The sequence below is a fragment of the Capricornis sumatraensis genome, chromosome X, assembly GCF_032405125.1.
Source record: "Capricornis sumatraensis isolate serow.1 chromosome X, serow.2, whole genome shotgun sequence".
In the NCBI taxonomy this organism is placed as follows: Eukaryota; Metazoa; Chordata; class Mammalia; order Artiodactyla; family Bovidae; genus Capricornis; species Capricornis sumatraensis.
In genome coordinates, this window is record NC_091092.1 from 98,904,876 (window position 1) to 98,976,964 (window position 72,089).

The window sequence follows — 72,089 nt, forward strand, 5'->3', positions numbered from 1 at the left end:
ATGTTACTTTTCTCCTAAGTCGCTCAGTCATGTCTGACTCTTTGCAACCCCATGGACTGTAGCCTACCAGGCTCTTCCATCTATAGCCTACCAGACTCCTCCATACATGGGATTTTCCAGGCAAGAGTACTGGAGTGGGTTGCCATTTCCTTCTCCACTATATACATGTATGTGTTTGCTTTTGATAATGAACATGTTTTAATTCAGAGAAAAAAATAAATACACTACTCAATAATGTTTACAGGCTGATTCCAATGTTCTGAGACAATTAAATAAAAGCAGGTTAAAAATGAGTTAAACTAAGATTTAACACAAATAGTCATGAAAATCACAACTAAATAAGAAATTGAATTATCCAAGAAAAAATAATTAAGATGAAATAAAACAGAAATGAGTGAATTAGATAAAGAAAACAGAATTGCTAAGTAAATCAAAAAATTGCTAAGTAAATTAAAGAAAAGCTAATTATGTAAACAAATTTCTGATCTGTTTTACCAGGAAAAAACCCTGAAAACACAAAACATACAACTGAATAAAATGAAAATATAAAAACTGACATAACAGAGATAAAAGAAACCAGCAAATCCTACAGTAATTGATAAAATATTGATGCATTATATTTATTCATGTACGACATCTACATATAGTATTTCATATATAGTTTGTCGAGCTTCTTGTACTAAGATCAGTCATCTTTATGTTTCTTAAAACTTTTAAAACTTTGATTGCATGTTGACATTTTTAAGATTAAAATTATTTGTTAAATGCTCAGAAATGTGTGTTATTCATATCAAAACTTCTCTGCCAAAATGGATATTTTAGTTACTCATTTTAGACATGCTAAGCTTAATTTCAAAGAGATTAAGTACATAATTGCCTGGGAATGCAAGCATCTCTGATAAAGTGTTCCTATCTTCCTGGCACTTGCAAAGTCACATTTGTGAACTAGTAAGCCCACTGGGTGATTACCGGTTGAGCAACTAAAGCAATCATGTAAAAAACACATCCAGGTGTTCTTTGTTTGTTTGTTTGTTTTGATAAAACATTTTATACAAAGAAGTTAAGGAAAGTGATGTAAGCATCATGGTGGTATCAGACGTCATCCCTGTTCAGTTCTGTTCAGTTCAGTCACTCAGTCATGTCCGACTCTTTGTGACCCCATGGACTCCAGCACGCCAGGTTTCCCTGTTCATCACCAACTCCGGGAACCTACTCAAACTCATGTCCATCGTGTCGGTGATGCCATCCAACCATGCTCTATCATCCCCTTCTCCGCCCAGCATCAGGATGTTTTCCAATGAGTTGGTTCTTCGCATCAAGTGGCCAAAGTATTGGAGCTTCAGTTTCAGCATCAGTCCTTCCAATGAATATTCAGGACTCATTTCCTTTAGGATGGACTGGTTGGATCTCCTTGCAGTCCAAGGGACTCTCAAGAGTCTTCTCCAACACCACAGTTCAAAAGCATCAATTCTTTGGCACTCAGCTTTCTTTATAGTCCAACTCTCTCATCCATACATGACTACTGGAAAAACCATAGCTTTGACTAGATGGACCTTTGTTGGTAAAGCACAGGGATGACGACCACTTCCAATTTGCCTTGAATGTTAAGTCCATGAATCAGGGTCCATTGTCCCTGTATATTAAGGTTATTAAGGCCATTAAGGTTCATGGTCTTCAGTTCTAATTGTGCTGCAGCCTTGTTGTGGTCCAGAAATGATTTTTAAAAAAAAAGCCACTTGTTGCATAAATAGTAATGTGTATTGTGTTGATCATTACTGTTGCTTTTGTTTAGTCACTAAATCATGTCTGACTCTTTGTGACCTTATGGACTGTAGCCCATCAGGTTCCTCCATCCATGGGATTTCCCAGGCAAGAATACTGGAGTGGGTTGCCATTCCCTTCTTCTCCAGGGGATCTTACTGACCAAGGCACTGAACCCACGTCTCTTGCATCTCCTGCATTGGCAAGTGGATTCTTTACCACTATGCCACCTGGGAAACCTTGATTGCATCTGTATTTACAAATTATTTACAAAATTCTATAGACGTTTAAGTTACCTAAGCATTAATGACCAAAAATTATAAAGGTAATGGTTGATAAAATTGATTACATAAAAAGTAAACACCTTTCTATGCCAGGAGAACATTAAGTGAAAAAATAATTACAGCATAAGTGACAAAAAGTGAATATTCTTAGTATAAAAAGAGATTTTATAAATCAATGAGAAAAATACAAATAGCCTCAGATAAAAATTAGTAAAAACATAAAGTGTAAAAAAAAAAAAACAACAGAAGGCCAAGAAGCATAAGAAAGAATGCTTAATCTCCATGAAAATCAAAGAAATCTAATTAGAAGCAATGATGGCACATGACTTGCAGTCTATCAAATATGTTTAAAAATAGCTTTTTATTGAGGCATGCTATAAATACAGAAAGTCAAATATCAAAAGCATATGGCTAGTTGAATTTTCACAAACTGAACCTATCCCTACAACCAACACTCAGATCAAGAAACAGAACATTCATTACCTATATCCCAGAAGTACCCTTATTCTCCCAGTCACAACCTTCCCCTTCCGCTGGAGGGTAGCCACTACTCTGCCTTCTATTAGCATTTTTTCCCCCATTTTTATCTTACATATTAATGGAATCAATTACATAATCTTTTATCTGGCTTCTTTTGCTCAGATAATGTTTGTGAGGCTCATCTTATATAACATATACTATAACATAATGAGATCATTCATTCTTACTGCTGAGTTAAGTAATTCACTGTAGATATACTAAAATTTGTCCATTCTACTGCTGAAATTCTCTGTGCATTGAAAATTCATTCAGCAAATTGGTAGAGCCACTATGGAGAACAGTACAGAAGTTCCTTTAAAAAGTTAAAATAGAGCTACCATATGACCTGCGATCCCACTCCTGTGCATGTATTCAGAGAAAAACATAATCTGAAAAGATACATACACCCCAATGTTCATTGCAGCACTATTTACAGTAACCAAAACATGGAAGCAACCTAAATGTCCACCAACAGAGGAATGGATTAAAATGTGGTACATATATACAATGGGCTATTACTCAGCCATTAAAATGAATGAAAGAATGCCATTCACAGCAACATGGGTGGACCTAGACAGTGCCATACTGAGTGAAGTCAGACAGAAAATGAAAAATATTGTATGACATCCCTGGTATGTGGAATCTCAAAAGAAATTATACAAATGAACTTACAAAACAGAAAGAGACTCAGACTTAGAGAACAAACATGGTTGCTGGGGGAAAGGGATAGTTAGGGAGTCGGGGATGGACATCACACACTGCTATATTTAAAATGCATAACCAACAAGGACCTAACATATAGCACATAGAACCCTGCTCAATGTTATGTGGCAGCCTGGATGGGAGAGGGGTTTGAGGGATGATGGATCTGTGTATATATATGGCTGCATCCCTTTGCTGTGTTAATCGGCCATGCTATTGCTACTGCTGCTAAGTCGCTTCAGTCGTGCCGACTCTGTGCGACCCCAGAGACAGCAGTCCATCAGGCTCCCCCGTCCCTGGGATTCTCCAGGCAAGAACACTGGAGTGGGTTGCCATTTCCTTCTCCAATGCATGAAAGTGAAAAGTGAAAGTGAAGTCACTCAGTTGTGTCCGACTCTTAGCGACCACATGTCTCTTAGCAACCCCATGTCTCTTAGCGACCCCATGTACTATAGCCTACCAGGCTCCTCCGTCCATGGGATTTTCCAGGCAAGAGTACTGGAGTGGGGTGCCATTGCCTTCTCCCCCAATACAAAATAAAAAAGTTCAAAAGAAAAAAAAAATGAAACCCTAAAAAAATGATATTTATAAAAATTCTTATAGCCTCACTGACTATAATGGAAAAAAAGGAAAAGAATGTAACTATTCAATCCTGGAGGGTGCTTAATTATGTCACATTAACAAGAACACATTCTGTGTGCATTCTAAATGTTGGTTATTAAGAATACACAGCCCTATAAGATCATCTTATGTTAAGTAAAAAACCAGGATATAAAATGAGATTGCACCCTAATTAAAGCTATGCAAAAATGAATACAGGAAGCCACACCGGAAAGAAACAGATTAAAAAGATAATAAAGGTTGAGTTAAGATGACAGGACTATGGGTGATTTTATTTTGCCAATTTTCTGTAATATAATTTCATTACTTCTACCACTGTAATTAAATGAATAAGAATTCCTTTTGAGAACTGTAAAATTGCAACACCACTGTTTAATAGCATTAAAATTAATCAATTCTTTATTGTTTTTCTAAGACTAAAAAAAGAAGATAAAAATTCTTTCAGTACTTCCAGTTTGGAACTATTATGAATAGTGCTTTCCTGATCATTTTAATACACCTTTTGATATTCCTAAGAACACATTTCTGTTGGATGTATACCTAGAAATGAAATTGCTGAGTCATAAGGTGTGTACTTTTCCAGATTTAGTAGATACTGTCAAATAGTTTGTGCCAATTTACATTACCACTAACAACGTATGACTTCCAATTATTCCACATCCTCACTAACGCTTGGTATTTTCCATTACTTCATTTTATAGCCACTCTGGTTGGTATATAGCATTATCTTATTGACTTTTCTTAAGTATAATGAACCTGAGCATCTTTCCCCATATTTATTGATCATGCTGCTACTGCATAGATATACTTATCTTTGAAGTATCTATTCAAGCCTTTTGTTCATTTTTCTGTTAGATTTTGTCTTTTATTGATTAACAGGAGTTATTTGTATATTCTAGGTATGGGTCCATTGTCAGATACATGTATTATGAATATCATCTCCCTTTCTTTGGGTCACCTTTCCCTTTATTTCAATGGACAGAAGCCCTTAATTTTAATATGTTCTTTCAAAAATACTTATTTATGGTCAGCACTATATTAGCCCTATTTAAACACTACAGGGTAATAAACATGTCCTCCTATATTTTCCTCTAAAAGCTTTGTGGCTTTATTGTTGGCAATGGCTTTTAAAATAAAAAACTCAATGATGGCAACTTCTAGAAAAATGAACATACTCACTGTATTGTAACGTTTTTAAACTTCATATTTTTCTGCTACCTGAAAAGAAAGTGAAGTCACTCAGTCGTGTCTGACTCTTTGCAACCCCACGGACTGTAGCCTACCAGACTCTTCCGTCCATAGAACTTTCCAGGCAAGAGTACTGGAGCGGGTTGCCATTTCCTTCTCCAGGGGATCTTCCCGACCCAGGGATCGAACCCGGGTCTCCCACATTGTGGGCAGACACTTTACCATCTGAGCCACCTGGGAAGCCCTGCTGCCTCAACATCCTTACAAAGAAGCTGTGAACACATCTCCCAGGCAACAAGGTACACCAGTATAATAAAGCTGATTCCTCTACAAGTTCCCCCTCTTGCCCTCCCCTAACTCTGACCTAGACATTCAAACCTACTTATGAAATTCCATCACACCTTTTGCTTGTGGACTCCTGCCTGATCCCAGTAAAGGCACTTGCTTGTGGGTTCTCACTCTCTCTCAGTCCCCACCTGCTGGGCTGAGCTTATGTGGCCCTTGTGCGGCCTGGCATACCTCCCTCTAGGACCTGAGAGTATATAAATCTTTTAATCTTATATCTTCCTCTGAATGTAATTTCCACATTCATATTGAACCGATTCTTAAAGACCCCACAGCAGGAATTTATTCTCTTATTTACAAAACACTCACAAAATGCTAATTGCTATGTTAATTGCTCCAAATTTTCCAAAGGTAATTTGGTAAACAAAAAAAAAATTTTTCAAGTTTTATGTATGTATGTATATATTTTGATATTTGATCTACTAATTCACCAATCAGGAACTCATCTTAAGGAAATAGGGTGACAAGAAAAAAGATTTACATACAAAGATATCCAGTATTATATTTGTGAATAAAAGCAAAAAATAAATAAAATTAGAAATAATCTAAATGACCAACTGACAAATGATTAATAAACTATAGAATTGTTACAGTATGGAACACTGTTTACTAGTTCAGAATAATCAAGAAGTTTATATGTATTAACAAGATGATATATGTATGATATGATATATAAAGTAAAAGCACATACCCAAGTCACAAAAACAGTAACAATAAAGAAAAATATTCATAAATTTTATTACTTTAATATTAAGAAGTTATGTTCCTCAAAAGACACCACAGAGTGAACATTTCAGGATACAGAAGAGGAGAATATACTTGCAACCCATATAAATGTGAATGATTGGTACTCAGAATATATAAAGAACTCATACAAATCAACAGGGAAAAGACAAGCAACCTAATAGAAAAAAAAAATGAGAAAAAGATTTGAATAGGTACCCCACAAAACTGGAGAAGGAAATGGCAACCCACTCCAGTATTCTTTCCTGGAAAACTCTACAGACAGAGAGCTGCAAAGAGTCGGACAGGACTTAGTGACTAAATCACCGCCACCACCCCACAAAATAGTAAATCCAAACGGCCAATAACCATAAGAAAAAATGTTCAGCCTCATTAGTAATCAGACAAATAAATTTAATGCAAAATTACAAGAACCACTACTACATACCCACCAGATTGGTAAAACTCAGAAAACATAACAATGCCAAGTGTTGAAGAGGATATGGAACAACTGAACTTCTCATGCACTGGCAGTGGGAGTGTAAATTGGTGCAAACATTTTGAAAAATAATTCAGCATTATCTAAAATAGCTGGGGACATGGATACACAGTGACCGAGTAATTCCACTAGATTTATAACCTAGAGAAACTCACACACATGTGTTCAAAAATACATGCTTTTTTTTTTAAGTTCATACTAACATAGTTTGTAATTGTCCCAAACTGGAAATAATGCGAATGTCCATCAACAGCAGAATGAATAAACAGTGGTTATGTATTCATGCAATGTGATAACTGCAGATAGAAATTACAATTAATCTCATAAACCTAATGTTGAGTGAGAGAATCAAGGTACAAAAATTGTATTACACACAGAGTAATTTTATCTCTATAAAGATATTTAAAAAAGAAACAAACTAAAAAATAATATGTAGGGATATATACCTAGGTGATAAAATTATTTTCAAAAAAAATCCAGAAAGTGATTATCATAAATTCAAAACAGTAGTTATAAGATATGATTGGTGAGGAACCCATGGCAAACTTGGGGTGTTGGAAATACTCTATTATTTGACTTGGGTTGAGCAATTCATCATATTAAACATTTACGTTCATCATATTGAATATTTACATTCCATAACTTTTCTCTGAGTTTGTATTACAGTAAAAAGCTTTTTTAATGCACACACACACACACACAATAAATCCCTATTGTGATATAAATGTATGAAACCCGCTTAAAAGATGCAAATCAGACTAACAATAGTGGTGATCTCTGGGAAGGGAAGGAAGAGGACAAGGGTCAGGGTTTAGAGAGGGAGTTGTCAAAGGGGACTTTGACCTTATCTATAATGTTTTGCATTTAAAAAGTATATTATTCATGTATACTTGTGTAATTAAATGTAAATTTTGATGGAAGTATGAAAACAAAGAAAAATAAAAACAAAAAGTGCATTTTATTCTAAAGTTTTTAAATGATACAAAATCCTTTGTACACACAATGTACAAAAGCACATATACATTTGGAGGAAAACAAAATATTTGTTTTATCTCTCAATCCTGGGATTATGGTTGATCCTTTCTCTTCTTTGTATTTTCCCTGTATTTCGTAAATATTTATAATAAACACATGCATACTTAATTTAGAAAACAATTGTGAGAATCAGTAAGAAAAATATAAACTCACTCATAGAAAATGTGTAAAGACCAAAATCAGACATTTCAGAAAAGAATAAATTCAAATGGTGCATCATTAGTGGAAATTTGAATTAAAATGAAAATGTCACTTTTAACACAGACAGGCAAAGATTACAAATATCACGAGTATCCAATGTTGCCTAGGGTGTGGGAACAATTTCTTATGCTTCTTAGTAGAAATCCAAATGGAAGCAGACTTTCCAGTGGTTGTATGGCAATATGCATTCAGTCTTTTAAATATCTGCTTCCTAGTGACCCAGTAATTCCACTTCTAGAAAGTCACCCTAAAAAGATAAAGATATACAAAATGGCTTACATTCTTGAATGGTCATAGCAATATTATTTAACACTCAATATTTGAGAACAGGATAGAGGACTGGTAGTACTCTTGCCTGGAAAATCCCATGCACGGAGGAGCCTGGTGGGCTGCAGTCCATGGGGTTGCTAAGAGTCGGACACGACTGAGCGACTTCACTTTCACTTTTCACTTTTATGCATTGGAGAAGGAAATGGCAACCCACTCCAGTGTTCTTGCATGGAGAATCCCAGGGACGGGGGACCCTGGTGGGCGGCCATCTATGGGGTAGCACAGTCGGATATGACTGAGGCAACTTAGCAGCAGTAGCAGCGGCAGGAAGAAACACACACACACACACACGCTATACCATTAAGATATTTAAATTAGAAATCATTTTCACAAACGTGTAATAATAGGGGGAAATGCTAAAGATATAATATTAAGTAAAAAAAGGAAGACATAAAGAAATACCCCAATTCTATTACAGGTTTAAAAATAAAAATTAGAACAGTGTATGCACATGAGTGTAAGAATGTTAAGTGAATGTGTACACAGAAAAAATGTCTAGAAGCAAACACAATGGAATATAAACAGCAGCATTAATGGGTAATTTTTATTTTCATCTTTGTGCTGTTCTAGATCTCCAGATTCTCTTTGATGAACCCATTAGAAATAAACACATATTTTTATATGTTTAAAACTTAATAATAAAGCTGACAGTGATGCAGTGGTCTGATGATTTCTTTCATAAAAATTACCTCTGACATTCCAACTACTTTCATGCCTCTCTCCAGCTAACTCTGTAATTCACTCTGATCTCACCCAGAGCCTCTTTCTTGCTCTGTAAATCTTGCAGTGGCTTTTAGCCAAGAGCAATAAAACCTGACCTGACCTGATCTGAACGCTCAGTCAGTGGTAACAAAAGGAATTTATATATTTGCTCTGCTAAATGCTCCTTCCTTCCTACCACAATCCCTGCTATTATCGAACTGCTGTCCACATTACCAAATTATGCTGACCATCAGGGGCTAATAGGCCAACTGTTAAGACAGCTATTGATCTTAACATGCCATGCCTGTGAACATTAGCATGTTATGAAAAATATATATATAGTGAATAATAACTTCATATAAATGAAATGTCAGTCTTCATAAATATTAGAAGACACATGTTTCACATGGGTAAACAGACATCTACATGTCATTACTCATTTCTTTCCCATGGGGTTCCAAAGCTGAGTTAACCATGTATAGGTCAGAAACAGGTCACCTGACACCAGAGGCTTGTGACTAGTGGTAGAAAATTCGAAATAATAAACAGCTCACCATATCTCTCTTTTTCATACAGGTGAATATCAGGAACTCTAAAGACAGAATTCAACTGTTTTCAGCAATGACTCCTGACCATGTTGAACACTACATCAATTATTAGCTAGAATTCACCAAGCACCACTAATTCACAAATATTTATTGTGTTCACTAGTGCCAGACTCAGTTCTAAGCACTCGATATACATTAGTGAACAAAAGACAAAAATCCCTGCCCTCATGGTCCCTGAATTCCAGTCAAGGGAGACAGGCTATAAACAAAAAGAAAAGTTAATAAGTAATATACTGTGTTAAGCCATGATTAGTGCTATGGATCACTCATCTAGAGTCAGACATCCTGGAATGTGAAGTCAAGTGGGCCTTAGAAAGCATCACTACGAACAAAGGTAGTGGAGGTGATGGAATTCCAGTTGAGCTCTTTCAAATCCTGAAAGATGATGCTGTGAAAGTGCTGCACTCAATATGCCAGCAAATTTGGAAAACTCAGCAGTGGCCACAGGACTGGAAAAGGTCAGTTTTCATTCCAATCCCAAAGAAAGCCAATGCCAAAGAATGCTCAAACTACCGAACAACTGCACTCATCTCACACGCTAGTAAAATAATGCTCAAAATTCTCCAAGCCAGGCTTCAGCAATATGTGAACCATGAACTTCCTGATGTTCAAGCTGGTTTTAGAAAAGGCAGAGGAACCAGAGATCAAATTGCCAACATCCGCTGGATCATGGAAAAAGCAAGAGAGTTCCAGAAAAACATCTCTTTCTGCTTTATTGACTATGCCAAAGCCTTTGCCTGTGTGGATCACAATAAACTGTGGAAAATTCTGAGAGAGATGGGAATACCAGACCACCTAACCTGCCTCTTGAGAAATCTGTATGCAGGTCAGGAAGCAACTGTTAGAACTGGACATGGAACAACAGACTGGTTCCAAATAAGAAAAGGAGTACATCAAGGCTGTATATTGTCACCCTGCTTATTTAACTTCTCTGCAGAGTGCATCATGAGAAACACTGAACTGGAAGAAACACAAGCTGGAATCAAGACTGCCAGGAGAAATATCAATAACCTCAGATATGCAGATGACACCACCCTTATGGCAGAAAATGAAGAGGAGCTACAAAGCCTCTTGGTGAAAGTGAAAGAGGAGAGTGAAAAAGTTGGCTTAAAGCTCAACATTCAGAAAATGAAGATCATGGCATCCGGTCCCATCACTTCATGGGAAATAGATGGGGAAAGAGTGGAAACAGTGTCAGACTTTATTTTTGGGGGCTCCAAAATCACTGTAGATGGTGATTGCAGCCATGAAATTAAAAGACGCTTACTCCTTGGAAGAAAAGTTATGACCAACCTAGATAGCATATTCAAAAGCAAAGACATTACTTTGCCGACTAAGGTCCATCTAGTCAACGCTATGGTTTTTCCAGTAGTCAAGTATGGATGTGAGAGTTGGACTGTGAAGAAGGCTGAGCGCTGAAGAATTAATCTTTTGAACTGTGGTGTTGGAGAAGACTCTTGAGAGTCCCTTGGACTGCAAGGAGATCCAACCAGTCCATTCTGAAGGAGATCAACCCTGGGATTTCTTTGGAAGGAATGATGCTAAAGCTGAAACTCCAGTACTTTGGCCACCTTATGCGAAGAGTTGACTCATTGGAAAAGACTCTGATGCTGGGAGGGATTGGGGGCAGGAGGAGAAGGGGACGACCAAGGATGAGATGGCTGGATGGCATCACGGACTCGATGGATGTGAGTCTGAGTGAACTCCGGGAGTTGGTGATGGACAGGGAGGCCTGGCGTGCTGCAATTCATGGGGTTGCAAAGAGTCGGACATGACTGAGCGACTGAACTGAACTGAGTGCTATGGAAAAATAGAGCAAGGTCAAGGTAACCTGTAAGTATAGAAGATAGAGCTCAGTTTGCAAGCAGAAGTAGAGGATAAGACTTTTTGAGAAGGTGACCATAGGATGTCCATATCCCCCTTCAAGGAAGGAGTGCAGCTCCAGCTACTGGAAATGCTACCAATCCCTTCAGGGGTTCCCTCAGCTGACCTTGCCTCACCCAAGGTCAATCCTGAACAAAGACTGGCTCTTTCAGCCCAATGGAGGACAACTCTGACAGGCCATTTTAGCTCCAGAGCTCACTGTAGGACTGACTGAGGGTCAGCTTCACAGCTTGGTTTCTTCCTCTGCTCCTTCTCCTCCCTTCCACAGATGCTGATACCAAAAGCACTCCTTAATTAACATCCTGCATGCCAAACATCATCCCAGAGTCTGCTTTCCATAGAATCCAACCCACAAGAGTGGCATTTAAGCAAATGTTTGAAGGAGATGAGGGCTGGGTGTGAGCCATACAGATATATTGAGAAAGAGCATTCCAGAAACAGGGCACAAACAGTGCCAAGGGCCTGAGGCAGGAGCATGCTTGGAGTGGTCAAAAAACAATGAGAAGATAATGAAGTTGGAGTGGATTTCAAGGAATTGATAGGAAAGGAAAGGAGTACTCAAGGCTGTATATTGTCACCCTGCTTATTTAACTTATATGCAGAGTACATCATGAGAAACACTGGACTAGAAGAAACACAAGCTGGAATCAAGATTGTCGGGAGAAATATCAGTACCTCAGATATGCAGATGACACCACCCTTATGGCAGAAAGTGAAGAGGAGCTAAAAAGCCTCTTGGTGAAAGTGAAAGAGGAGAGTGAAAAAGTTGGCTTAAAGCTCAACATTCAGAAAATGAAGATCATGGCATCCAGTCCCATCACTTCATGGCAAATAGATGGGGAAACAGTGGAAACAGTGTCAGACTTTATTTTTTGGGGCTCCAAAATCACTGCAGATGGTGACTGCAGCCATGAAATTAAAAGACGCTTACTCCTTGGAAGAAAAGTCATGACCAACCTAGATAGCATATTCAAAAGCAGAGACATTACTTTGCCGACTAAGGTCCATCTAGTCAAGGCTATGGTTTTTCCAGTAGTCAAGTATGGATGTGAGAGTTGGACTGTGAAGAAGGCTGAGCGCTGAAGAATTAATCTTTTGAACTGTGGTGTTGGAGAAGACTCTTGAGAGTCCCTTGGACTGCAAGGAGATCCAACCAGTCCATTCTGAAGGAGATCAGCCCTTGGATTTCTTTGGAAGGAATGATGCTAAAGCTAAAACTCCAGTACTTTGGCCACCTTATGCGAAGAGTTGACTCATTGGAAAAGACTCTGATGCTGGGAGGGATTGGGGGCAGGAGAAGAAGGGGATGACCGAGGATGAGATGGCTGGATGGCATCACCGACTCAATGGACATGAGTCTGAGTGAACTCTGGGAGTTGGTGATGGACAGGGAGGCCTGGCGTGCTGCGATTCATGGGGTTGCAAAGAGTCGGACACGACTGAACAACTGAACTGAACTGAAGGTCTCTCAACAAGAGATGGAAAATCATGGGAGCATCTTGAGCAGGAGAAAGACATATCTGACTTAAAATATCACCTGAGCTGCTTGATGCTGTGTGGAGAATATGTTGTAGAAGGCAACAAGGAAACAAGAGGCTAGGTAGGAGTCTATTAAAGTAATCCAGAGGTGAGTGATGATGGCAGTTTGGTCCATGGAAGTGGCAGTAAAGACAGAGAGAAGTCGCCAGATTCTGGAGACATTCTAAAGGTAAAGCAAGTTCTCCAGGATTTCCCAATGGATTGGATGGAGAATCTATGAGAAAGAGCAGAGTTCTTGGGATGTCTCTCTCCAGTGAAGTGTAAGTATCGAGTACATGATTCATAATAGAATCTAGCATTAGGAAAAAGGTTGGAAAACAACATTATATTTAAACCTTTCTGACAGGAATGAAGTCACCAAGGGAGACATTGAAGAGAAGACTGGGACCAGAGCATTCAATGTTGAAACTTTTGGGAGAAGAGGAGAAATCAGCCAAGGTCACTGAGAAGGAGCAACCATTAAAGTGAAGATTGAATGATGTTTTGAAAACCAAGTGGAAAACATGTGATCAACTATACAACTAGCAAGTCAAGGAAGATGAAGGCTGAGAAGCAACCATTGGAGCTAGTGACGTGGAGAATTTTGGTGATGTTGACAGCAGTTTGAGAAAAGGATGAAAATTATTGGAGGAAAAGAAAGGGGACTTACAATTTTCACTTTTTACTTTCTTCTTATGTTGGTCCCAGGCTACATCCTTTTCATTTACAGGTGACTTTAGACAAGACACATTGCTTCTCTGAGCCCTCATCTGAAGATGGGGAACTTGGTACAAGGTCATCTCCCAGAGCCCTTCTAGCTCTCACAACAGGGCTGACCCAGACACAGCTATATATGAATACAGATCATATCAGTGTCTATTTCTGCTTTCAGACTTCTAGGCCAAAACTCGAAGGACAAGGCTGAATAACTACATCACCATTTCAAGAGGCCTGAGATCCTTTGAGGCTAAAAAATTGATCCTTTGTTCTAATAAATATGTTTAGTCTATGGGAGAAGATATTTGCAAACAATGCTACTGACATGGGATTAATTTCCAAAATATACAAACATCTCAAACAATTTAATAACAAGAAGTTTAAAACTCAGTTAAAAAATGAGCAGAAGACCTAAACAGATGTTTCTCCAAAGAAGACATACAGATGGTCAACACACATTTGAAAAGACGCTCAATACTACTAATTACTAGAGAAATGTCAATCAAAACTACAATCAGGTGTCACCTCACAACAGTCAGAATGGTCATCATTAAAAAGTCTACAAATGATAAATGCTGGAGAAGGTATGGAGAAAACCCTCCTACACTGTTGGTGGGAATGTAAATTGACACTGACACTTCGGACAACAGTATGGAGGTTCCTTTAAAAACTAAAAATAGTTATCATATGATCCTATAATCCCATTTCTGGACATATATCCGGAGAAAACTCTAAATCAAGAAGATGCATGCACACCAATATTCATAGCAGCATTATTTATAGTAGCCAAGACACGGAAGCAACCTAAATGCCCATTGACCGATGATTGGATAAAGAAGATGTAGAATACTACTCAGCCATAGAAGAATGGAATAATGCCATTTGTAGCAACATGGGTGAACCTAAAGATTATCATACTAAGTGAACTAAGTCAAACAGAGAAAGATGAGTGACATATAACACCACTTATATGTGGAACCTTAAGAAATGATACAAATGAAATTTACGAAACAGAAACAGACTCACAGACATAGAAAACAAACTTAAAGTTACAGAAGGGGAAAGGGGGTGAAGAAATAAATTATGAGTTGTGCTGGAGTCCAGCTCCAGCAGCCAGGGATTCAACCTGAAGAGATGGATGGTGTTGGCAATGATGATGTAGTCTCTGACTCATAGTACTTACAGGACTACATGTTTATTTCAAGCTTCAGGTTCTCTTTTATACTTTGACAAAAGCATTAGGTCAGAGGTTTTTAGTTTCCCCCACCCATATTTACTGTACTTACTTAACTTGCGATTACATTATAACTCATGATACATTCTTCAGTTTACTTCTTATCTTTCTAAACCCCGTTTGCCCCTAGCATCTTAAGATCATTATCTCCTAAAAAGGCTTCTAGCTCTTCTTAATTAATCCTAAACCCTAAACTCAGCAAACTTCTTTTGCCATAAACATTCCCCTCACAAACAGGTCTCAGGTAATAATCCTTCCCATGGCTTCAAGCTTTGGCCTATGTGCTCATCCTGGGACATTCTTTGTAAAGATCCTTGAACAAATGCCAATGGTTATTTTATAGATTATTTTCTGGGCACAACTGTGGAAGGCTTTGTGCTTTCTCATGCTTCTCTCAAGCACCTTAACATTCTTTCCAGCTAACTCAACCGAAGAAAGGAAAGAACAAGTCAGAATCACAAGGCCTAACTCCTTCATCCCGGGGCCATGCCTGCAAGATGAGGCAAGGGGGTTGGGGCCGTGCCTCCATTTGTCAGTAATGCATAACTCAGCTCCCAACATCTCCCCCTTTCTTATTTTTTAGAGCATAAATATGAAACTCAGTAAAAGCAGAGACACTTCAGTTGAGTATTCTGAAAAGGCACGGGGCTATTACACAAATCAGAACCAACAGGCATAAGCACATGGTCACATTAATCATTATTATAAAAAAGGATCCATGGGAAAAATATCCCTCCATATTTTTAAAAAGGGAATTAGAAAGCCATTGAGAGAAAAAGTCAGACTCTACCTGTTTCATACCCTGAATATCCTGATGTAACTTAGAAATATCAATACTAAAATCTGAATGATTCCAGATGCCTAAAATATGATTCCTAATGCATTCCCAATGTGTATGGAATCATTCACTTGTAGAAGGGTAACGCACATCCATTTAAATTCAGCATGGCACCTTAAAGACAACTTAGTTTTTAAATTTGTAATTTCTTGCCCTATAAGCAGGACTGCTTCTTCTAAAACATTGACCTTATTTTCTATTTTCCTATCTATAATTTCCTGTGTAGTAAGAGCTATGGAGACATTTCTGGACAGCTGATCGACAAATGAGGCAGTATGCACTTTTTTTGACAGGGCAACAGCAGAAACCATAACTGAAGCAATTGTAGCAATCAAGGCAGTTATACCCACAATCAGAGCTGCAATGAATCTGTTAGGTTGAGAAATTAAGCCATTAAATTCATACAAAACTTTCAATGCATAATCATCAAACCATTGTCCCTCTAATTTTACTAGTTCAGTTGCTCAGTCGTGTCCAGCTCTTTGTGATGCCATGAATCGCAGCACGCCAGGCCTTCCTGTCCATCACCAACTCCCGGAGTTCACTCAGACTCGCGTCCATTGAGTCAGTGGTGCCATCCAGCCATCTCATCCTCTGTCGTCCCCTTCTCCTCCTGCCCCCAATCCCTCCCAGCATCAGAGTCTTTTCCAATGAGTCAACTCTTTGCATGAGGTGGCCAAAGTACTGGAGTTTCAGCTTTAGCATCATTCCTTCCAAAGAAATCCCAGTGTTGATCTCCTTCAGAATGGACTGGTTGAATCTCCTTGCAATCCAAGGGACTCTCAAGAGTCTTCTCCAACACCACAGTTCAAAAGCATCAATTCTTCGGCACTCAGCCTTCTTCACAGTCCAACTCTCACATCCATACATGACCACAGGAAAAACCATAGCGTTGACTAGACGGACCTTAGTCGGCAAAGTAATGTCTCTGCTTTTGAATATGCTATCTAGGTTGGTCATAACTTTTCTTCCAAGGAGTAAGCGTCTTTTAATTTCATGGCTGCAGTCACCATCTGCAGTGATTTTGGAGCCCAAAAAAATAAAGTCTGACACTGTTTCCACTGTTTCCCCATCTATTTGCCATGAAGTGATGGGACCAGATGCCATGATCTTCATTTTCTGAATGTTGAGCTTTAAGCCAACTTTTTCACTCTCCCCTTTCACTTTCATCAAGAGGCTGTTTAGTTCCTCTTCACTTTCTGCCATAAGGGTGGTGTCATCTGCATATCTGAGGTTATTGATATTTCTCTGGGCAATCTTGATTCCAGCTTGTGTTTCTTCCAGCCCAGCATTTCTCATGATGTACTCTGCATAGAAGTTAAATAAGCAGGGTGACAATATACAGCCTTGATGTACTCCTTTTCCTATTTGGAACCAGTCTGCTGTTCCATGTCCAGTTCTAACTGTTGCTTCCTGACCTGCATACAGATTTCTCAAGAGGCAGGTCAGGCGGTCTGGTATTCCCATCTCTCTCAGAATTTTCCACAGTGTATTGTGATCCGCACAGGCAAAGGCTTTGGCATAGTCAATAAAGCAGAAAGAGATGTTTTTCTGGAACTCTCTTGCTTTTTCCATGATCCAGCAGATGTTGGCAATTTGATCTCTGGTTCCTCTGCCTTTCTAAAACCAGCTTGAACATCAGGAAGTTCATGGTTCACATATTGCTGAAGCCTGGCTTGGAGAATTTTGAGCATTACTTTACTAGCATGTGAGATGAGTGCAATTGTGTGGTAGTTTGAGCATTCTTTGGCAATGCCTTTCTTTGGGATTGGAATGAAAACTGACCTTTTCCAGTCCTGTGGCCACTGCTGAGTTTTCCAAATTTGCTGGCATATTGAGTGCAGCACTTTCACAGCATCATCTTTCAGGATTTGAAAGAGCTCCACTGGAATTCCATCACCTCCACTACCTTTGTTCGTAGTGATGCTTTCTAAGGCCCACTTGACTTCACATTCCAGGATGTCTGGCTCTAGATGAGTGATCACACTATCGAGATTATCTGGGTTGTGAAGATCTTTTTTGTACAGGAACCATCAAATATGGTGGTTGCTTTACAATCATCACAGTATAATTACTATAATCATTCCCATCAACACAATTTGATATAAAACAATTCACACATTTGACATTATAAACAGTTTCTCCTTCAAAAACTCCCAAATCATTCTGATTTCTGGCCAACAGAAAGGCATAAGGAGAATGTACGCAGGCCCATACAATATATCTTTGTTCATTTAAAGGTCTATATAAAATCACAGGTGCCATAGCAGCCAATGTTCTCCATAATTCAGGCTGCATGGGACCTGTTCCATCAAAACTCACTAAAGGAGGAACCCAGCCATTAACATGCCACCTAGTAATTGCTAAAGGATAAGGGATGAATGAATCATTCCATATGGATCTATAAGTTTCTTCAAAAATCAAGTTCAATCATTGACCCAAAAGATAGGGGCACCCCCATTCAGTCAGAAAATGTCTGGTGGCAACAATGGGAATAGATAACTTTATGGCGTACATGCATTCTTTCCAATGAGGAAAGCCAGAAATTCTGCTTATGCTTTCCCAGGCTTGTAGTCCTTGTTCATCAGAATCCGGAGGGGGGAGTGCATAGCTTAGAAAGTCCTTTAAATGAGGGTCTGCCTGTCCTATGGCATCATATAGTTTTTCTTGCGCCACTGGCATCAGCAGCTGTAAGGACCAAAAGTCTCTCTTGCCATCGCTTCTCAGAGAATCAGTAAGCATGCCTTTCAAGGAAATGCTAACACATCCATTCAACACCAGAGCTGATCCTTGTAAGGAAGAAGGTATGGCAAAGCAAATAGGTGGATAAACTGACACGCCTGAAAAATTAAAGGGAGTGCTGACCACTGTTTTAGCATTATTAGGATAGATGGAAGCCCTGCCCAAAAGATGAATATCATTAACAAAAACACGAATGGGCTCATTCATCCAATCAACAGGCTGGAAAGAAGGTGGATTAGGCAAATAGGCCCAATGAACCTTTTCTGTGCTGGAAGGCCTCGGCTGACAAGCCAACACAGCAAGCATAGCCACAAATATTACCATAGTAGTGGCCTCATGTCTCCCCCTTTCTATTAATTCTTCAGCCTGTTGAGTGAGATGTTTCAGCTGGCCCCAAGTTGGCACCATGCTGGAGGTAGTTGCTTGAGTACGATGATGGTGATGAGATGAAGCAGAATATGGCTGGACTCGATCAGCATGTCTCTCCTGAAGCGCCAGGTGCCTAAAGCGATGTACTAGCAGTGAAACCTCAGGTGAAGGGTCACTTGCCCTTCAGCTTCTCCTTGGCTCCCTCAGGTCCGGACTCGACAAGCTTCTGATCTCCCCATCTTCCCTCAGTCCTGGACTCCAGGACTGCAGGGATCTCAGTGACCTCAGTGGTCTTGGAGATCTCATGGGATGGGACATGTCGAACCAGTCTGTTAGGAATCCAAACAGGAGAAGTGGAATCCTGTGGAAACACACAAGCATACCCTCTCCCACAAGTTAACAGCACATTTGGCCCTTTCCACTCTCCTGTAAGGAGGTTTTTCCACTTGACCAGAGGCCAAATCATAGCCCCTTCAGGAGTCCTGCCGGGGTCCAGCCCCAGTGGATCCAGGGAATTCAAAGTGTGGACAGCATTGGCAAGGAAAGACTTATTTATTTATTAATATAAGATTAGATTAGGAAGAAATAGTGTAGTAGGAAAATTAAGTGGAGAAAGAAGGCTGAATAACTTGGATTACATGGAAGACCAATAAAATTCCAGACAAGGAACTCGCACCATCTACGTTGGGCCACCAGCGCTCGCTTGAATATCTAAGGGTGCCTTGCCTTAGGCTCCCTTTCGTGCGGGTCCTAACAGCCAGAGCAAGTAAGTAGACTTGGCGAGCCTCCGCGCCCCAGATGTTAATTCAGCCTGAAATCAAAGTAAAGAGGAGAAGGAGGGAGAGGGAGAAAGAGAGAGACACGGGGGAAACCAGTCCAGCGACTGGCTCCAGCCTCTATTGTTCAGAAGGCCTTTTATACTTTTGATAAAACATGGAGATCAATGGATAACACAAAGTTATGCAGTGTTAGCAGCCCAGATTCTTATCAAAACCAGGCTTTTCTCTCTGCATATCTAGTTGTATACACAAATCTTAGGCAATTTACATCATCTTCCAGCCAAAAGGGCCAATTAACATTTTACAGCCTTTTTTCTGATAAGGGTTTGTCAACCAGAAGACTTATTTGTGTTGATCTTCCCAAAGTCTGGTGCCATTCTCAGAAAGCACTAAATAAAGTTACATTCTTACATGGCAAGGACACAAGAGGAGTGCAGTGATATATAACAAAAGAAGTAATTAACTCAAAAGTCTAGTGTTGCTAACATCAAAACTATATATCTTTTTCCATATCCCATTTACATTGATTAACATCCTCCCAGGTGCCTAAAAGATAAAGAATATGGAGGCCTGGCAGCAGTCATTGAGTCAACAGTGAAAACCCTCTACCAATATAATTTTTAACTCTTTAGAAAAGGCTCTGTATCTTTAAGATGCTTTTAAGCTTTGTGCCTCTCGCAGTTGGGGGGCTGTAGGCAATTTGCAAGCTGTAAGAGGTCTGGGGGGACCTGTTAGGCAAGCTGGAGAGTTATCAGAGGGGGTTTTAACTGAAACATCCCTTTCAAATGCAGAAGACTAAAGCCCTGATTTGACTTTTTTCAGAGAATATCAGAAGATTGGAGAAGCAGGCAGATTCTTATTTTTTGGGGGGTGGATGCTCAGGAAATTCCAGGAGGAAAACCTGAGGTCTGATTAGCCTTGCCGTCAGAGCTCTGCTGCATGACCTTGTCACGGGTGGAATTCCTCACGCTGGCTCCCGGCAGAGTCCAGTGTCTGGTCATTGCAGTCTGCCCCTGTGTGTCCACGTTTAAATGATAAATTGTAAACAAAGCATGGTGTAAAACATGATGTTGAGAGAAATACTTAAATTCTCCCTGCCTTAATTTAGTTATCTGATTTTTTAAAGTCTGGTGTGCCCTTTCCACTATGGCTTGGCCTTGGGGATTATAAGGTATTCCTGTTGAATGTACTATGGAAAATTGTTGACAAAATCTCTTAAAAGCAGCAGAAGTATAAGCTGGGGCATTATCTGGTTTTATCTGTTCAGGGAGTCCTATTTGGGAAAAGCATTGAAACAAGTGTGAATTACATCTCTTGCTGCTTCACCTGCTCTAGCAGAGGCTGTAATAACATGAGAAAAGGTATCCACGGTAACATGCACAAAGGACAGTTTTCCAAAGGCCAGGGTATGAGTTACGTCCATTTGCCAGAGAGCATTAGGCCTAAGGCCTCGGGGATTAACTCCTAATGGTGGAAATGGATTAAATGTTGGGCAATTTGGACATAACTTAACTGTTTGTCTAGCTGCTTCCCTAGGGATATGAAACTCATACCTTAAACCAGCTGCATTTTGATGGTGAATTTTGTGAGAATTTTTGGCCTTGTCAATCTTTTCATGTGAGTTTAAAGCAATTACTTTAGTTAATGCATCTGCCAAAGCATTTCCTTCATGTAAAGGGCCGAGCAAGCCGGAATGGGCTCTAATATGTCCCACAAAATATTTCTTATCTCTATCCTTAATCTCCTTCTGTAAATCAAATAACAAGGAGAAGATGGTAGTCTTATTTTCCGGAATATTAGCAGTCTCAATATGAGGAAACAACCCTACAATATATCAGGAGTCAGTCAAAAGATTGAAGGTACAGTCTCTCAAATGTTGAAAAGCCCAAATAATCGCTTTTAACTCAGCTCTCTGGGCCGATGTCTCTTCAGTTATCTGAACATGGGATTTTCCATTAATAATTGTGACTGCTTTACCATTAGAGGAACCATCTGTGAAAACTAAAATTGCCCCTTCCAAAGGTTGAATAGAAAATTTCCTTGGAAAAATCACAGTATGTGTTTTCAAAAAATGCAAAAAGGGGGCTTGAGGGCAAATGAAACAAAATTTGCCCCCTGAAATCTATCAGGGCAACTTGCCAATCATCACTATGTTGTAAAAGAAATTGCAGTTGGTCTTTATTGAATGGAATCACTATCTTTGCTACTTATTTTCCAAAAAGTTCCACACTTCTTTTTCTACCTTTATAATTAATTGTGCCACCAAGCTGGGATAAGACAAAACTATTTTTCTCAGGGTCACTGGTAGATGGAGCCATTCCAATGGGTCTTCTTGCCACAAGCATCCTGTAGGTGTATGTTCTGTGGTGAGAATAATTAAATCCCATCCTCTGGTAATATTAATCCTAATTAACTGAGCATTTAAAGCCTCATCCACTTTAACAAGAACCGATTTGGCCTCACTAGTCAGTTCTCTCTTAGAACTGGGATTAGGATCACCTTTTAAGCAATCAAACAGAGGCTTTAAATCTGCAGTGGTCAGTTTTAAATGTGGGTGTATCCAATTAATATCACCTAATAATTTTTGGAAATTATTTAAAGTTAGTAAACAATCTCTCCACAGCTGCAGAGGGGCATGACTCACAGTATGGGTATTTAATACCCTCCCTAAATAAAAAAAAGGAGGATTTACTTGTATCTTATCTTGAGCTATCTTTAAACCCCAGTTTTCCAAGGCCTCAATCAATTTAGATAAGATTTGTTGCAACAAGGCTCTGTCCTTCTGAGCTGCCAAAATATCATCCATATAATGTATCAAATATAGATCTTTATACCTTTCTCTAACATTCTGCACAGCTTGATCCACAAATTTCTGACACAAGGTGGGGCTATTTCTCATTCCCTGAGGCAAAACCTTCCACTGAAACCTTCTATAGGGCTGTTTAAAATTAGCTGAAGGGAGACTGAAAGCAAACCTTTTACAATCCTGAACAGCCAGGGGGATGTTAAAGAAACAATCCTGCAGATCTATAACTATCACATTATATTGAAAGAGCACAGCTACTGGGGAAGGGAGACCAGGCTGAAGGGCCCCCTTCATAGTTGCGTTTATAGTTCTCAAATCTTGTAACAATCTCCATTTTCCTGATTTCTTCTTAATGACAAAAATGGGAGTATTCCAGGGGCTATTAGAAAGCTTCATAGGGCCGGCTGTCAGTTGCTCCATAACTAAATCCTCAGCTGCCTGTAGCTTTTCAGCTGTTAAAGGCCATTGCTCCACCCATCGTCAGATTTCCAGGTAATGGGGTCAGCAGCAAGAGGAACAGCCTCTAGGATAAATTTTAATATCCCAGACCTTCTCTATTCTAGTTAGGAACCACCTTTAACGGAGAAACAATTCCCTGCTGATCTTTACCAAGCCCCTTATCAGGATTATACCTCATCTGCAGCTTTTGATTAGTAACGTTTTCATCTGGGCTATATAAAAGCATTTCATCTGAGATAATACATCTCTCCCCCATAAAGAAAAAGGCAGTGAAGGAATCACATATGGACAAAAGGTGCCTTGTGCCCCCTTCTCATCTGACCATGTCAAAATTTGTGAGTTCTTAGCAACCGAGGGCACTGACCCTATTCCTACCAGGCCAGCATTGGTCAGACATGTCTGCCAGGACAAGAGCCAATCTTTTCCAGCAATGCAAGAGACATCTAATCCAGTATCCAACAGCCCTGACATTCTATTTCCTTGAATTAAAAGATCTTTCAAAGGCCTTGAAGCTGTAATTTCCTGCACCCAAAAGGCTAGATCACTAGATCCAAATCCTCTGGGGCCCCTAGCTTGAGAAGTCAAGGTTCTTCCTGTCTGATAATAAGGTAAGAGCAAAAACTGTGCAATTGATGTTGGGAGCCGAGTTAAGAATTACTGACAGAGTTGGGATTAACATATACACACTACCATACATAAAATAGATAAACAGTTCAATTCAGTTCAGTCACTCAGTCATGTCTGACTCTGCAACCCCATGAATCTGAGAGGGTAACAGGCAGGAAGGCCAGGGGTCTCCAAATGGAGGAAATAGCCTGCAAGTGTCAGACATTTTTATCTCCTGTAAGCGACAGGAGGAAACAAACTAGCGATATTTTTTCCTTCTCTATACAAATTTAAAAGGAGGTTTCTCTTAAAATTCTGTGTTGCCATAATGACACCTGGTTTCACTTGAACTTAACCATTGCCTTTTTCTTATGGAAATGTTTATCTTAAGCTATGTTAATATACTATGCATTTACCCCAAACTCTGTCTTCAAGTTGGTTTGCCTTTTGGCTCAGAACCTACTTGATAAACCAGTATGTTATACTCCGATATTGTTCCTCTAATCTATGTAAATAACACTATTTGTATGGTGCTCTGCCCTTCTTCAAGATTCAAGTTAATCCTTTTTTGGCCCAAGATGAACCATTTGGAGCCAAGATTATCCCAAATTACACCCTACGGGTGAGGGGCCTGGTGCCATTCTAAGTTTTAAGACATTCCTTTCTTTCATTAACAGACTGCTGGTGACTATATAACATCCAGCTAAAGACTAGCAGGGGGTTACTCTTTCTGCCCCCTTCTGATGCCTATGTCAGAAGCTTTCTCTATCTCCTTTATACTTTAATAAAACTTTATTACACAAAAGCTCTGAGCAATAAAGTCTCGTCTCTGGCCCCGGATTGAATTCTCCTCCGGGGGCCAAGAATCCCGGCGTCGTAATTCAACAACAACCTTTCAAATGGCAGCATGCCAGGCCTGCCTGTCCATCACCAACTCCCGGAGTTCACTCAGACTCATGTTCATTGAGTCAGTGATGCCATCCAGCCATCTCATCCTCTGTCGTCCCCTTCTCTTCCTGCCCCCAATCCCTCCCAGGATCAGTCTTTTCCAATGAGTCAACTCTTCACATGAGGTGGACAAGGTACTGGAGTTTCAGCTTTAGCATCATTCCTTCCAAAGAAATCCCAGGACTGATCTTCAGAATGGACTGGTTGGATCTCCTTGCAGTCCAAGGGACTCTCAAGAGTCTTCTCCAACACCACAGTTCAAAAGCATCAATTCTGTGGCGCTCAGCCTTCTTCACAGTCCAACTCTCACATCCATACATGACTACTGGAAAAACCATAGCCTTGACTAGACGGACCTTAGTCGGCAAAGTAATGTCTCTGCTTTTGAATATGCTATCTAGGTTGGTCATAACTTTTCTTCCAAGGAGTAAGCGTCTTTTAATTTCATGGCTGCAGTCACCATCTGCAGTGATTTTGGAGCCCAAAAAAATTAAGTCTGACATTGTTTCCACTGTTTCCCCATCTATTTGCCATGAAGTGATGGGACCAGATGCCATGATCTTCGTTTTCTGAATGTTGAGCTTTAAGCCAACTTTTTCACTCTCCTCTTTCACTTTCATTGAGAGGCTTTGTAGTTCCTCTTCACTTTCTGCCATAAGGGTGGTGTCATCTGCATATCTGAGGTTATTGATATTTCTCCCAGCAATCTCGATTTCAGCTTGTGTTTCTTCCAATCCAGCATTTCTCATGATGTACTCTGCATATAAGTTCAATAAGCAGGTGATAATATACAGCCTTGATGTACTCCTTTTCCTATTTGGAACCAGTCTGTTGTTCCATGTCCAGTTCTAACTGTTGCTTCCTGACCTGCATACAGATTTCTCAAGAGGCAGGTCAGGTGGTCTGGTACTCCCATCTCTCTCAGAATTTTCCACAGTGTATTGTGATCCACACAGTCAAAGGCTTTGGCATAGTCAATAAAGCAGAATAAGATGTTTTTCTGGAACTCTCTTGCTTTTTCCATGATCCAGCAGATGTTGGCAATTTGATCTCTGGTTCCTCTGCCTTTCTAAAACCAGCTTGAACATCAGGAAGTTTACGGTTCATGTATTGCTGAAGCCTGGCTTGGAGAATTTTGAGCATTACTTTACTAGCATGTGAGATGAGTGCAATTGTGTGGTAGTTTGAGCATTCTTTGGCAATGCCTTTCTTTGGGATTGGAATGAAAACTGACCTTTTCCAGTCCTGTGGCCACTGCTGAGTTTTCCAAATTTGCTGGCATATTGAGTGCAGCACTTTCACAGCATCATCTTTCAGGATTTGAAAGAGCTCAATAGGAATTCCATCACCTCCACTAGCTTTGTTCATAGTGATGCTTTCTAAGGCCCACTTGACTTCACATTCCAGGATGTCTGGCTCTAGATGAGTGATCACACCATCGTGATTATCTGGGTCGTGAAGATCTTTTTCATACAGTTCTTCTTTGTATTCTTGCCACCTCTTCTTAATACCTTCTGCTTCTTTTAGGTCCATACCATTTCTGTCCTTTATCGAGCCCATCTTTGCATGAAATGTTCCCTTGGTATCTCTAATTTTCTTGAAGAGATCTCTAGTCTTTCCCATTCTGTTCCTTCCCTCTATTTTTTTGCATTGATCGCTGAAGAAGGCTTTCTTATCTCTCCTTGCTATTCTTTGGAACTCTGCATTCAAATGCCTATATCTTTCCTTTTCTCCTTTGCTTTTCGCCTCTCTTCTTTTCACAGCTATTTGTAAGGCCTCCCCAGACAGCCATTTTGCTTTTTTGCATTTCTTTTCCATGGGGATAGTCTTGATCCCTGTCTCCTCTACAATGTCACAAACCTCATTCCATAGTTCATCAGGCACTCCATCTATCAGATCTAGGCCCTTAAATCTATTTCTCACTTCCACTGTATAATCATAAGGGATTTGATTTGGGTCATACCTGAATGGTCTAGTGGTTTTCCCTACTTTCTTCAATTTGAGTCTGAATTTGGTAATAAGGAGTTCGTGATCTGAGCCACAGTCAGCTCCTGGTCTTGTTTTTGTTGATTGTATAGAGCTTCTCCATCTTTGGCTGCAAAGAATATAATCAATCTGATTTCAGTGTTGACCATCTGGTGATGTCCATGTGTAGAGTCTTCTCTTGTGTTGTTGGAAGAGGGTGTTTGATAAACAACAAGACTCTATTATATAGCACAGGGAACTATATTCAGTATCTTGTAGTAACCTCAAATGGAAAAGAATCTGAAAAAGAATATATGTATATTGAGATATATATATATAACTGAATCACTATGCTGTACTCTCAAAACTAACACAATGTTGTAAATTAACTATAGTCCAATAAAAAAAATGGTTAATAAATGTTCAGTCTAGCGAAATAGCTGCCCCAGAGAAGATCCACTTCTTTGGTTCTTGGCATGATTTTTCATTACAGAGCTTCTCTGATTTGAGTGAGCAGGAGATCACCTGCTGGGCTTGTTAAAATACAATTAAAATGCAGTTTCCAATTCCCTAGATCTGGATTGGGGCCTGAAGATGTACATTTTTAACAAGTCCCCAGATGCTGCAGCTGCTGGTTGAGGAATGGCACTTGAAGAACCACTACCTGATTACATTGTAGCCCATCAAAAGTAACATTTAGGAAAACACAAAGAAATTCTTTAAAATAAAAGCAAACACAGATATTCAAAATAAAAGAGCTCTAGAAACAGGCTTCTATTTCAGACTTTGTCTGGTACCATCTCTTGGTTCTTTTCTCACTTGTCCTCTTGGTGGGGACCTGCATTAACTGATTACACTGGTTCCAGCTTAGGAAAGGATGTCTTTCTTCAGAGGAATCTTGTTTTCTTCCTCTCTCTGCTCTTGCATGTGAAACCTAGGTCTCATTAGCCCTTGGAACACATCCCAATTTAGTATCAGCTGCAAATTTAATTAATGTCCCAGGTAATCCTTCTTCACAGCGTGGAAGAAGATGTTAATTAAAACAGAGGCAAACCTAGGCCCCTTATTCCTCCTGCTCCTACCTGCCGTTATCTGGCCTTATTCTCAGTATCCTAGCAGTTCTTAGATATTTCCCAGCTCCAATCCTATGTGAATTCTATTTGTAGGAGATGTCATTTTTCATTCTTTACATCAGCTGGACATCTGTGATTTGATAGACTCTGATTTGAAGTGGGAGTTTTCACCCTCGTTTACTGCTGAGGTATACAAACTGACTATTCCCCACTGTTTACTTAGACTATTCATGAAACCCTGGAGGTGACCATCTGACTATAGAACAAGCCAGTCATAGAAACCTGCTCCCCCATGCTCACACTCACTATCAAAACCTCCAGGGCCCCAGAATTGCCTAAAAGCTGATCTAGGAAATTATCAGATTCAGAAAGAAAGGTGAAGCAAAAACCGTGCTATGTGGGGATATATTAAGAGCACTGTTCCAGGAGTAAATGACCCCAAAGGCCCCACCAATTGCACCCACAGATCTTCACTGACACAAAGCACTCTACCCACTCCCTCCCAACCCATTCCTATATCAAGACTGGTGTGCTGTAAGTCACTTCAGTCGTCGACTCTTTGCGACTCCATAGACTGTAGCCCCCCAAGCTCCTCTTTCCATGGGATTCTCCAGGCACTAATACTGGAGTGGGTTGCCATGCCCTCCTCCAGAGGATCAACCCAGGGGTCGAACCCACATCTCTTATGTCTCCTCTCCTGCACTGGCAAGCATGTTCTTTACCAGTAGCACCACTGACTACCAGAATCAAATTCACTGTCTCACAGTTTAACATTTCACCTTGTTCAAATCCATGGGGATTAGTGATAACCTTTTAAGATCCTCACATTAGAACAGTGGTCTCAACCCTAGCTGTTCTGTAGAATCACTTGGGGAGGTTTACAAATCCTGAAGCCCAGGCCACGCTCCACGCCAATTAAATCTAAATCTCTTTGAATAGAACCCAGCCATCAATAATTTTTAAACTCTCTAGGTGTGTGCAACCGAAGTTGAGAATTACCTCATTCAAGTGGATTTGCCCAACTTTTAATTCTAACCCCTATCTGAGGCAATGCTCTTTACTGAGGAATTGGGAGATTTCATGGAGGAGGACATTTTTCATTGAAGGAACATTCACAGGAGAAGGGCAACACCAGTGGAAACATGTGCTGGGCTAGAGAAAAAGGGAAGAGGACTAGGAGGTGCCAATGGTTACAGGGGAAGTGTTCAAGGTGTTCCAGGCCAATATTTTTAAGACCTGGGACCATCTCCTTACCCAGAAAAATGGTAAAACCCACACTTGCCTTTAGCTCCTGCTCCCCATGGCCATCCGTTCAGATTCAGAGTTACTGTATTTCCTTGGTGCCATGGTTTGGTTAACCAGTGCACTAATGGTGTTAATAGAGCTAGCAGTGGCCCACGGCCATGTGAGACATTGTTTCTGTGGGAAATATGAGTGTTCCAACCATAGCCTTACCTGCAGATTTCTAGGTTTGAACTACTTTCTTCCCTTCCATCTGCCTAAGCCGGTAGAGCTCATGAGTGCCAAGCTGAGCATTTGATCCCTGGGTAGGCTAGTCACCTCCTCAGACCACCCCTTTCACTCTGGTCTCTCCTCTCATGAGTGGTGACTGTAGCTCACAAAGAGAACTGAGGAAGGAAATGTAGCTTACCAGCACATTGAGAGGCCAGCTGAAACAACATTCGAAGTTCAGGTCTCTGGTAAATTCATCATGTCAACTTCAAAGACAAAGCAAACTCATTCATTCATTCATTCAACTGTGGCCTTTCTGCTCAAAGATCACTTCCCTTTAGGATCATCCTCCCAACAGCAAAGCTCTTAAAATAACTACCTCTGAGGTACTATCAGCACCACTTCCTTTGTGCCGTGTGCTTAGTTGCTCAGTCGTATCTCTCACCTCCACAACTTTCCTCATGAACTTTTATAATGTCTCCTTCCCACTCCTTATAGCCCTGCCCATCCCCACACTCATCTCCAAACTGGTAGGAATCAGTTTAGTTCAGTTCAGTTCAGTCGCTCAGTCGTGTCTGACTCTTTGCGACCCCATGAATTTGCAGCATGCCAGGCCTCCCTGTCCATCACCAACTCCCAGAGTTCACTCAGACTCATGTCCATTGAGTCCGTGATGCCATCCAGCCATCTCATCCTCTGTCGTCCCCTTCTCCTCCTGCCCCCAATCCCTCCCAGCATCAGAGTCTTTTCCAATGAGTCAACTCTTCGCATGAGGTGGCCAAAGTACTGGAGCTTCAGTTTTAGCATCATTCCTTCCAAAGAACACCCAGGAGTGATCTCCTTTAGAATGGACTGGTTGGACCTCCTTGCAGTCCAAGGGACTCTCAAGAGTCGTCTCCAACACCATAGTTCAAAAGCATCAGTTCTTCAGCGCTCACCATTCTTCACAGTCCAACTCTCACATCCATACATGACCACTGGAGAAACCATAGCCTTGACTAGACAGACTTTTGTTGGCAAAGTAATATCTCTGCTTTTGAATATGCTATCTAGGTTGGTCATAACTGGTAGGAAGAGGCACTATTAATTATTCCTGGCTCTGTGAGACTACTGGGCACTCTTCCCTCTAAACCTTTGGGGAAATAGAAGCTTGAGTCTGGTGCCTTACACTACTTGGCCATACTGACATGCTCCCTCTAAACCTTTGGGATGGTTCTCTCCCCAGCCTTGTGTAGTTTCCTCACACGTATGCTGATCAGTACTCTGTGCTGTGCTGTGCTTAGTTGCTCAGTCGTGTCCAACTCTTTGTGACCCCATGGACTGTAGCCTGCCAGGCTCCTCTGTCCATGTGGATTCTCTAGGCAAGAATACCAGAGTGGGTTGCCATGCCCTCCTCCAGGGAATCTTCCCAGCCCAGGGATTAAACCCAGGTCTCCTGCATTGCAGGCAGACTCTCTACCTTTGGAGCCACTGCTTCCTTTGAGTTTCTGTTAATGAATTGAATTGTGTGTCCCCCCTCAATTCTTGTGTTGAAGTCCTAAAGCTCCCCTACCCAGTACCTCAGAATATGACCTTAATTGCAGATAGTGTCATTGCAGACATAATTAGTTATGATGATGTCATACTGGCATAGGGTAGATCTTTAATCCAATGTGATTGGTATCCTTATTTTAAAAAAGAGAAATTTGGAGACAGATACACACAAAGAGAATGCCATCATTGAAAATAAAGGCAGAGATCAAGGTGATGCTTCTAGAAGCTAATGAATACCAGAGATTACCAGCCAACCACCAGAAGCTAGGAAAGAGAAGTAGAATAGATCTGCCCTCACGGCCCTCAAAGGAAGCCAATCCTTCTGACACCCAGACTTCTTTCTAGCTTCCAGAATTGTGAGAACATTCATTTCTGTTTGTGGTGCTTTGTTACGGCAGCCTTCCCAAATGAATCCAGTTTCATTCCTCTGTGTGTGTTAGTCACTCAATTGAGTCCAACTCTTTGCAACCCCACAAACCATAGCCTGCCAGGCTTCTCTGTCCATGGGATTCTCCAGGCAACAACACTGGAGTGGCTTGCCCTTCCCTTCTCCAGAGGATCTTCCTGAACCAAGGATCAAACCCTGGTCTCCTGCATTGCAGGCAGATTCTTTACCATTTGAGCTATAAGGAAGTCCTTAGTTCATTCCTAAACATACCCAAAGAGGTTTGTCTTAAGTGGCTGTCATTGGCCAAAAGATTCTGGTTGTTTTTCAGGAAAATGCTTTCATCTTCTATTCTCTACAGAGCACTTCCATGAATTTTTACTTATTTACCTGTTTCTGTGTTTATGGTCTATTTCCCCCACTTTTCAAGGATAAGCTCCCCAAGAGATAGTGTGGCCCCACAGTTGGGACCCCAGCCTCAGAAGCCAGACTGGGCTGAGTAAAAGCCCAACAATATCTCCGTGACCTTGAGGGAAGGTTATTTGATGTCTTTGTGCCTCAGTATCCTCATATGTAAAATGGGGGTAACAGCACTTTCTGTATAGGTTTCTGGCAAAGATTAAGCAAGACAGTGTGTCTTTAGCACATTATAAACTATATGCAAATGTTAATTATCACTGTTGAGAGCAGAAGCATTGCAATTTTATTCAGTCAGGGTCATCCAATGTCATTAACAGTGCCTGGCACATAGCACGTGCTCAAAAAATGTTTGCTGGGGAACTGCACATTTTATTCCAATGGATTAGTATATGCACCATGCAGCCTTGAAAGGATTTTTTGTTCACTTATCCTTGAAGACTAACAATGTAGGTTGAGCAAGTAGCAAAGACCATGAATTAATATTTACATGTTCTCTTAATTTTGAAGGGGCTAAAAAATCGATTTTATGAGCTACTCCATTTTTTCAAATATTTGCAAAATATTTCTGACTATCTTTTTGAGATTTCCATTGCTACAAATTTCGATTCAAATCAGCCTAAATGTGCTTGTATATCTTTTCCCCAAATTTTCTAGCTGAAAAATCTTTCAATTAATTTTCCATGGAAAGTGGTGGTATAAGTAACTTGATTGGTAAGTTTAAACATACATGGTATCTAGTAAGAGAAAAAATTAAAAAGACAAAGAAAAATGTCGAGTGCCATCAGATCTCTCAATGTCCTTTCTCTCAGAACAACATGAGCAGAGCCATGCTGGAACACCCCCAGTTGGTGTATTTGTGAGGAGAAAAGTCTTGTTCAGAAATATAACTGGAAAAGCCTACCTACTTCAGGGCGAACTGCTGGCTGCTGCTGATTGAAGCTAAATTAATGATGGATTAAAAATGTTCATCAGGACGTCTGTCCCTCCCTCTTGCACACAGAGCTGTACACAATCAGACATTGATGAAGACAGAAAGCATTTACTAACACACACACACAAGCATTTTAGCCCCTCTGAATCACCCAGCCAAAAAGAGATGTGGTGGATGAGCACAAAAATAGCTCTTTCTGAAGATATTTCTATTAGAATGGAAGTAATTTTTAATAAAAAATGGAAGTATTTTCTGGTCAAGATCTCTTAAAGTAACAAATATTTCTTGCAAGTATTGTTTAATTCCTTAGTATTTTAATAAAGGCCTTGTAAAATTCAAAAATAAAATGGAAGTCATAACTAATGGCATTGATTTTTGCAAACCCTGGAGGTTCAGGATGCTCTCCACCACATTGCAAGCCTACATTGGGCACTAATTCCTGCTGAGACCCCATCTCAAATCTCGGCAGCCTTTTCTCATGCTAATCTGCCAGTGGGATCCTGTGCTGCTGAGCTGAGCCCCTTGATGAACTCAGAGCATTCTCCAGCTGAGTGCACAATTTGCTCAGCACCTGGGGCAAAGAGCTATGAGATGCAGAGAGCAGGAACACAGTGGGAAATTGAAGAAAGACACATGTCAGACATGTCAGGGAGATTGCTCAACCATCTAATTGCTCTAGAGTGAAGGGGTTGAGTGAGGAGAAATGGGGAAACAGTGAGGGAGGTTGGGATAGGAACACAGAGTTTTAGAAACTAATGAAAATTCTAAAAATGGAACTTGGTTCCCACTGATCTGTAGCACTGCAAGGCAGATCCATTGTTGCTGCTGCTGCTGCTAAGTTGCTTCAGTCCTGTCTGACTCTGTGCGACCCCATAGACAGCAGCCCACCAGGCTCCCCTGTCCCTGGGATTCTCCAGGCAAGAACACTGGAGTGGGTTGCCATTTCCTTTCCCAATGCATGAAAGTGAAAAGTGAAAGTCAAGTCTCTCAGTCATGTCCGACTCTTTGCAACCCCATGGACTGCAGCCTACCAGCCTCCTCCGTCCATGGGATTTTCCAGGCAAGAGTACTGGAGTGGGGGTGCCACTGCCTTCTCCAAGATCCATTATTACCCAATAAATGCTGCATTTCTGAGGGAGTCAAAAATGTGTCCACCTTGGTTTCTTGAGCCATAGAACCTCTACACGACAAATAGACAAATCCCCCTGAACTGGCTTCCTAGAGGGAATCTATGAGAAGGATAAAAGGTGAGAGGCCTGTGTGAGGGGAGGTGGGGAGAAGGCAGGATGAAGGGGCATTCTGGGAGACATGTAGTGACACTCTATGTGAATGTAGCCACCAGGACAGTGGCTCAGGATATGAGAGTTGAACTAATACTTATGAGACACCTAACACTCTCCTAAGCATGTTAGCTCATCACCTCAGTCCATCTAATAACAGTATAAGATATCCTTCTATCACTATTTTACAGAGAAGGGTACAGAGTTTGACACCACCACTGCAGATCCTGCCAGGAGAGTCATCTTGCTGCTCTGTGAAGCTCCAATGATGTGGTACCCACACAGAGAAAAGAGTACAGACAAAAAACCACAGGCATGTGAACAGATGCTTTAAAAAGGTATCTGTGTATGGCTGAGTCCCTTTGCTGTTCACTTTAAACTATCACAACATTGGTAATTGGCTATAGTGAAAAGAAAGAAAGTGAAGTTGCTCAGTCATGTCCGACTCTTTGCGACCCCATGGATTATAGCCTACCAGACTCCTCAGTCCAGGGAAATTTTCCAGGCAAGAGTACTGGAGTGGGTTGCCATTTCCTTCTCCAGGGGATCTTCCCGACCCAGGGATCGAACCCAGGTCTCCTGCACTGAGGCAGACACTTTACTGTCTGAGCCACCAGGGAAGCCCTGGTAACTGGCTATACCTTAGTACAAAAGAGAAAAGTTTTTTTAAAAGGTATTTGTTTGGCCAGTGACCTGAGCAGCAAATGTGTTTGTGTTTTTTTGTTTTTAATTTTTCACTGATATCTTTTCTCATATTTGATATGTTTATTTAAAACCAAATTTGTCAAGAAAGATGCCAAGACAATTCAAAAGGGAAAAATTGTCTTTTCAACAAATGACACTGGAAAAATGGATACCAAATGCAAAAGAATGAAGTTGGACCCCTACTTCATACCATATACAAAAATTAACTCAAAATAGACCTAAATATAATAGCTAAAAAAAAAGTTTAGAAGAAAACAGGGTTAATATTTCATTACCTTGGAATAAGCAATGTTTTTTTGACGTGAAATCTAAAGCACAAGTGAAAAAAGAAAAGTAGATAAGTGAAACAGCAAAATTAAAAACTTTTGTGCTTCAAACAACATGATCAAAAAAGTGGAAAGAAAACACATAGAATTGGAGAAAATATTTATAAATCATTTATCTAATAAGGAATTTGTATCCAGAATATATAAAGAATTCTTACAACTAGGCAATAAAAAACAAATAACTCAATTAATAAAATGGGGGAAAGATTTGATGTGAATAGATACTTCTCCAAAGAAAATATACAAAAAGCCAAAGCCCACATGAAAAGATGTTCAGTATTAGGGGAATGCGCTTAACAACCACAATGAGATACCCTCTAGGATGGCTAAAATAAAAAGGACAGACAGTAGCAAGTGTTGGTGAAGATGTAGAAAAGCTGAAATCTTCATTTATCATTGGTGGGAATGTAAAGTGATGCAGATATTTTGGAAAACAATTTGGCAGTTCTTCAAATTGTTAGACATTGAGTTACCATATGACCCAGCAGTTTCACTCTAGGTATCTACCCAAAAGAAATGAAAACATATAGCCACACAAAAACTTGTATGTCAATATTCACAATAATATTATTCATAGTAGCCAGAAAGAAAAAACAATTCAAATGTCCATCAGCTGATGAAAAACAAAATGTGGTATAGCCATGCAATATTATTTGGTCATGAAAAAGAATAAAGTACTGATATATGCTTTCAAACATGGCTGAAATTTGAAAACTTTATGCTAAGTGACAGAAGCTAGTCATAAAAGGCTACATATTGTATGATTCCATTTATATGAAATGTCCAGAATAAACAAATTCATAGTAAGACAAAGCAGAGTAGTGGTTTCAAGAGGCTGAGAGGAAGAAAAGGCAATAGGGAAATTGCAATAGATATGGGGTTTCTTTGGGGGATGATGATAATATAGAATTAGTGGTGATGAGTGTACAAGTTTGCGAATATGCTTTTAAAAACTGAGCTGTACATTTTAAAAGGATAAATTTTATGGAATATAAGTGATAACTCAATAAAGTTATTATTTAAAAATTGATTTGTTCCAAGAAGAATTTAAGGCCACAAAAGATCTGGGACTTCCCTGGTGGTCCAGTGGTTAAGACTCCACACTTCCACTGCAGGGGGCAAGTGTTCCATCCATGGTCAGGGATCCCACATGTTGCATGGTGTGAGCAAAAAAATAAAAATTTTTTAAATAAAAAAATTATTTCCTCAGTATTTGTACGTGTACTCACAGAGTCTAAGGTCTTCAAACTGTTTTGACCCCCTCAAGATAAAGATTTAAGACCTACTACAAAAATTTGAAAATAAAAACATGCAGTAAAAAACTAAGGAAGCTGGGGCTTTGACCAAAACAACGCTTAGATTTTTCAGTAGGTGACCTTTAACAACTTTGTTTTCATGGTTTTCTCTCTCTTTCTGTATCTACATCTGTCCATCTCTCCTTCCTTCTCATACAGCTTTTTTAAACAAAATATCAATAGCAATTGATATATTTACTCAGGAAAGGAAGGAGGCAAAATGGATGTCTGGCTGGCTGGATGGACGAGCGGACACAGAGGCAAAGAAAAGAACTCGTAGAATACATTGTAGGTTGATTTTAGTACTACCTTCTCACAGCTTCTTCTTCCTATGTTTGTCTCCTATCTGCAATTCTGCCTAGAAGTCCCAGAGATATCAACCACTGTCAAAGGATTGCAATAGCAAAATGAGATGGAAGGTGAATGCTGTTGGCGCCTACCCCAGATCCCTTACTGGCCAGGTACACCTAGATGCCAGCTGCTACAGGTGTTGGCTGATAATAACTAACTGCCATCCTTTTCTCTGAAACTGGCCCTCAACCAAATGGGAACACCTTGAAGAGGAGCCTCTGCCAACAATTCCCCCACCCTAGAGGCTGACCTCAGCCAATCTCTAGCTGGCCACTGATGGATTGACACAGAGGTACAAAAGACAAATCCTCAAGATGGGACCAACTTTGTAGCACAGTTTGGGCTCAGAAGCTTCCTCCTAGGATAGGGCTGTAGCTATTCTCCAGCTGAAATCACATCCTTGTTCAGCTTCATCATCCCGCTCTTTCCTGCTTCCTTCCATCTCTCCTTCTTTCCAACAAATTCCACAAGAATCCAAATTGCAGGCTCTGCTTCTAAGGAACCTGACCTAAGATGTTGTGTCACCATGGGCCTTGCTTTCCTTGTCTGTTGTCTAGAGTTGCCTGAGGGCTCAGTGGGTGCATGAGGCACCCCCCATCTGTGGGTTCAGTGTCTCATCTGTTCTCACAAACCCCCAATAACCACTGTAGAATTTGATTGACAATCATCTCTCTTCCTCTCCTTTCCTCTTATAATACTACCAAAGGACTATCAGGTCCCTTACAGTCATGTCACATAAAACTTCCCAATGTCCCTTTAAAGACTGGGGAAGGAGAGGACAAGGCATTTTTCCAGACTCTAGGCTTCTGACATCATCCAGAGAGAGGAGAAGCCAGCACCCATCAAGATCACTTGTGTTTTCAATTACACATAACAGCTTCTGGCTCCAGTCATAACTCCCTCTCCTCACCTCCCCTGACATTAGATATTGTGGGTTTATGAAGTCATCAATACCATGGCTTACTTTACTCTTTGTCAGAAATTATAGCCCAATTCCGGGTATTGGGCTATAATTTCTGACAAAGAACCCTGGTGGCTCAGACGATAAAGCATCTGCCTACAATGCAGGAGACCTGGGTTCGATCCCTAGGTCTGGAAGATCCCCTGGAGAAGGAAATGGCAACCCACTCCAGCCTTCTTGCCTCAAAAATCCTGCGGACGGAGGAGCCTAGTAGGCTACAGTCCACAGGGTCGCAAAGAGTCGGACAGGACTGAGCAACTTCACTTCACTTCTTCAAAGAACTTTGCTATGATAACTTATGCAGATGACACCACCCTTACAGTAGAAAGCCAAGAGGAACTAAAGAGCCTCTTGATGAAAGTGAAAGGAGAGAGTGAAAAAGCTCTCTTAAAACTCAACATTCAAAAAACTAAGATCATGGCTTCTGGTCCCATTACTTCATGGCAAATAGATAGGAAAACAATGGAAACAGTGACAGACTTTATTTTCTTGGACTCCAAAATCACTGCAGATAGTAACTGCAGCCATGAAATTAAAAGACACTTGCTCCTTGAAAGAAAAGTTGTGACAAACCTAGACACATATTAAAAAGCAGAGACATTACTTTACTGACAAAGTTCATCTAGTCCAAGCTATGGTTTTTCCAGTAGTCTTGTATGGATGTGTGATTTGGGCCATAAAGAAAGCTGAATGCCAAAGAATGGATGCTTTTGAACTGCGGTGCTGGAGAAGACTCCTGAGAGTCCCTTGGACTGCAAGGCAATCCACTCAGTCCATCCTAAAGCAAATCAGTCCTGAATATTCATTGGAAGGACTGATACTGAAGCTGAAGCTCCAATACTTTAACCACCTGATGGGAAGAGCTGACTCACTGGGAAAAACTCTGATGCTGGGAAAGATTGAAGGCAGGAGGAGAAGGGGACGACAGAGGATGAGATGGTTGGATGGCATCACTGACTCAATGGACATGAGTTTGAGCACGCTCCAGAAGTTGGTGATGGACAGGGAAGCCTGGCGTGCTGTAGCCCATGGGGTCACAAAAAGTTGGACCCGACTGAGCAACTGAATTGAATTGAACTGAAAACTTTCCCTGCCCCATTTTGGGAGGTCACCATTCATTCTCTATAAACACTATTGTACCTTCTTTTAAATAAATAATGATAAAGGTAGTAACAGGGTATGAAGTCAGGAACTGGCTTGAGTAGAGGAAGTGGGGTCCACTTGTCATTTAGATCTGTGATTCTCAAACTCTATTATGTGGAAGAATCACCTGGAGATCTTGTGAAATGGGGGTTTTGAGGTGGGGCCTGAGATTTTAGATTTCTCACAGCTCCCAGGTGATGCTGATGGTTCTGGTCCATGGGCCACACTTAGATTAGTAAGGGTTTCAGGTGTTGTTTTGTGAAGAGAAGTTAAAATGCTTGGTTCTTTTGTCACAGAAGGCTACCGTGCCCCAAAAGACTTGCAAGTAAAGATGGAGTTTTGCTCTTTCTCTCAAAAAGGGAAGGACACATACAGTCACTGTTACCCATAGAACAGGATTTGGTCTTGGCAAAACTTTTCAGGGCTTTGGTTATTGTCAGAATAAAGCAGTCACCCTAGAAAGAGGCCAGTGTCTGTGAGGTCTAAGGCACATCTTTGGGTGACCTTTCAGGCCAGGCTCTGGCCTAAACACAACCTGGAGGTTAATACCTTCATGAAGAAGTGAGGGCCTTTCTGTGTCTAGCTACGCTCCTGATGGGCCCAGATGCATCGAGGTTCTACAGAGTCTGACAGGTGGCCCTGAAGCTACAGCCCAGGAGACAGATCGTGGGGCAGCCCACCCTTAAGGTATTTCAGCCTACCTCACTGCAGAGGCCCACCTGGGGTCATTTCCTCAACACTGTCCCCAACCGTGCCTTTTCTTCTGGCAAAAGAAAAAACCTTGCCAGAGGAACTACATACTGAAAATAAGCTTTGACTTAATGACATTCACATGGAGCTGGGCCTGTCCTAAGTGCTTTGTATATAATAACTCATTCAATCTTCAAAATCATATGGAGAGGTAGAGTCTATATCCCTTCTCCATGAATCCTGTTGGGCTTGAGACTATTTCAACCAATTCAGTTCAGTTCAGTTCAGTTCAGTCGCTCAGTCGTGTCTGACTCTTTGTGACCCCATGAATCGCAGCACGCCAGGCCTCCCTGGCCAGCACCAACTCCCAGAGTTCACTCAGACTCATGTCCATCGAGTCGGTGATGCCATCCAACCATCTCATCCTCTGTCGTCCCCTTCTCCTCTTGCCCCCAATCCCTCCCAGCATCAGAGTCTTTTCCAATGAGTCAACTCTTTGCATGAGGTGGCCAAAGTACTGGAGTTTCAGCTTTAGCATCATCCCTTCCAAAGAACACCCAGGGCTGATCTCCTTCAGAATGGACTGGTTGGATCTCCTTGCAGTCCAAGGGACTCTCAAGAGTCTTCTCCAACATCACAGTTCAAAAGCATCTATTCTTTGGTGCTCAGCTTTCTTCACAGTCCAACTCTCACATCCATACATGACCACTGGAAAAACCATAGCCTTGACTAGAAGGACCTTTGTTGGCAAAGTACTGAATATGCTATCTAGGTTGGTGATAACTTTCCTTCCAAGGAATAAGCGTCTTTTAATTTCATGGCTGCAATCACCATCTACAGTGATTTTGGAGCCCCCAAAAATAAAGTCTGACACTGTTTCCACTGTTTCCCCATCTATTTCCCATGAACCAACAGGGTATAAGAATTGATACTGTGTGACTTGCTAAGTTATAAAAGGCCATGTAGCTTCTCTTTGATTATCATGGGACTTCCAAGTGCTCCTTCTTATTACTCAGACGCCAGGCTGTGAGAAGTTCAAGCCACATGGAGAGGCCACATGGAGATGCTCTGGTGAGTAATCCTATCCTTCAGGAATCTCAGCCCAGGAGTCATCAGATATGTGAGTAAAGAAGCTTCTAGATGATTCCAGCCCCTAGTCCTTCAAGTCAGCTTTCCGCACCTTCCCAGCGGAGACCCCAGACATCATGGAGCAGAGATTAACTGTCTTCTCTATGCCCTGATTGAATTTCTGACACATAAAATGTTTGTTGCTTTGTGCCACTAAATTTGGGGTGGTTTAAGCAAAACAGATACACACTATTGGTGTTAGCGTGTTAGTAGCTCAGTTGTATCTGACACTTTGTGACCCCATGGACTATAACTTACCAGGCTCCTCTGTCCATGGGATCTCCAGGCAAGAATACTGGAGTGGGTTGCCATTCCCTTCTCCAAGGGATCTTCTTGACACAGAAATGGAACCCAAATCTCCTGCACTGCAGGCACATTCTTTACCATCTGAGTCACCGGGGAAACCCTAAGCACTGTTGGTAGATCCATTTTATAGATGAAAATTAGGTGAACTTTCCCAAAGTCAAACAGCAGTTGTAATTCAAACCTATAGAGGGCATCAGAGGCTGCATTCTTAGCCTCTATGCTATAGCATAGAGAATGACCAGCCTTCACCCATGGTTTCTTGCCTGCCTTCCTCTTACTATCCAATTATATTATTTTCCAACAAATAATCCTCCTGAAAGAACACTGGTCCTGTTCTCGGCACCATCGCCACAATCTAAGGAGAAAAGTTCTTCACTGTTCAGTCACTCAGTTGTGTCCAACTCAGTGACCCCATGGACTGCAGCACACCAGGCTTCCCTGTCCATCACCAACTCCTGGAGCTTACTCAAACTCATGTCTACCACGTTGGTGGTGATATTCAACCATCTCATCCCCTGTCATCCCCTTCTCCTCCTGTCTTCAGTCTTTCCCAGCATCAGGGTCTTTTCCAATGAGTCAGCATCAGGTGGCCAAAGTATTGGAGTTTCAGCTTCAGTAATAGTCTTTCCAATGAATATTCAGGGTTGATTTCCTTTAGGATTGACTGGTTTGATCTCTTTGCTATCCAAGGGACTCTCAAGAGTCTTCTCCAGCACCACAGTTTGAAAATATCAAATTTTCAGCACTCAGCCTTCCTTATGAGGTGATGGAATTCCAGTTGAGCTCTTTCAAATCCTAAAAGATGATGCTGTGAAAGTGCCACACTCAATATGCCAGCAAATTTGGAAAACTCACCAGTGGCCAGAGGACTAGAAAAGGTCAGTTTTCATTCCAATCCCAAAGAAAGGCAATGCCAAAGAATGCTCAAACTACCACACACTTGCACTCATCTCTCACACTAGTAAAGTAGTACTCAAAATTCTCCAAGCCAGGCTTTGACAATACATGGACCATGAACTTCCAGATGTTCAAACTGGATTTAGAAAAGGCAGAGGAACCAGAGATCAAATTACCAACATCCGCTGAATCATCATGTTGATGTATGGCAAAACCAATACAATATTGTAAAGTAATTAGCCTCCAATTAAAATAAATAAATTTAAATTAAAAAAAAAAGCAAGAGAGTTCCAGAAAAACGTCTCTTTCTGCTTTATTGACTATGCCAAAGCCTTTGACTGTGTGGATCACACTAAACTGTGGAAAATTCTGAAAGAGATGGGAATACCAGACCACCTGGCCTGCCTCTTGAGAAATCTGTATGCAGGTCAGGAAGCAGCAGTTAGAACTGGACATGGAACAACAGACTGGTTCCAGATAGGAAAAGGAGTACGTCAAGGCTGTATATTGTCACCCTGCTTATTTAACTTGTATGCAGAGTATATCAGGAGAAACACTGGGCTGGATGAAGTACAAGCTGGAATCAAGATTGCCAGGAAAAATATCAATAACCTCAGGTATGCAGATGAAACCACCCTTATGGACGAAAGTGAAGAAGAACTAAACAGCCTCTTGATGAAAGTGAAAGAGGAGAGTGAAAAAGTTGGCTTAAACCTCAACATTCAGAAAACGAAGATCATGGCATCTGGCCCCATCACTTCATGGCAAATAGATGGGGAAACAGTGGCAACAGTGGCAGACTTTATTTTAGGGGGCTCCAAAATCACTGCTGATGGTGACTGCAGCCTTGAAATTAAAAGACGCTTACTCCTTGGAAGGAAAGTTATGACTAGATAGCATATTAAACATATTAACAGCATATTAAAAAGCAGAGACATTACTTTGTCAACAGAGGTCCGTCTAGTCAAGACTATGGTTTTTCCAGTAGTCATGTGTGGATGTGAGACTTGGACTATAAAAAAAGCTGAGCGCTGAAGAACTGATGCTTTTGAACTGTGGTGTTGGAGAAGACTCATGAGAGTCCCTTAGACAGCAAGGAGATCCAACCAGTCCATCCTAAAGGAAATCAGTCCTGCGTGTTCATTGGAAGGACTGATGTTGAAGCTGAAGTTCCAATATTTTGGCCACCTGATGCGAAGAGCTGGCTCATTTGAAAAGACCCTGATACTGGGACAGTTTGAAGGCAGGAGGAGAAGGTGACGACAGAGGATGAGATGGTTGCATGGCATCACCGACTCAATGGACATGAGTTTCAGCAAACTCCGGGAGTTGGTGATAGACAGGGAGGCCTGGTGTGCTGCAGTCCATGGAATCGCAAAGAGTGGGACACGGCTGAGTGACTGAACTGAACTGAACTCAGCTACCACCCCTGACTATAGGACATCAAGCCTCTTCCCCACCCTTACTCCTGAAGGCTGGCCTCACAAGGAGGGCTTTAAGTCCAGAGTCGAGGCCTCCAGTCTAGCACACTGAGTAGGAGGGATCTATTGCCCTCCCCTGTCTATTGTGCACTTCCCGGCACACCAGGTATCCAGTTTCTTCCTGGCACACACCGAGAACAGGCATTTCTGTGATGGACTCTCCTATCCCTCTCCCATGTCCTAGACATCCCTTTGGTGACTCTGTGGATGGTCAGAAGCCTATGTTTTAAAATCATTTAGGGCTCTCTGTCTGCTACAGGTCACACATTCACAATAAGTGGTTTGTCCAGGAAGGAAGAAATCAATCTCAAAGGAGCAAGAGTAGCAGGTGAAAGGAAGCTTGAAACCCAAGGGTTCTAGGAGGGGAGATAAGAATTAAGGGAGAACTTCCTGTTTGCCCCCAGGCTTTGTGGGGTCTATGGTTTAAAAGACTGGGAAGTGAAATGAAGTTAGTCCCTCAGTCATGCCCAATTCTTTGTGACCCCACAGACTCCTGTGGGGCTCACCACAGGCTCCTCTGTCCATGAAGTTCTCCAGGCAAGAATACTGGAGTGGGTTGTCATTCCCTTCTCCAGGGGATCTTCCTGACCTAGGAATCAAACTCAGGTCTCCTGCATTGCAGGCGGATTCTGTACCAGCTGAGCCACCAGGGAAGCGCAAATGATTGGGGGTCACTTTTGGGAAAAAAATAAAAAGTTACAAATACAAAATTAGGTAGGAAGGTGAACAGTTATCTAGAATGAGACAGAAGTCACAATGAATTACAAAATTTAAAAGGCCATTAAGTCCCACAATATCAGTATCCCAAAATCCAGAAAAATAACATATTTCTATTGAATAAATTTGATGTGTGACACTGTGTAAGTTTAAGGCATATAGCATATTACTTTGATACAGTTATATATTGTGATATGATTGTTGATCTAGTGATAATTATCACATACACAATTATAGTACCATATGATTATCTATATCCATTATACTGTGAATTAAATATCTATGGCTTATTCACTACTTGCTCTAAGTTTGTACTCTTAAACACCTTCAATCCATTCCCATCATCTCCTGGTAATCACTATTTTACTCTCTGTTTTGTACAGGTTTAACTTTTTTAGGTTCCCCATATAAGTGATATCATACAGTATCTGTCTTTCTTTGACTTATTAGTATAATGTGCTCAGGTCCATCCATGTTCCTTTCTCATAACTGAATATTATTTTTCATTGTACATGTGTTCCACATCTTTTTAATCCATTCATACATGTATGGACATTTGTGTTGTTTCAGTACCTTGACTATTGTGAATAACACTGAAATAAATATGGAGGGGTATATATCTTGTTGAATCTTATTTGCATTTGCTTTGGGTATATATCCAGAAATGGAATTGCTGGATCATGTGGTAAATTTAATTTTTAATTTTTGGGGAAACTTCCATATTGTTTTCCATAATGGTTGGAGCAATGTACATTTCCATCAACAGTATTTAAGTGTTCCCTTTTCACCACATCCTTGCCAGCATCAGTTATCTCTAGTCTTCTTGATGATAGCCACTCTAACAGATGCTTTTGTTGTCAAAGTAATGCAGGCCTCAGAGAAGGAGTTTGAAAATGTTTCCTTCTCTTTGATATTTGGAAGAATTTGAAAAAGATCGCTGTTAACTCTAAATATTTGGTAGAATTCTCCAGTGAAACCACTTGGTCCTAGAGCTTTCTAAGTTGGGGAATTTTTGACTACTGATTCAATCTCTTTACTCATTATTGGTCTGTTCAGATTTTCTATTTCTTCCTGATTCAGTCTTGGCGGTATTTCTAGAAATGTATCCATTTCTTCTATGTTATGTAATTTGTTGGTTCTGTTCACAGTAGCCTCTAAGAGGCAGGTCTAGTGATGTTGAACTCCCTCAGCTTTTATTGTCTGGGAAGGCTTTTATTTCTCCTTCATATCTGAAGTATACCTTTGCTGAGTATTCTTAGCTGGCAATTTTTATCTTTCAATATTTTAAATATGTCATTCTACTCTCTCCTGACCTCTAGAGTTTCTGCTGAGAAATTTGCTGATAGCCTATTTGGGGTTCTTTCATAGGTTACTCTCTTTTTTTTCCCCCAGCTGCCTTTAAAATTCTTTCTTTATTATTGACTTTTGACAGTTTTAATGTAATATGACTCAGAGCTCCTTTGTGTTGAGATAAGTATTCTATTAGCTTCGTGAACTTATATATCCAGTTTCTTCTCCAAGTTTGGGGAGTTCTCAACGATTATCTCTTTAAATACACTCTCTGTTCTCTTTTCCCTCTCTTCACCTTCTGGGATACCCATTATTCTTATGGTTTTGAGTGGATTCAGATAGTTCTCAGAGAGTTTCTTCCTTTTAAAAAACCTTTGTTATCTCTTCTCTTCCACCTGAATCATTTATTTCTGTATTTCTATCCTTGAGATCACTAATTCTCTCTTCCATATGATCTGCTCTATTTTCAGTGCATTGTTAATGTATTTTCATCTCATTTATTGAGTTATTCGGCACCAGAATTTCTGTTTGGTTCTTTTTGAGAATTTCAATAACTTTGGTAAAATACTCCTGCTCACTAATTTTATTCCCAAGATCACTATTTTGCCTTTCTGAGTTTTCTTACAGCTCGTCAGTTTTCTTCATAAGAGCTATTTTAAATTCTTTATCAGTTGGACCACAATATTCCATAATCTTCGGGTTTGGTTGCTGGAAAATTGTCCGTTTCTTTTTGTGACACTGTATTACCATGATTTTTTACGGTGCTTGCTGAGAAGTGCCTCAGTTGCCACATTTGAAGTAGCAAACACATTTCTTATTTAGGCAAGGTTTTGTTTGCTTTGATTCTAATTAGACAGGTTGGTAGTAAGGAAACCTTCCTTTTGTTTTCCAGAAGGTGGCATTATAACATAAGTTTTAGGTTTCTCTTACCAGAGCTAACTAAGGTTGGGAGCACATATTTTTTTTTTAAAAAGCAAAGTATGATGGGAGAGTAGGGGGAGGTCTGCACCTACCACTTGGGCGTTGGATGTGCCCATGGTACAGAAGGGAAATCCTCCATTTGAGGGATCTCTGAGGTCCATGGACCTTGCTTGCCAGGGCAGACAACTAGACACTTTCCTTCAATTCTCTTTGTCTGCCTACTTCCCTTTCCTTTCCCTCCCCTTAGTCACTATGCAACTGACTCCCCCAGCTGCAGCACATGTGGCCAGGCAGACTCCCACTCATCACCTTCACCCTCCGTCTTATCTGCCAGAAAGGTTGTGCTGGCTCCCTGCCAGACCAGCCGCCGCCCTCTCTGCCATCACCACCTCTGCCACTCCCGATTCTGCCACCCCTTCCCTCATTCAGCCACCTCCTCCACAGTCCAATCCGCCCACTTTCTTGGTGAACAGATGGATGAATGTCTCAGGTATCCTGGTACGCTGTGCAGAGGCACAAGTTCTGTTTTCTTTTTTTCTGTATCATGACTGTCTGATAAGTTGTGAACCAAAGGGGAGAGATAAAAAGGATGACTCTCACTGCCTTGATGCTGACATCACTCCCATGACATTTTAATGTGTTAATTAATCACTTGATGTACCTCCATACTATTTGCTTGTTTTTTTTCCCACCTGCATACCTGTATCAGTTACCTACTGCTGCCAAACAACTCTAAAACTCAGTGGCTTAGTGGTTTAAAACAATCCAGATTTATCATTTCTCACAAATCTGTGGTCTGAATGAGTGGGGGTCATATGGGTCTCATCTGGTCTGAGTCAGGCAGTTGCAGTCAGATGGTGGCTAAAAAGGCTGGATGGTCCAAGATGGCCTCATCCACACGTCTGTGGCCTTGATTATGTCTACCAGCTGAGCTACTTTCTCCACATTGCCATTTACCATGCGGCCTAGTCTTCCTTACATTGTGACAAAAGCATCCCAAGAGGGTGCCAATAGAAGCTGTGAGGCAGAAGGTGCAGTGTCACTTCCACTGCAATCTACTGATGAAAACAAGTCATAAAGCCATTGCAGATTCAAGGAGTAGGGAATGGATTCCACCTCATGACAGAGGAGCCGCAAAGTCACTCGCTAAGAGATGTGAAAACAAGGAGGCATGATGCTTTGGGGGTCAATTAATCTAAAAATCAACCACTATACTTTTGATTGCCTCTTCAAACAATGATTTCGTGGCTATCGATTATAAAAAATAAATTTGATCCTTGGGCTTGAAAGGAAAACAATGATCCTTTCCCTCCTTTTATAGAAAATTATATTATGAAATCATTGTTTGAAGAGGCAATCCAAAGTATGGTGGTTGATTTTTAGAATAATGGCCCCCAAAGCATCATGCCTCTAAGAGTCAGCTGGCCCCTGGGTAGAATATTCTCTGATCTACTATCTGTTCAAACCACCTTTTCATTCATTTTTTTTTTTTTTTTTAATTTATGGCTGTGCTGGGTCTTTGTTGCTGCATGCAGGCTTTCTCTAGCTGAAATGAGCAGAGGCTTCTCATTGCAATGACTTCCCTTGTTGCAGGGCACACAGGCTCTAGGCAGACAGGCTTCAGCAGTTGTGGTGCACAGCCTTAGTTTCCCTGTGGTATGTGGGATCTTCCTGGATTGGGGATTGAACCCATGTCCCCTGCATTGGCAGGTGGATTTAACCACTAGACCACCAGGGAAGCAAGCCTACATTTAAGAAAACAAAACACGTGGCTTGGGTGGGGGTGGGGATCCAAGCATTGCAGAGTCTAAAGCTTATATATTTGGAGACCCTCTTTAAGAAATAGAATACAGTATTAGCAACACAAGATTAGATTTAATAGTACATATTTATTTGGAATTAGGAAATATATGCCATCAAATTAAAAATCTAAAAACATACATCATATAATATTCCAAAGCACATAACACAACACCACAAATCCCTCCAAAATATAGACAAATTTCATTAATAGGCCAGTCCACTTCCAAAGCACATTTATAGTTGTATTTGCTGCATCATTAAATATTTCCTAACACAAAAAACTTCTGTTTTGACTAGGCTTCACAGAGAACCAAAATCTCCATTCAGAATTTTACACATTTGATGAGCTTCTAGAAGCCTTAGTACATTCCAAACTTTGTTTATTCTCACTACTGTTAAAAGATAATTCTCCAGGAAATGTAAAATCATAACTCTCATACTGATATAAAAATGAACCCATGTTAAAGATTTTACTTAACTCAATTAGTAAGGACCCAAGCAGATGTTCTAAAGGTGAAATCCGAAAAGCATGAATTTATATGAAGTAAAGGAATATTGAAATGAATATGCAAATAGAGGCAGAACAGGTTTTACCCACAGTCAAGGAGGGAAATTCTATTCTGACCTCTCCAGGACAGAATAGAATTTACACATCTATTGCCAAGAGTTATTTTGTATTGTTATTACTGTCTTTACAAATTAAAGAGCTGTAAATTGGGGGCTTCCCTCATAACTCAGTGGGTAAAGAATCTGCCTGCAATGTGGAAGACCTGGGTTCGATCCCTGGGTTGGGGAGATCCCCTGGAGAAGGGAAAAGCTACCCACTCCAGTACTCTGGCCTGGAGAATTCCATGGACTATACAGTCCATGGGGTCACAAAGAGTCAGACACGACTGAGCAACTTTCACTTTCACTTTCAAAATGGTTCCCAGAATCTGATAACCTGGAGGAACTGTCTTTAGACAACATATAATTTCCCACTGAAGCACTTTTCCTGTTACCCTCCCCTCACTTGACATCAAAAATAATCTCGAATACACATTATTCATGATAATAAAATGTTGGTCTCATTAGGTGCAGCCTGATTACTTATGTAGATACAGCAGAGGATTAACTCATCACATAATAGACTTCTTTAAATTTGCTGGAAATTTTCATAAGTAATCTCATATCTGACTCTTAAAAGCCTCTTCTTACTTGCTGTGCTAAAGTTAGGAAGCCAAGCTAAGAAAGTCTTGCCATCAGGTTATGGGTTCTGGTCACCAGTAAAACCCATAAATTTGAGCAAATACTTTTTTTCTTGATGTTTCACCAACTCATCCTAAGTTTTGAGGGACTGCCAGGAAGTGACCTTCCTCACCGCTTCTAAGATTGAGACCAGTGAGCCAGGTACTGGGCCAATTTTTGCCAGAGGTCTTCATCAGCACTGGCTCCATAAGCCAACCTAGTTCCTTATAATGGGCTGGTCATAGCTGATTAGATGAGCATCATTCTCAAATATGACATTTCAAGAAAGACCTTGGTTTCATAACCAATTTTTTTCCAATTATTTTCTGTTGTGTTTTTTTTTTTTTTAAAAAAAGGAGGTACAATCTATGCAAATAATGATATTGCTGTAAAAAAGGATGAAGACTCAATAAGAGTTTCTGAATTCTGCAGGGAGCCAAATGGAGAGGACAAACTATCTTTTAGAAATGTTTCATTTCAGCTTACAAAAGCAGAATCTGCCAAATCTTTATGGGTTACAGATATCTTAAGAAAGAGAAAGGGCTCCCTTATAAATAGAAAATAGAACATCGTCTTAGCTGTTCAAGCTATTATAACAAAATACCATAGATTGGGTAGCTTATAAACAGCAGAAATGTATTTCTCACAGTTCTGGAGGCTGGAAAGTCCAAGATCAAGGAAATCCCAGCAGATTTGGAGTCTGATGAGGGCCCACTTGCTTGTAGATGGGCTCTTTCTCACTGTGTCCTCACATGGTAGAATAAGCAAGCTAGCTCTCTGGGGTCTCTTTTATGAAGGCCCTGATTCCATCCATGAGGTCTCCACCCTCATGACCTAATCACTTCCCAAAAGCCCCACCTCCTAATACTATCACATTGGGGGTTAAGTTTCAACACATGAATTTGGAGGGACATAAACATTTAGACTGCAGCTTCCCTGGTGGCTCAGATGGAAAAGAATTTGCCTGCAATGCAAGAGACCCGGGTTTGATCCCTGGGTCAGGAAGATCTACTGGAGAAGGGAATGGCAAACCACTCCAATATTCTTGCCTGGAGAATTCCATGGACAGAGGAGCCTGGTGGGGTCCATGGGGTCACAAAGAATTAGACACGACTAAGCAACTAAACACATCCACTAAGCAACTAAACAAATCCAAACATTCAGACTACAACAAACATCACCTGAAACTAATGCAACATTGTGAATCAACTATACTCCAATATACAATAATTTTTTTAATAGCATCAGTAATAGTCCAAACAAAATTGCTGTCATCTCTCATTAGTGCATTTGGTTATATGTAATTCATGGTTCTCTGTATCTTGGGTTAGAGTCTACCTTGACTAATTCAGTCCCCTGGTATGGTCTCAAAGTTTTCTGAGTGATGTCACAGGAAGCCTGTACCCAAGTGTCTACTCTTTGAAGTACTCAGTATAGTCCTTGTCCATAGGACTCTGAGACATTCTTTCTTTACCGAAGACAAGAACTTGGACCAGTGCAGATCGCAGCAACTTCAGAGAAGTATCAGAATAAAACAACAACTGAAAAAAAATGAATTGTAGATGACAGAGGCTCAAAATAGCTGCATTTAATTTACTACTGATAATTTTCAAAAGTGAACGATATGACAAGAGCTCACAACAAGAATGATGAAACTGACAAAGAAATGTGTTTATTTCTGTAGCATGAAAAACAGAATGATAAAACCAATCAAAAAATTCTAGATAAAATATCTATAAGCATTATGATTAATGTTATTTTCAAAGAAGACAATGAAATTTGCATCTGATTTATAAAAATGGACAAACATTTTTACAGAGAAAAAATATTGAGGCATAATGTATATAATACAGTGTCAATATAGTGTAATGCTAATATATCCTGCTGCTGCTGCTGCTGCTGCTAAGTTGCTTCAGTCGTGTTCGACTCTTAGCGACCCGAAGAACTGCAGCCCACCAGGCTTCTCTGTCCATGGGATTTTCCAGGCAAGAATACTGGAGTGGGGCAATATTATATCCTATCATATAATGACCTTAAAACATATCATTAATATACCAAGCATATTGCAATAATATACAAAGGATATCAAGTAATATCATGAGTCTGGAGTGGGTCCTACATATCTGTATGTTTATTAAACTCCACAGGTAAGTCTGATAAGCATCTTTAATAGAAAACCATTGGCCTAGATTCAAATGTAAAAAGTAGAACTGTGGCCAGAAATCGTTTTATATAACACCAAAAATGATGGCTGATGACATTGTGCTAATGTCTATCATTAACTAATGTCATTATGCAAAGTGACCTCCGGGCTGTAGAATACAGACCATATTCTAGAGAACAAGGGCATCGACAAACCTCTAGAAACTTCCCAAATAATGTCCAAATTCTAAAATATTTTTATTAAAAATTTTGCCTATGCAAATTTAACCTAGAGAAAGCTTAGCATCTCTTCTTATATGACAACTCTTCCATACAACTCACCAATAGTAACTTATCAAATGTGTGCTTGTACATGTTCAGTTGCTCAGTTGTGTCTGACTCTGTGACCCTCAACTGTAGCCCGCCAGGCTCATCTGTCCATAGGATTTCTCAGGCAAGAATACTGGAGTGGCTTGCCACTTCCTCCTCCAGGGGATCTGCCTGACCCAGAGATCATACCTGCATCTCCTGTGTCTCCTGCATTGGCAGGCAAATTCTTTACCACTGGGCCACCAAGGAATAAACCTAGTTATTTCTAACATGTGTCTTTTATAAGGTAAAATAACAAATCTTCATAGTTTTCCAGGGACCCCTGGGGAGATATGAAAGATTGTTCTAGGTATAAAAAGATATTCTGAAAGTTTTATTTCATTAGAATTTGGTTTAGAGAAAGCAAAAAATTTTTTAAAGTTATCAGAGGAAATTTAGACACTTGATTAAGATGGGGTCATGGGAGGTTAAGAAACCATTCTCAATTATCTATTTAACCAAGTAACAAAAATATTTTAAAATGTATAGGCTTTAATATGACTAATAAATTTTAGCTCTTTAATAAGTGAGGAACTCTGTTCATTTTCTTAAATGGCCAAAAGCATAATAAAGTCACCACATAGCACAGAAAATTGTCATCTAGGCAGACTACGGAGAAACAGTAATCATTCATACTACAGGTGAAGCAATAAGTAAACCAAAACAAACAAACAAACAAAAACCCATGAAAACTGAGGAAACTTTGCTCAGATTTTAACACATTGCATAGCTTTTCAGACTCAAGCATTATAAACTAAGGCAAGCAAAATTCATTTTCCAAGTTTTGCCCTTTGTTAAGCTTGTTCATGTTCTGGAATGAACTAACAATTTAGGGCAGATTTCAGAGAGTCTACAAGCCAGAACTAATCTAGTAATAATACTGAGATATTGTTGACAGGCAACATGTTCATCATTGCTGTCTTTAAATAAATCAATACGAGTTTACACATTTAAACAACATCTTACTTTCAATTTCCAATACAGTAAATATCATTAGTTAGGACCCAGAAAAACAACAACAACCTCTTTGGAGTCAACCAGGTTGGAGAGTGTAAAGAGTTTTGCAGGATCCCAAACAAGTGAAAAACAAGCAAAAAAACCCCAAAACCTCTGAGAACTACTGTTAATAAGACAAAATTGCTATTTTCCATGAAATACAGAAGCATGTCCACAATTATATTTCTCTAAAACTACTGTTCTCAAATAGAGTTTCAACTGCCTGTATTCATTACAACTATGGGGACCCACTAGGAAACTCAGAGTTGATATGAAGATTATTTTAAGCTGAAGACTTTTGAGATTCAACAGATGCAGGAGAAGAAAAAAAAAAAAAGCTCTCTTAGAACTTCCCTTATTTGACTAAAAACAGGAACTTCTATGAAATGAGGTTGCCATAAATTCCTCATTGCATTGGATCTATTCCCAGCACAAGGCAGTGTGCTAATAAAACCTACCCCAAATTCTTCCTCCAGGGGAATTGTATGGCCCATGAAGGAGACCACTCATACCTGGATAGACAAATATCATCACAAACTTTATCTCCTTCCTATTTGTTCTCCTGAACATTCATTCATCATTCCAAAAGTAATTTGTTTTCCCATAAGTGCCCTTTCTCACTCTCCCCATCACCTACTAAGTTGGTATATAGCCTCAAATCTAAACACTCTTTGAGTTACTCATCACGAGTTCTCCCACATACATGTGTGTTGCGTGCACAAATAAACTCTGTTTTTTCTTCTGTTAATCTGTCTTTTGTCTATTTAATTTGCAGTCCCCAGTCAGTTGATATAAGAGAGTAGAGGAAAAGTCTGCCCTCCCCTACATAACTATTAACCAAAGTAACTTCTATAATATTTCACAAAGAAAACTGGATGGAAGGGTGGATAATTGAGAACTCTCACATACAAGGATTTTAGAGCTTATGAATATGCATTAATACAACTTTCTATAGCCAAACGCTTTCTTTATTCAAAAACTCTCAATGTAGCAAAAATGAATATATTCCTTAACAGACTCAAAGATATAGCATCTCTATAGCAGATAAAAATAAGAAACAAAAGCATATAAACTTAAAGTCATATTTAATGATCATTGTTTCAGTATTCTAGTTTATTTAGAAACGATCTAGGTATCCAATGAACATCCATTAATTATCAATTTAATAGCAATCCAATCTTTGAGTATCCTAAAAATCTTGGGGATTATCTTCAAATGGACATACTACAAAGCATAATTTCTGTTGAAATAAAATTTGTCAGAGTAACAATTCAATTTGCTGAAGCACAAATTAACATTTTTCATAACTTTAAATAACTAGAAGAAATGATAGTTTATTTTGCCAGCAAATCTTCATAAGTTAAAAAGAACATACCTAAGCAAAGTGTGTGCTTATATTATACTTAACACTAATAGAAAAGATGCAGCTATTTTTGTTTAACCAAAAGCAATAATTAGTCTTATTTACCAAAGATTTACCTAGATTAAGAAATAAAATTCTTAAACATTTTAAAATTAGTTTCTATAAGAATTTTTTATTCTAGCATATTTAAAGTATTAGAAGTTCGATTTCCTTATTTTCTGGTAATCTGGGGACTATCCAGTATACATGGATGCTTATTTATCTTTGCAAGCTGATCCGAACAGAAATTCTTTAGGAGAATTTGTAATACAGTTTTTCTACAAGGGTTAGGATAGTCAGCTGAATCTCTACCAGATAAGACAGAATTTGCATGTCTTTAGACAAGAATTATTTTGCATTGTTGTAGGTTATCTGCAACTTACGCCAAAGTGTCAAAAACTAATATATAATTTAGAGCCATGTCCCCTAGTTAGTTTAGTCACTCAGTCATTTCCAACTCTTTGCAACTCCATGGACTGCATCACATCAGGTTTCCCTGTCCTTCACTATCTCCTGGAGCTTGCTCAAACTCATGTCCATTGAATTGGTGATGCCATCCAACCATCTTGTCCTCTGTCATCCCCTTCTCCTCCTGCCCTCAATCTTTCCCAGCATCAGGGTCTTTTCCAATGAGTCGGCTCTTTGCATCAGGTGGCCACGGTTTTGGAGCTTTAGCTTTAGCATCAGTCCTTCCAATGAACGGGCTTCCCTGATAACTCAGTTGGTAAAGAATCTGCCTGCAATGCAGGAGACCCCAGTTCGATTCCTGGGTCAGGAAGATCTGCTAGAGAAGGGATAAGCTACCCATTCCAGTGTTCTTGGGCTTCCCTTGTGACTCAGCTGGTAAAGAATTCACCTGCAATGCAGGAGACCTAGGTTCTGTCCCTGGGTTGGAAAGATACCCTGGAAAAGGAAAAGGCTACCCACTCCAGTATTCTGGCCTATCAAATTCTATGGACTTTATAGTCCATGGGGTTGCAAAGAGTCAGACATGACTAAGCGAGTTTCACTTTCACTTTCTTTCACTTCCAGTGAATATTCAGGTTTGATCCCCTTGCAGTCCAAGGGACTCTCAAGAGTTTTCTCCAACACCACAGTTCAAAAGCATCAATTCTTTGGTGCTCAGCTTTCTTTATGTCCAAGTCTCACATCCATACATGACTACTGGAAAAACCATAGCGTTGACTAGGTGGACCTTTGTTGACAAAGTAATGTCTCTGTTTTTTAATATGCTGTCTAGGTTGGTTATAGCTTTTCTTCCCGTAGACAATGCATACTTTTCCATTGAAACACAAATGTTTCACTGTAATTCTGGCGCTGGATACAAGAATATGTTCATATCATGACATAATCTCAGTGCCTGATCTTCCATATCACAGTGTCAAGAGAACCTATACAGTGAATGGTAAAGGTTACTCTTTGAAGCTATTTCTACACCAGGATGGCTAGCAATAACATAACTGTACACAGAAGTGACTTTATATGATTTGTCAATTTTTATCCCACTAAACCCCAACTCAACTTCCTCTTAGTTGGATCTTCAGAATTAGACAACACTTCAAGACTCTGACACCACCTAACATGAACAGAAGTATCCTGGAGTAAAAGTCAGAGTGAAACAAGACAGAGGTTTGTGATGGTTCAATTCAGTTCAGTCCCTCAGTCATGTCCAACTCTTTGCGACCCCATGAATCGCAGCACGCCAGGCCTCCCTGTCCATCACCAACTCCCAGAGTTCATTCAGACTCATGTCCATCAAGTCAGTGATGCCATCCAGCCATCTCATCCTCTGTCGTCCCCTTCTCCTCCTGCCCCCAATCCCTCCCAGCATCAGAGTCTTTTCCAATGAGTCAACTCTTCGCGTGAGGTGGCCAAAGTACTGGAGCTTCAGCTTTAGCATCATTCCTTCCAAAGAAATCCCAGGGTTGATCTCCTTCAGAATGGACTGGTTGGATCTCCTTGCAGTCCAAGGGACTCTCAAGAGTCTTCTCCAACACCACAGTTCAAAAGCATCAATTCTTTGGTGCTCAGCTTTCTTCACAGTCCAACTCTCACATCCATACATGACCACAGAAAAAACCATAGCCTTGACTAGACAGACCTTTGTTGGCAAAGTAATGTCTCTGCTTTTCAACATGCTATCTAGGTTGGTCATAACTTTTCTTCCAAGGAGTAAGCATCTTTTAATTTCATGGCTGCAGTCACCATCTGCAGTGATTTTGGAGCCCCAAAAGTAAAGTCTGACACTGTTTCCACTGTTTCCACTGTTTCCCCATCTATTTCCCATGAAGTGATGGGACCAGATGCCATGATCTTCATTTTCTGAATGTTGAGCTTTAAGCCAACTTTTTCACTCTCCACTTTCACTTTCATCAAGAGGCTTTTTAGTTCCTCTTCACTTTCTGCCATAAGGGTGGTGTCATCTGCATATCTCAGGTTATTGATATTTCTCCGGGCAATCTTGATTCCAGTTTGTGCTTCTTGCAGCCCAGCGTTTCTCATGATGTACTCTGCATATAAGTTCAATAAGCAGGGTGACAATATACAGCCTTGATGTACTCCTTTTCCTATTTGGAACAAGTCTGTTGTTCCATGTCCAGTTCTAACTGTTGATTCCTGACCTGCATATAGGATTCTCAAGAGGCAAGTCAGGTGGTCTGGTATTCCCATCTCTCTCAGAATTTTCCACAGTTTATTGTGATCCACACAGGCAAAGGCTTTGGCATAGTCAATAAAGCAGAAAGAGATGTTTTTCTGGAACTCTCTTGCTTTTTCCATGATCCAGCAGATGTTGGCAATTTGATCTCTGCTTCCTCTGCCTTTTCTAAAACCAGCTTGAACATCAGGATGTTCACAGTTCATGTATTGCTGAAGCCTGGCTTGGAGAATTTTGAGCATTACTTTACTAGCATGTGAGATGAGTGCAACTGTGTGGTAGTTTGAACATTCTTTGGCATTGCCTTTCTTTGGGATTGGAATGAAAACTGACCTTTTCCAGTCCTGTGGCCACTGCTGAGTTTTCCAAATTTGCTGGCATATTGAGTGCAGCACTTTCACAGCATCATCTTTCAGGATTTGAAATAGCTCCACTGGAATTCCATCACCTCCACCAGCTTTGTTCGTAGTGATGCTTTCTAAGGCCCACTTGACGTCACATTCCAAGATGTTTGGCTCTAGGTGAGTGATCACACCATCGTGATTATCTTGGTCATGAAGCTCTTTTTTATACAGTTCTGTGTATTCTTGCCACCTCTTCTTAATATCTTCTGCTTCTGTTAGGTCCATACCATTTCTGTCCTTTATTGTGATTGGTTAGTTTTATGTTTTAACATGATCAAGCTATGGAGTGCCCAAACATTTGGTCAAACATTATTCTGGATGTGTCTGTGAGGATGTCTTTGGTTGAGATTAACATTTGAAATGGTTAACATACACAGACTACTATGTATAAAATAGATAACCAACAAGGTCCTACTGTATACCATAGGGACTATGTGTGTGTGTATGCACTCAGTGGCTCAGTCCTGTCTGACTCTTTTGTGATCCCATGGACTGTAGCCCCAGGCTCCTCTGTCCATGGGATTTCCAAGGCAAGAGTACTGCAGTGAGTAGCCATTTCCTGCACACACAACGGAGGCTCGGATATCCTGCAGATAACACTCTGCTTTTTTCTTGCTTATCATACAAACGCAAACTAATTTGCTTAAGCTAAGAAGTAATTAATTGTACTAACACTTATCATTAATGTGTATTTCAATCAGAATAAGTTGTAAGTGACCAAATGATAGTCTGAGACTTAAAGGCATCTAACAATATTTCATTTGATATTAATTCAGCTCAATTTTTGCTTCCTTCTGAGGACACTAGCTTCATCCTGATTCTAATTGTGACAGGGTAGTGTCCCAAGCCTGTGACCAGCCCACTCTGTCCTTCAGCACTACGAACATATTGAAACATTATTTAATTGAATCCTCCTAGGAGCCTAAATATCAATAACCTCAGATATGCAAATGATACCATCCTTATGGCAGAAAGCAAAGAAGAACTAAAGAGCCTCTTGACAAAAGTGAAAGAGGAGAGTGAAAAAGTTGGCCTAAAACTCAACATTCAGAAAACTAAGATCATGGCATCTGGTCCCATCACTTCATGGAAAATAGATGGGGAAACAGTGGAAACACTGGCAGACTGTATTTGGGGGAGGGCCCTCCAAAATCACTGCAGATGGTGACTGCAGCCATGAAATTAAAAGACACTTGCTCTTTGGAAGAAAAGCTATGACCAACATAGACAACATATTAAAAAGCAGAGACATTACCTTGCCAACAAAGGTCCCTATAGTCAAGGCTATGGTTTTTCTAGTGGTCACGTATGGAAGTGAGAGTTGGACTGCGAAGAAAGCTGAGTGCTGAAGAATTGATGCTTTTGAACTGTGGTGTTGGAGAAGACTCTTGAGAGTCCCTTGGACTGGAAGGAGATCCACCCAGTCCATCCTAAAGGAGATCAGTCCTGAATAATCATTGGAAGGATTGATGCTGAAGCTGAAGTTCCAATACTTTGGCTACCTGATGAGAACTGACTCATTTGCAAAGACCCTGATGCTAGGAAAGATTGAAGGCAGGAGGAGAAGGGGACAACAGAGGATGAGATGGTTGGATGGCATCACCAATTCAGTGTATATGAGTTTGAGCAAGCTTTGGGAGTTGGTGATGGACAGGGAAGCCTGGTGTGCTGCAGTCCTTGGGGTTGCAAATAGTCAGACACGATTGAGTGACTGAACTGAACTGAACTGAGGAGCCTGACAAGGACAATATTACTCCCCTGCAATGTAGAGATGAGGAAAATGAGACTCACAGAGTTGAAATAATCTCGTTTCCTCAGCTCACACTGACTGAGCTGAAGGGACTCACTTCTGCCTGACTCTGTGTTAATTTCCTATTGTTCAGTCATTAGGTCGTGTGTGACTCTTCACGGCCTCATGAACTGCAGCACTCCAGGCTTCCCTGTCCTTCACTGTTCGTTTTCTGGGGCTGCCATAATACATGACCACAAACTTGGTGACCTACAACAGCAGAAATGTATTCTCTCACAGTTCTGGAAGCTAGAAGTCTGAGATCAAGTTTTCAGCCAGGCTATGTTCCTTCTGCAGGCTCTAGTGGGGAATCCTTCCCTGGCTTTTCCAGCTTCCAGTGGCTGAGATGTTCTTTGGCTTGTGGCCACATCCCTGCAATCTCTCCCTCCATTTTTATGTGACCTTCTCCTCTCCTCCTCTGTGTCTATGTCTTCTCTTTTGTCTCTTATAAGGACACTTGTCGTTGGATTTCAGGCATACCCATAAGAATCCAAGGTAACCTCCCTATCTTAAAGCCCTTAATTATATCTGCAAAGACCTTTTTTCCAAATAAGGTCACACCACAGATTCTGGGGATTAGAGTGTGGACATGATTTTTTGGGGGCCATCATCCAGCCCTCTACAGACTCCTTTCCACCCCCAGGCCACTCTGCCAACCCACAGCCAGGAAGGGTGGAAGCAAAGGGAATGTGGAACTTTCAGCATGGTTGTTAAGACTGCTGGTGCCAGTGCTGGACAGACTTAGGTGCCAGGCCTCATTCCTCAGTGTACTAGCAGCTGAGTAACTCTGGGCAAGCTTATTAACCTTTCTGATTAAAACAGACCTTGGGCTCTTTCAGTCGTGGGAGATACAGTAATGGGTACGTGTGTGCGTGCATGCTAAGTCACTTCAGTCATGTCTGACTCTTTGCTACCCCATGGACTGTAGCCCACTAGACTCCTCTGTCCATGGGACTCTCCAGGCAAGAATACTGGAGTGGGTTGCCATGCCCTCCTCCAGGGGATCTTCCCAACTGATCGTGGGGATTGAACCCACATCTCTTACGTTTCCTGCATTGGCAAGCAGGTTCATTACCACTAACGCCACCTGGGAAGCCCAGATACCACGGCTAGTATAAAAGATGGAGTCTAGTATAGAAGAAAATAGGTGGGAGACTGTGCAGACAGAGGTGATAATGATAGCTTTCTCATCCTGGTCAGATGACTTGTGATTGAAAATAGATATCCAGCTTTTTGTTAGATCTTCATACTTCAGACCATAAACAACTGAGAGACAAAAACTTTGAGTTAATCATTCAAATATTTAAATATGGAGCAACTTCACTGATTATTTTCCACATTGACATCCTGAGCAGATCACTTCTTACTTAATTTCTCTTCTGTTTCTAAGACCCAAACACTCCTTCAAATTTGCCATATGACATATCTTTGAACCAAGAACAGTAGAAGGAAAAAAAGCAAAAAATAAATAAATAAAATAAGCCTGGTTCACTTGCTTGCAAAGTGAAGATAATAAGTGCTTACCGCACTGTGTTGCTGAGACAGTAAATGAGCAGATGCTGTGCTAGGCTCCACCTTCCAAATTTGTCTAAAATTCAGTCATTTTTTTTCCCCAGCAACAACTGATGCAAGCTAGTAGCACCTCTCACCCAGATTTTTGCCACAGCCTCCACTCTGGACACTCTGCTTCCCTCATTCCTTTCCTTCAGTGTATTCTCCACACAGCCGTCAGAGGTATCTTTTAAAATCATAAATCATATCACATTCCTCCTCTTCTCAAAGCCTTCTAGCAGCTCCCATCTTTCTCAAGGTCAAAGCCAAAGTCCTCTCCATGGTGTATATCAGACTCTATACAATCTAGCCCTCTGCTACCTTTCTGACCACTTTACCTGCCTCCCACCCCGACACACACACTCACTCTACTCTTGAAATGCCAACCTTTTTGATGCTCCTGGGCTCTACCAAGCCTGATCCTGCCTCAAGGCCTTTGCACTCATCGTTCTTCATAGCCACATAGCTCACTCTGGCTGAAACTATCCAGCTTTCTGCTCAAATGTCATCCTCTCAGAGAGGACAAACTTATACAAAGACAGCACTATAATGTGAGTTCAGTTGTGTCTTCCCAAAAGATTTGGCGAAATCTTAACCCTCAGTATCTGAGTATGAACTTATTCAGAAATAGGGTGTCGAAGATGTAATCAAATTAAGATGAGGCCATACCCCAGAGTATGGTCCTAATGTAATGTGGCTGGTATCCTTATAAGAAGAGGAGAAGAAACATGGGGACAGAGAAGGGAGAACCTCACAAGACAACAGAGGCAGAGACTGGAGCTATGTGTCTACAAGCAAAGAACGCTAAGGGTTGCCAGTAAATCAGAAGCTAAGAGAAAGTCCTGGAACAAATTTTCCTCTAGAGCCTTCGTAAAAATGTGGCTCTGCCAGTACTTTGATTTCAGACTACTACCCTCAGAACTGTGAGAGAATTAATTCTTAATGTTTTAAACCATCCAGTTTCTGGTAATCTGTTATGGCAGCCTTAGGAAACCATTACACACCCTAACCCCAGTCACTTCATTCGTTTACCTGCTTTATTTTGTTTTTATATCACTGAACATATTATAAACATGTTTGTTCACTGTCTATCTCCCCCAGACTAAAGTGTATGCTCCAGAGAGCAGGAACTTTGGCTTACTACTTTGGTTGCTGCTGCTTAGAACAGTATCTGATGCATAGTAAATGCTCAATAAAGAAATCATGTAAACAGATTACTGAATAACGTCAGTAGAGCACTAAACATGTGCTTGGCACACAGTAAGCTCTCAGTAAATGATAATAACTATTATCATTCTCACAAAGTCCCATTTCCTCGGATGAATGTTCTTCTTCACATATAGCTCCCTAACCTACCAGCCATCAGTCCTTTGATTGTCTTCCTTCCTCAAGATGGTGGAATTCACTCAGAGAATTATCCTCTGATTCCTAGGCCACAGAACTCTAAAATTTAATAAATACAAGTCCATAAAGTAACCGTAATATTCTTTCACTGTCATTTTCTGTTGCTGTCCACCTTTTAAGCATAACCTTTTTAAAAAGAAGGATCTCTCTCTGCCCCCTGGCAGCACATGTGATTGGCAGTCTTAGATCAGTTTCTCCTAGAAGCAGACCCTGAGATGAGTGTTTGTGTGCAAATGACTCATTAAGGAAATGCTTCCAGAAGAAGCCAGCAAAGGAATGGAGGAAGCCAGATGAGAAGGGGAGGAAACCAGGTAAAAGTATATAGTTGCACATAAAGTCCCAAACTCAGTTTGATTTCCAAAGGAGCTCTGAAATGTCGATTACACCTTAGAGTTTGTTTCCCCAGAAAAAAAGGGAACTGGGTTTTGTATTCCCACATCTGTCTGTCATTGGCTACCCGGGCAGGAGTAGGAATGGAACCCTTTCAACTACCGGTGTACCGCAGTCAGTTTGCTTTGGCTCTTGAGAGGCAACTCTTCCCAATTCTGAATTTAGTAACATCACATTGGTAGCTTGAAATGAGGCATAGTGGTAGTATTTATATGTATGTGCTCAGTCATTCAGTCGTGTTCAACTCTCTGCAGCCCTATGGACTATAGCCTGCTAGGCTCCTCTGTCCATGGGATTCTCCAGGCAAGAATACTAGAGTGGGTTGCCATGTCCTCCAGGGGATCTTCCCAACTCAGGGATCAAACCCACATCTCTTACATCTCCTGCATTGGCAGAGGGATTCTTTATCACTAGCGCCACCTGGGAAGCCCCATTGGAAGATGGGAAATGCTACAAATCAGACTCGGTTTTTTTGTTTTGTTTTGTTTTGTTTGTTTGTTTGTTTAGCCAGTTGCTAAATATTTACCAGCTCCATACAGATGAAGTGACTTGGGTCCAGGGAAAAGCCTCTGAAAGTCACGGGTACCAGTTATGAGCAGCTATGAGCAGCAAAGTCTGCAGATGCTGGGGCATGGGCACTCAGCATTTGTAAAAGGAATGGAGGAGCTCTGGGTGGGATGTCAACAGTGTTCAGTACCCCAGCACTAATCTACTCCTCCTCAATATGGACTCGCCCTGAGTTGTTTCTTCCCCAGGGGAAAACCCAGCCAAACAGCTAGGGCTCAATGTCAAACCAGGAAGCACCTTCATCACTGAGTTTGCAGGCTGAACTTGGAGGTTAAGGGGACTGGATCCACTCTGCTTCTATCCCCATCTCAGCTCCTGATGCATTTATTCCAGGGCTGGATGGAAAAGAGGAAGAAGAGGATCTTCCTCCTGAAAGCCTGGGCAGTCTCCTCTCCTTGGCCCCATTCATGACTCATTGTCTGATCTGGGGCTTTACAATGACAATACCTTGCCACTAACACAGAGGACAAATAGGAATCAAGGTGTTTTTCTTCCACGAAGAAGGGAACAAAGAACATTATACAACCACTGCAGCCATTGACTTACTAGCTCCATTTCCATGGAAACAGAGAGCAGAACAGGAAAGAGAAAAAATTCTTAGAATAATAGGGGGGTTTTGTGTTGTGAGTTGCTTTTTTAAAAATAAAGCCAACAAGATGCCTCCATTCTCTCAGAGCTGACCCTGCACTGCTCTCCTGAGAAGCCAGTAGGCAGCAGGACAGAATGGCAAGGGGGCACCTGCCAGTCTACCAGGGCTCCTCGTCAGCCGAGGGAGCCTGAGCTAGCAGCAGAGCACACACACTGTCAGTCCCAAAGAGAGAAAGAGCTGTCCAGTAAAAACAAAAACAGTTTACCATCAGAGAGAACAAGGCCCTATGCAAAGAGCTAGCTGCTTTTTATGGGTCCTTTTGACTTGAAAAAAAATTACATGGGTACAAACATCTTTGAATGAAGCACTATTTTGAAATTATGGTAAAGTTTCATATATTGAGGTACTACAATTGCACCCACCCTCAGTCACCCCTTTCCATGGGTACTTCAGGGGAGAATCTGGTGGAGCAGATTTGTTTTGGCACACTGAGTTCTGTTTTGTCTTGATCTCACTCTGTGGACCAGGTTTCCCTTGTGGCTCAGACTGTAAAAAAAATCTGCCTGCAATGCAGGAGACCTGGGTTCAGTTCCTGGGTTGGGAAGATCCCCTGGAGGAGGGCTTGGCAACCCACTCCAGTAGTCTTGCCTGGAGAATCCCCGTGGACAGAGGAGCCTGCCGGGCTACAGTCCATAGCGTTGCAAAAAGTCAGACACTACTGAACAACTAAGCACACATGCTTTGTGGACTAACCACATCTGTGGGTGCCTTGCCCTCTGGCATCTAGCTGGTCTCATGGCACTCCCTCTGGAGCAAACCAAGGGACAACCAAGCATCTGTCTCTCCAGTCCCATACCTGATCCATTTCATGCAAGTTTCATTAAAAGGAAACATTTTAAGAGATGCAAAGAACCCTACAGCCCCCACACACAAGTGCCATGGAGAGAAAAAGCAGAATTGAGAGAGGAAAAAAAAAAAAAAAAAAAGATAAGCAATGAGTGCCTGTCTCTCTTTTCAGGAAGTCACGTTTCCCTTGGCAACCATGACTCATGGTCGCCATAGTGATGAATCTGGTTGCCAAGGAAACCTGGTTTCCTAGGCAGAATTCGAAAAATGAAGAGTTCTACAGGGCTCTTAAGTTTGGGCTCTCAAGTTTTACTGAGTGGTGGTATTCTTGCAGAAGCAGCCTCTAGGATGAGAACATAGGCAGAAGTGATTTATGTAGAAGATGCTCTTGAGAGAAACTGGGAACGGAGCAGGGGACAGAGCTAAGCAAAGCTGGGGCTTTAGGTGATGCTCTGGCCTCAGCTGATACTGCACAGAGCTCCAAGGCAAAAACTGCTCTTCAGAGTTTAGTAAGTCTAGGGGCAAGTGAGCTGGGCTTTTTGTACTTCTGCATCTGTGAGACATTGGCTAAAGGTCACCCCAAGGACATAAATCTTCAGGCACTTCTGGCCCCCGCAGTCCAAGGAGAGGCCTCTGCAGAAGGTCAGACGCATCAGCCATTAGCCTCATAGCCCACAGAAGGTGGGAGAGAGGCATACCATACCAGCAAAGGGAGTCTAAGTCCTTTAAGAGGGCGACCAGCAGCTTCTGACTACTGTTAGGAAGTGGGGTTTTCCAAACAAGGTGGAAGAACTGAAGCCAAATCCGACCTCTGTACCCCGACACCAAATTAAATCTCAGAGTCAGAGTTTTGAGTGAAGTAGAAAAGAATAGTTTTATTGCTTTGCCAAGCAAAGGGGAACAAAGTAGTCTCCTGCCCTGAAAACCTGTGTGTCCCAACCTGGGAGGTTTTTTTTTTTTTTTCCCTAAACTTTATATTTTGTATTGGGGTATAGGGAGATAGAGGTTTGATCGCTGGGTGGGGGAAGACCCCCTGGAGAAGAGAATGAATGGCTCCTGTGTTCTTGCCTGGGAAATCCCATGTACAGAGGAGCCTGATGGGCTAAAGTCTGTGGGGTCACAAGAGTCACAACAAGACACATGACTGAGCAACTGCTTCTCCAGGCAAGAATACTGGAGTGGGCAGTCATTCCCTTCTCCAGAGAATCTTCCCAACCCAGGGATGGAGCCTGGGTCTTCTGCATTGCAGGCAGATTCTTTACCATCAGAGCCATCAGGGAAGCCCTTTACAGGAAGCTCAAAGATATTGTTATGTATATCTCTTGAGGCAAACCAAGACCCTGCCCCAAGGCTATACTATTGTTCCTTGACTGTTCCTCCCTTGTCTCTGCATGCCCTCCCTTCCCTGATTAGCATCTGTTTTAACCTGCTCTTTGGAACTCAAGGAAGGTTGCGGAGACTGAATGTGGCCTATTTCCTATAATCCAGAAAGAGGGGACACAGAAAGGCCTTTATGCCCAGGAGCCCCACTCAGTATCAGAATTGGAGTGAGGCAAGTGAGGCATTCACCTAGAGCACAAAATTTAAGGGAGTGCCAACATTTCAGAAATTAAGATAAATAATGTGTGCAATGTATTAGTCGCTCAGTCATGTGCGATTCTTGCAACCCCATGGACTGTAGCCCACCAGGCTTCTCTGTTCAGGGAATTCTCTAGGCAAGAACACTGGAGTGGGTTGCCATTTCCTTCTCCAGTGGATCTCACCACCCAGGGATCGAACCCAGCTTCTGAATTGCAGGTGGATTCTTTACTGTCTGAATCACCAGGGAAACTTAATGAAATATTTTTTTACATCCCCAATCATTTTCCAAACTCTATACTACCACAAGGTAACAACTAGCCTTTTATTTATTGTTATTTTAAATTATACAATTTATTTAAACTTTAAAAAAAAAAAAAACAGCTTACCCGTTTTTCCCACTCTCTACCGCTGCCTTTAGAAACCTCCACCATTCCATTCTCTGTATGCATGAATTTGGTGGGGGGTTTAAAATTTTTTTTTAAATTGGAGCATAGTCCATTAACAATGCTGTATTAATTTCAGGTGTACAGCAAAGTGATTCAGTTATACATATACATGTATCCATTCTTTTTAAAATTCTTTTCCCATTTATGGGAATTGTTATTTCAGAATATTGAGCAGAGTTCTCTGTGCTATATAGAAGGTCCTTGTTGGTTGTCTCTTAGGAAGGAAAGTTAGGACGAACCTCAGTTCAGTTCAGTTCAGTCTCTCAGTCATGTCCGACTCTTTGTGACCCCATGAATTGCAGCACGCCAGGCCTCCCTGTCCATCACCAACTCCCGGAGTTCACTCAGACTCGCGTCCATCGAGTCAGTGATGCCATCTCATCCTCTGTCGTCCCCTTCTCCTCCTGCCCCCAATCCCTCCCAGCATCAGAGTCTTTTCCAATGAGTCAACTCTTCGCATGAGGTGGCCAAAGTACTGGAGTTTCAGCTTCAGCATCATTCCTTCCGAAGAAATCCCAGGGCTGATCTCCTTCAGAATGGACTGGTTGGATCTCCTTGCAGTCCAAGGGACTCTCAAGAGTCTTCTCCAACACCACGGTTCAAGAGCATCAATTGTTCGGCGCTCAGCCTCCTTCACAGTCCAACTCTCACATCCATACATGACCACTGGAAAAACCATAGCCTTGACTAGACGGACCTTAGTCGGCAAAGTAATGTCTCTGCTTTTGAATGTGCTGTCTCGATTGGCCATAACTTTTCTTCCAAGGAGTAAGCGTCTTTTAATTTCATGGCTGCAATCACCATCTGCAGTGATTTTGGAGCCAAAAAAAAATAAAGTCTGACACTGTTTCCACTGTTTCCCCATCTATTTTCCATGAAGTGATGGGACCAGATGCCATGATCTTTGTTTTCTGAATGTTGAGCTTTAAGCCAACTTTTTCACTCTCCTCTTTCACTTTCATCAAGAGGCTTTTTAGTTCCTCTTCACTTTCTGCCATAAGGGTGGTGTCATCTGCATATCTGAGGTTATTGATATTTCTCCCAGCAATATGACCAAACTAGACAGCATATTAAAAAACAGAGACATTACTTTGTCAACAAAGGTCCATCTAGTCAAGGCTATGGTTTTTCCAGTAGTCATGTATGGATGTGAGACTTGGACTCTAAAGAAAGCTGAGTGCCAAAGAATTGATGCTTTTGAACTGTGGTGTTGGAGAAGACTCTTGAGAGTCCCTTGGACTGCAGGGAGATCCAACCAGTCCATCCTAAAGAGATCAGTCTTGGGTGTTCATTGGAAGGACTGATATTGAAGCTGAATCTCCAATACTTTGGCCACCTGGCGCTAAGAGTTGACTCATTTGAAAAGACCCTAATGATGGGAAAGATTGAGGGTGGGAGTAGAAGGGGATGACAGGGGATGAGATGGTTGCATGGCATCACCAACGCAATGGACATGAGTTTGGGTAAACTCCGGGAGTTGTTGATGGACAGGGAGGCCTGGCATGCCGTGGTTCATGGGGTCACAAAGAGTCAGACAGGATTGAGCGACTGAACTGAACTGAACTGTTGGTTATCTATTTCAAATATAACCGTGTATCAATCTATGTCAATCCCAAACTTCCAATCTATCCCTCTCTACCCTGTAACCATAAATTTATTCTCGTAAGTCTGTGAGTCTGTTTTTCTTTTGTAAATAATTTCATTTCTATCATTTTATATAAATTATATCAAATGATATTTGTCTTTCTCTGACTTAGTATAATAATCTCCAGGTCTATCCGTGTTGCTTCAAATGGCATTATTCCATTCTTTTAAATGGCTGAGCAATATTCCATATTACATTGTATATGTGTACCTCATCTTCTTTATCCGTTCATCTGTCAATGGACATTTAGGCTGCTTCCATGTCTTGGCTAGTGTGAACATTGCTGTAATGAACATTGGGGTGCATATATCCTTTAAAACCATGCTTTTTTCTAGACATATGTCCAGGCATGGGATTGCTGGATCATATGGCAGCTCTATGTTTAGTTTTTTTAGTTCAGTTCAGTTCAGTCCCTCAGTTGTGTCCAACTCTTTGTGACACCATGGACTGTAGCACACTAGGCTTCCCTGTCCATCACCAACTCCCAAAGCTTACTCAAACTCATGTCCATTACGTCTCAGATGCCATCCAATCATCTCATCCTCTGTTATCCCCTTCTCCTCCCACCTTTAATTTTTCCCAGCATCAGGGTCTTTTCCAATGAGTCAGTTCTTCACATTAGATCGCCAAAGTATTGAGTTTCAGCTTCAGTTTCAGTCCTTCCAATGAATATTCAGGACTGATTTCCTTTAGGATGGACTGGTTGGATCTCCTTGCAGTCCAAGGGACTCTCAAGAGTCTTCTCCAACAACACAGTTCAAAAGCATCATTTCTTTGGTGCTCAGCTTTCTTTATAATCCAACTCTCACACCCATACACGACTACTGGAAAAAACCATACCTTTGGCTAGACAGACCTTTGTTGGTAAAGTAATGTCACTGCTTTCAAATATGCTGTCTAGGTTGGTCATAGCTTTTCTTCCAAAGAGCGAGTGTTTTTTAATTTCATGGCTGCAGTCACCACCTGCAGTGATTTCGGAGCCCCCCAAAATGAAGTCTGTCACTGTTTTGATTGTTTCCCCATCTATTTGCCATGAAGTGATGGGATCTTAGGTTTCTGAATGTTGTGTTTTAGGCCAATTTTTTCACTCTCCTCTTTCACTTTCATCAAGGGGCTCTTTAGCTCTTCTTCACTTTATGTCATAAGGGTGGTGTCATCTGCATATCTCAGGTTATTGATATTTCTCCCAGCAATCTTCATTACAGCTTGTGCTTCATCCAGCCCAGCATTTTGCATGATGTACTCTGCATATAAGTTAAATAAGCAGGGTGACAATATACAGCCTTGATGTTCTCCTTTCCCAATTTGGAACCAGTCTGTTGTTCCATGTCCCGTTCTAACTGTTGCTTCTTGACCTGCATACAGATTTCTCATGAGGCATACCTGACCAGGTGGTCTGGTATTCCCATCTCTTGAAGAATTCTCCACAGTTTGTTGTGATCCACACAGTCAAAGGCTTTGGCATAGTCAATAAAGCAGAAGTAGATGTTTTTCTGGAACTCTGTTGCTTATTCCATGATCCAATAGATGTAGGCAATTGGATCTCTGGTTCCTCTGCCTTTTATAAATCCATCTCGAACATCTGGAAGTTCACAATTCATGTACTCTTGAAGCCTGGCTTGGAGAATTTTGAGCGTCACTTTGCTAGTGTGTGAGACGAGTGCAATTCTGCGGTAGTTTGAACATTCTTTGGCATTACCTTTCTTTGGGATTGGAATGAAAACTGACTTTTTCCAGTCCTGTAGCCACTGCTGAGTCTTCCAGATTTGTTGGCATATCACAGCACTTTCACAGCATCAATTTTTAGGATTTGAAATAGCTCCACTGGAATTCCATCACCTCCACTAACTTTGTTCATAGTGATGCTTCCTAAGGCCTGCTTGACTTCGCACTCCAAGATGTCTGGCTCTAGGTGAGTGATCACACCATCGTGGTTATCTGGGTCATGAAGATCTTTTTCGTATAGTTCTTCTGTGTATTCTTGCCACCTCTTCTTAATATCTTCTGCTTCTGTTAGGTCCATACTATTTCCGTTCTTCATTGTGCTCATCTTTGCGTGAAATATTCCCTTGGTATCTCTAATTTTCTTGAAGAGATCTCTAGACGTTCCCATTCTATTGGTTTCCTCTATTTCTTTGCATTAATCACTGAAGAAGGCTTTCTTATCTCTCTCCTTGCTATTCTTTGGAACTCTGCATTCAAATGAGTATATCTTTCCTTTTCTCCTTTGCCTTTAGTTTCTCTTCTTTTCTGAGCTATTTGTAAGGCCTCGTCAGACAACCATTTTGCCTTTTTGCATTTCTTTTTCTTGGGGATGGTCTTGATCACTGCCTCCTGTACAATGTCATGAACCTCTGTTCATAGTTCTTCAGGCACTCTGTCTATCAGATCTAATCCTTAAATCTATTTGTCACTTTCACTGTATAATCATAAGGGATTTGATTTAGGTCATATCTGAATGGAGACTTTCCTGTAGCTCAAATGGTAAAGAATTTGCCTGCAATTCAGGAGACCAGGGTTTGATCCCTGGGTTGGGAAGTTCCTCTGGAGAAGGGAATGGCACCCCACTCCAGTACTCTTGCCTGGAAAACCCCATGGACAGAGGACCGTGGTGGGCTACAGTCCACGGGGTCACAAAGACTTGGACACGACTGAGCGACTTCACTTTCACTCCAGGTATCTCTTGACTTCCTACTTTTGCATTCCAGTCCCCTATAATGAAAAGGACATTTTGGAGGGGTGTTAGTTCTAGAAGTTCTTATGGGTCTTCATAGAACTGTTCAACTTTAGCTTCTTCAGCATTACTGGTTGGGGCATAGGCTTGGATTAGTGTGATATTGAATGGTTTGCCTTGGAAATGAGCAGAGATCATTCTGTCATTTTTGAGACTGCATCCAAGTACTGCATTTTATACTCTTTTGTTGACTCCTGAGGGCTGACTATGAGGGCTACTCCATTTCTTCTAAGGGATTCTTGCCCACGGTAGTAGATATAATGGTCATTTGAAGTCTATGCCCTGACCAGTAATACTGAAGAAGCTGAAGTTGAACAGTTCTATTAAGACCTACAAGACCTTTTAGTACTAACACACAAAAAAGATGTCCTTTTCATTATAGGGGACTGCAATCCAAAGGTAGGAAGTCAAGAAACATCTTGAGTGACAGGCAAATTTGGCCTTGGAGTACAGAATGAAGCAGGGCAAAGGCTAATAGAGTTTTGCAAGAGAATGCACTGGTCATACCAAACACCCTCTTCCAACAGCACAAGAGAAAACTCTGCAGATGGACATCACCAGATGGCCAACACGAAATCAGATTGATTATATTCTTTGCAGCCAAAGATGGAGAAGCTCTATACAGTTAGCAAAAACAAGACCGGGAGCTAGCTGGACTCAGATCATGAACTCCTTATTGCCAAATTCAGAATTAAATTGAAGAAAGTAGGGGAAACCACTAGGCCATTCAGGTATGACCTAAATAAAATCCCTTATGATTATACAGTGGAAGTGAGAAATAGATTTAAGGGACTAGATCTAATAGACAGAGTCCCTGATGAACTATGGACGGAGATTCGTGACATTGTACAGGAGACAGGGATCAAGATCATCGCCAAGAAAAAGAAATGCAAAAAAAAGGCAAAATGGCTTTCTGAGGAGGCCTTACAAATAGCTATGAAAAGAAGAGACGTGAAAACAAAGGAGAAAAGGAAAGATATACCCATTTGAATGCAGAGTTCCGAAGAATAGCAAGGAGAGATAAGAAAGCCTTATTCAGTGATCAGTGCAAAGAAATAGAGGAAAACAATAGAATGGGAAAGACTAGAGATCTCTTCAAGAAAGTTAGAGATACCAAGGGAACATATCACACAAAGATGGGCTCAAGAAAGGACAGAAATGGTATGGACCTAATAGAAGCAGAAGATATTAAGAAGAGGTGGCAAGAATACACAGAAGAACTGTACAATAAAGATCTTCAAGATCCAGATAATCACGATGGTGTGATCACTCATCTAGAGCCAGACATCCTGGAATGTGAAGTCAAGTAGGCCTTAGGAAGCATCACTATGAACAAAATTAGTGGAGGTGATGGAATTCCAGTGGAGCTATTTCAAATCCTAAAAGATGATGCCATGAAAGTGCTACACTCAATATGCCAGCAAATTTGGAAAACTCAGCAGTGGCCACAGGACTGGAAAAGGTCAGTTTTCATTCCAATCCCAAAGAAAGGCGATGCCAAAGAATGCTCAAACTACCACACAATTGCACTCATCTCACATGCTAGGAAAGTAATGCTCAAAATTCTCCAAGCCAGGCTTCAGCAATACATGAACTGTGAAATTCCAGATGTTCAAGCTGGATTTATAAAACACAGAGGATGCAGAGATCAAAGTGCCAACATCTGTTCGATCATCATAAAAGCATGAGAGTTCCAGAAAAACATCTGCTTTATTGACTATGCCAAAGCCTTTGACTGTGTGGATCACAACAAACTGTGGAAAATTCTTAAAGCGATGGGAATACCAGATCACATTACCTGCCTTGTGAGAAATCTATATGCAAGTCAAGAACCAATGGTTTGAACCAGACACAGAACAGATTGGTTCCAAATGGGGAAA